Source organism: Sander vitreus, chromosome 5, assembly GCF_031162955.1.
Source record: "Sander vitreus isolate 19-12246 chromosome 5, sanVit1, whole genome shotgun sequence".
NCBI classification, from domain to species: Eukaryota; Metazoa; Chordata; class Actinopteri; order Perciformes; family Percidae; genus Sander; species Sander vitreus.
This window is the reverse complement of record NC_135859.1, coordinates 14692679-14764767: the sequence shown is the minus strand read 5'-3', so window position 1 is coordinate 14764767 and position 72089 is coordinate 14692679. Positions and strand designations below refer to the sequence as shown.

Genomic DNA, 72089 nt, shown 5'->3' with positions numbered 1-72089 from the left:
AAGTGAGGGGGCAAATGAAGCTCAGCGTAAATTCTTTCAGGAAGACTTCTATGCTTCCCATTTTTCTCTCTCCCAACCTAATCAGCTGCATTGTCATCAGCTGAATGCGGGCGTTAACTCTTTCAGTTAAAGCAACCAGATTTGCCACAATCTCCATGAGCCATCGCGTTGTTGCATTCAAACTTTAAATCGGTTCTGCTCTCTGCTGCTGTCAGTTGTCATTTCAGGCTAAATCGATGCAACACTCCTCCCTCCTCTCATTCACCTCCAGTTCTCATCATTCCCAGCACCAAGGGTTCCTCCATCAGACGTCCCGCTTCACATCACATCCATCCAGATCTTCAGGCCACCATGTTCATTAAACTTTCACTCTTAAATGAAGTCTCTCCTGATTGAATTGAAATAGCGAGAGGGAGTGCTATTGTGTGTCTGCAGTTTTTGTGTGCGGTGTTTGCCAGAGGTTACGCCTTCATTATAGCCAATACCTGGTAAATTCATTATTGTAATTGTCATTCCAAATGCTTTACAGACATTCCCTTGCGCACAGGCACTAATTAAAACCAATTGAAGTCATTAAACATCAATTCCATACCAGCTTATCAACACTCAGTGATCGTTTAACACCATGCATGCTAACAAAATGAATATCTTACCTATAATTACTGCGGTGAAGGCCTTTACTTTATATATAGTAATGCCTCAGTTGCAGCATCACAGCTTTTTATTTATTTTCACACAGCCTTATTTATTCATATACATTATGTTCATGCAGATATGTAAATCACCTTGTTTGCAGTATTTGTGGCCATTCATTGCAGCCTTTGTAGACCGTTCAATAATAGACTTTTCTGCATCTCACATGTGGAATCTAATTATAGACTAATTTGCACTTCAGAGGAGAAGATAGTGGGCTTAGCTTGGTGTAAAGCATGAACAGCTATCTAATAGAAAGACTCAAGCTTTTATTGAATGTTCTCAGTTACACATTTCATATCCAGCCGCAGTATTATAGTCTAACAATTTCATTTGTAACCGTTAGTCGGTGTGAGCGGACTCATTAGTAATTGACGGTTCTATAAACATTTACATACTCTGAATGAGAGTGGGTGCCTGACAAATACTCTACAGACTAAATTACCCCTGTGGGTGAGTTGGATGAGCTCTAATCACCACTTTGTTGTAAACATCTTGCATGGTAGCATTTCATTGTACCAATCAATCAATGCATTACATCCAAACACAGAGACGCTCTAGATATGGCCCACCCATCATATCGAAATGACGAAAATAAGAGGTGAAAGCAGCTGTCTCCAGTCGCTGAACAACGCCCTGACACTGCACAGTCAGTCAATAAAGTTTTCAAGGACTCGCTGAACTCCCAAGTTTTCTGCTAAGCCCTACCTTCCCTACCTTCTCTGTTTACCATGCTCCACCTCAAAGATGCTGACTTGTGGAGAAGTGCAGAACTGTCAGTGCAGGAAGATGAAGTGTACATGCACTTCCCACTTCCTCAGAGTGCCTCAGCCAGGAACTCTACACAATTAGTCCAGAACCTCCAGGGGACGGCTGTTCATAGGAGACATATGCTTGCAGGGTACCGAGTCGACTCATATGTGTGTATGTGCACTTCTTTGTATGTCACGGAGAAAAAAAGTGCATGAGAGGTTTTAACGTATGATGGCATTTTAAAAACGAGTCTGCAATAAGGGTAAGAGAGAAAAACAGTCTCACCACGTCTAACAAAACTGAGTACATCAAAAAGCCACAGAGTCAAAAGCACACATTCTTATCCAATAGAGACAATTGAGGCTTACAGCACAGATTGCACTCTGCAGCCTTTATCATTCATTAATGTTGCAATACATTTACTTAGAGAAAATACATGCACTCAACCACCTCAAGGAGACCTGCCCTCTTTATAACAGTGGTAGATCACAAAGACATTGTGCAGCCAAAGGGGAAAAGTATGTCATATGTCACTTTAAGTTAGTTGTTTTTACTTTTAGTTTGATGTGAAAATAACGGGTGCACAGACCTGGCAGGGGCCCCAGGCAAGATCCAAAACTGGCATAATCTCTTCATCCCCGCGAGCTCACTTTAGAACCCTGAGCGGTCTTCAGTTCAATAATGTAACACTACACACTGCCAGAGTTAATACTAGCAAGATTCTGGGTGAAAAAGTTTTCATTTGAAATAATCATGCCCACTTCAGTCCACGCTCTTCCACATCAAGCCTTATGTTAATGCATCTGAAGGGTCGCGTGTGTGGATGGGTGTGCATTTTACTCTCTTACTTCATACAATATACAGTGCATTTTGAATTTAGCTCCCTTCCCTCTCAATGAAAAGCACATATTTATATCTTCCATTTCACCACCTGTCTGTTATAAAATACTTTTTGGCATATAAAATGCCCAGCTAAATCAAGAGGTTTTGAGATCTTTTGTTTGGAGCTTGCTGCTGTCTCCTTTCCAGAACACAAGTGATTTAAATTAGATTTGAATAAAAGTCCTTCAGTATTTTGTATTTCATTCATTGTAACAACTGACTATTCTAAGGCCAGCAATTTCAATTAGCCAGCAGCATATTTTATTTTTTCCCACTGCTACTTTACAAAAACATAATAATTTGGTGTTTAGCTTGTTATACCCATCACGTTTTTCTATGGCTGTATAGCAGTACAGATCAACCACATAGATGCTACATACATGCCAGCAGGCTTATTCACTGTAACAATCCCCCTCAGTCTAAACAAGACTGGGTTGGTTGGGTTCAATGTGATCTACATAGAAGAAAAAAAACTAACAGTGGAAGATATCTTTTTCTTTAATGAAGCTTCTCCAGAGATGCTTTCTGCTGCGACGGAACAGTGCAAACGTGTGGGAATAAGGTCTGACAATGTGAGACTACTACAGAAGGGAAAGTGAGAGGGATGGCAGAAAAAAAGGAGGGCGCAGTTGATCATTTGTTGTTGTTTTCTCTGCCATGGGTTTCTTTCCTCCCACGGATAGAGAGAAAATATTTGAACCTTTTCAGGGCCAGAAGCTGTGTCTGTTGCTCTCCAGTGGTCTCCCTCCCTTGTTACTTTGACTGGAGATATTCAACCCACGGCATTTCACACACTAAAAGGCATCCGCCACAAAGCTACATTTGCACACACATAAGCCCCGAAACAGATGCACAAACATTGTTCAAGTACATCCACAGAAACACTACTGGAATATGCATACAGTATTTGCACAAACATAGCACACGACTCCAAACACACAACATCTGTCATATTTCTCTGAAAGCTACAGCCAAACTCAATTTTAGAGAGTACATCTATCATACATTTAGTTGCATAGATTAAAGACTAAGAAGACTAAATGCAGCTGTTTTGCAATCAGCAGTTCTCCCTACAATCTGTGCCAAATATACAGGCCATCAATGTCTGCAAAGTTTTCATTTCATAAATATATATATGGAGAATAGTTCATATTTTTATTTACTGTACAGACAGCTGGATTGAAGACAGACAACAGAGATATCGATGGATATGTAGTACAGAAATGGGCGAAGAAGCTGCACGTACAGGAACCGTATCTCTGCAATTGTTCCCCATTGGGCACAAACACTGTCCTGAAGTTTGAGAGTCAGCATTTTTTATAGTTTTTGCAACTCTGTTTACCATATTTGCACGATTTCAGATGTAGTTCTGCAGTAGTCTCTTACAACAGAGATGCAGAGGTACAGACGTAGAGAGGCTATACAGTGGTGCACTATTGTACTGTTGCAATGCAGCATGATAGCTCCCCCATCTGGACAAAAACAAACTATCAGGGTTTAACATGTAATGAGTTCCTGGGAGACTTGAAATACTTGCAGTGCAAAAGTTACAACTGCCGCATGATCAGAAAATTACTCTGCTGGAACCAACGCTCTTTATAGTTTAAACACTTTTCAGTTGTTTTTATTTTTCATAGTTATGTCCTTTGATTGTCCCACATTTACATGAATGATAAGTAACTCAGGGCAGGTCAAACTCATTATATGAAGCTCAGAATGGCACAGTAAGAGTCCATACAAACACATTTTGATCCTACATAGTTTTTGTCAGAGTGTTTGTTCAATGGGCAGGCTGCAACAATAATTGGTTCCTTTGAACGTGGGAACAGAGCCCCAACAGAGATACAATACAAGCCACAAAGGCAGAACTGACTGTGCAGAGGAAATATGAATGAAAGGCTTGTGCCTTGCAGAGATATCGAGGGGAGAACTGGGGCAGAGAAAGGCACGGGGCGCTCCGAATGGTGCATTTCTCTGCAGACCAGTCTCTTCCAGGATGTTCTTTGGATGCCACAGATGTTTTGATGAAATGAGCAGGCACTATTTGGTTTGGCCTGAGTTCAGTTGGGTTTGTGAATGGTGCTTTTCAAAGCCCCGCTGAACCACATGGTGCCCAGGACCTCAGACACAAAGCCTCACTAGACTAACTCAATATTACAAACACAAAAGGATCAAACAACCATTTGAGTCTTTTTTGGGGGGATCCTAAAGAGGCACAAATATTTGTTGTACAAATTAGATGCTATTTTGAATGCACCACTGCATGACATGTAATCTCTATGGTACTTTCAGCATGAAACAACCCAGCAGATGTCCCTCAGATCTGCTGTCAATGATGAGCTGTTTAAAGTTCTGTTTGGTGAAGAGCAAAACTTTTTACAGCAATTACTCAAAGTTATACAAACTTAATTATGTTTCACTTTTTCCAAAGGATATAGACCACTCCAGAGTTTCTTAAGATTTTCATCTTGTTAGATCCTTTACCTTGCAGGCTAACCAAGTGAGAAGTACTGTTATGCAATTCCTCTATGCAATTACAAAGACATACTGTAAGATACAGAATAAAAATCCTCTTCACTGATTAAATAGTTACCTGCAGATTTTAGTGTATGTGCGTGCGTGCGTGCGTGCGTGCGTGCGTGCGTGCGTGCGTGTGTGTGTGTGTGTGTGTGTGTGTGTGTGTGTGTGTGGATGTCTGCACCAACAAAACTATTCCACTGCTCCATAGCCTCTTCATTCTGATAGGAGAAGCCAATACATCCAATTAATAAGAGAGGTTAAAGTTGACTTTCCACTGGCTGGTCCAATCACAGTAGGTGCCCCAGTTAATTTGGTGAGCAAAGTCATGGCAGGGGTGGGTGGCCACTTAGGGGAAAGCGAGGCGAAGGAACAGGGATGGATGAGAGGAAGCGCGATAAGGACTGAGGGAAAGATTGCGGCCCCCTGACAGCTCAGCTTGCATGGCAAATGAGGAAGCTGACTGAACAAAAACATTTGCTGAATCTGTAATGGGAACGATCAGACCACTTCAGGAGAAAGCTGTGTGCTACAACAGAGACCAAAACAAAACTTTCACAACAACCAAAGCTAGATAAGTTCACTGCAGGTTTTACTGCCTCGCTGGAATGAGTATTTGTGCGTAGTCTTCACATAAATGTCATTCCACATTTCCAGTTTTGTCAAGAATCATAGTTCAGTGTTTGTTACACAACAAAATATGTCAGCAGCATTTTATTTCTGCTCAGTCCAGAGCAGTAGGACATGAAGGGAATGGCTTTCTGATGTGACATGTGGCTCTTTCTATTTCAGAGCACCTACATGGATACACAATAAAAACACATCACTCACTTGACTCTACCCAGGAAGCCAGTGACTCTCGAGTCTGCAAAGTACATTTTCTAAACTTGCAAAAAAAGATTGATAGATGTCGCCAAAATATATTACATATACACACCTCATTGGGACTGAAAAAACTCTGACAAGCAGCCATGGACGATGCTCAAGCATATCCACTGTTGCTAAATTCATATACAGACGCTGATGGCAGTTTTGCCTCAGCGAGCTGAGAAATATTCCCGTCTGCTGGCTTTTTTTCTCTCTCTCTCTCTCACCCTGCATCCCACTATCTGCGTCACATCTTTCACACTTTGGTTTATGAATCCAAACTGACGAAAAAAAAGTATCTCTGAATAGAACATGTAGCCCTTTGGCTCCTGGGGGCTCTGAGACTCCAGAGCTTTCTCGAATGGTGCATTTCAAAAGTAGAGAAAAGAAAGATATTCAAAACAAAGAAGTAAAAATATATACAGTATATTTCCGTAAGTAAGTAAGTAATGATAATCTTAGAAAGTACAGGTAATAAGGGGATTCATAAATGTTGGCGATAGTATTTGCTTAATAATAATAAAAAATCCCTCGCAGAACTTTAGCCTCACATTACCAGAATTTCACTGTTGTTTCATCATTTCCACTGGATATCTAACTTATCATCATAAACTCATACAGAAGGCATTCTCAGCAGTATTATCTTGATGCAATGCCATCATATCATAGAGTGCCCTTATTCTGAATAAATGTTTTCATCTATCCTTGAAAAGCCTCCCCCATGGCTATATTATAATATTTCATTACTTCGGTGTAATCTTCACAGGAATAAAATTGGACAAAGTATGTAAGCTTAATTTGATGCAGCTATGGTCTTTCAGAGTTTGAAATTGAATTTCACCTACCTTCAAAGTCTGGTAACACAATGAAGCTTAGTTCTTTGACTTTAAATGTGTTTTTTGTTCTCAAGTGTCTTTGTTCTGAATGTCTTTTCTAAGAAGTTAATTGCATTTTCAGCATGTGTTGTTCAGCAATGTGAAATGGGCACCTAGTTAATATCTCTACTTACATGCCGTGTTGTGGAATACCTCACTGCATTGTAAAATTAAAACGTTTGTATTTTTAGCTTAATGGAATCCTGGTTATAGCAGTGCAGAAGTATATACTGGCAAAGGAAATGTGGGGGATTCTTTTCTTTTTAATGCTTAAACGTTTCTATGGTTCATTCATTCGTTTTCCTTAGTAAGATCCCAAATAGGTCTGCTAAAGTTAAGGTGAATGGCCTGCTTTACAGAGCAAGAAAATATGGTCTAATTAAACTTTACCCTCCATCACTCTATTTAACCTCTGACTGCTTTTTTAATGAGTTACTCACGTGGAACAGGTTTGATTTATTCCATTCATTCATAGACACTAAAATGTAAAAAAAAAAAAAAAAATGAGTTGGCCCTCCCCAGTCCAAACCTGGGGTTATTTAAGGCAATTACAGTCTGTAAAAGTGAAAGTTAAATATTTGTTAAATGTGTTAAACACTACTTATAAGAACTACAGTAAAACACTTTATCCTTTACAGTCATGCTTACAACAAAAACATGGATAAAACATCTTCTGAGAGGGAGGATGAGGACACAGACACAAGACCTAGAACAAGCTAAACAATGGGGAGTCTGTTGGGTTGTGTAAATATTATAGCTGAGTATCCAGCCAATCAGTCCGTGCAAGCCTAGTGTCCCTGGAGCCTGCTCAGCAGCCATCTGTGAATCATGCAGAGAGAATAAGCAACAGGGAGTTTGGGAAGTCTGGAAATGCAGAATCAAATCTGCACAACCAGCTGCAAGGGGAGAAAATCAAGACGTGGGGACCTGGGAACCCAATACATTAAATAATGAGTAGAAAAAAGACCTGCTTTTGATATGGTGAGAACATAATGCATACATGTTAGTATGCCAATGTTTCTCAATGGAGGAGAGACACTTATTAGATTAGCAACTGAAACGTTATTCAGGGATGCCACAGAATGCTTGTCGATTAATTGATTGACTGATTGATTGATTGATTGATTGACTGATTGATTGAGTGACCGAGTGAGGGAATGACCGATTGAGGAAGAAATGGAGGGAGTGTGTGTGTGGGGGGGAGGGGGGAAGAAACAGACAACTCTATCATCTCCTCCCAGACACCACTGGGATTTAGAGTGAAAGACAGTATAGAGCGGTGGGGAGACAAATCGCTTCTCTTGACCTTTGAGAGAATAGCCAAATACAGTAATAATCCACCAGGGGTGGGGGGTGGGGGGGGGCTTTATATAACAGTTTTCACTTTTGGTACAGAGAAGGAGTAATCCAACATACTGCTGAGAAAAGATAAGGCTGTAAGGATGGAAGCCTGAGCTGTCCTGGAGCTCTGTACTTACTTGTTTGTTGGTGTTGGATCTCTCAGTCTTAGAGCTCTGCTGATTAGTCATTTATCACACAATTTAAAACTAACCAGAGTGAACGGCAAATACTCAGATCCGTTGAAAGATTTTTTCCAGCTGGATACAAAAATCTTCCTACCACTGCTTTTAGCTGCAACGTTCTCCCAGCTAGCAGTTTGTTGAGATATTGCATACTGAGATTTCCACTTTATGTGCTTTCATTAAATTCTAACCAGTGCTGTAATTCTCCTCCCTTTGATTCAAAAGCTCTTCTCCGCACATTTTTAGTTGTTGTTGCCAAACGGTACATGTGGGATATAGCCTGCAGTGATGTGAAAGCAGTGTTGCAGCATTATGGGCCTTTAACTTTTCCATCTGTTACAGTAAAGAGGTTAGCATGATGGACTCGTTACTGGTGGTGCCTGTCACTGTGGTGTGCACTGTACTCTGATCTACATCGTTCTGGGCTTTAAGTACTACTTCATGCCCTGAGCAATTATGGGCTGCTTCACTATAGTCTGCCGGATAGAAAGCTGCAGATGTAGCCTATTGGTGGAAACAGTACCGTTTCTGATAGTGAATAATTCATCTGTTACTTTCTCTGGATTTCATTCACTTTCACCTGCAATTTCTAACAGCCAACTCTGTCATGTGTGCTCATAACAGAGCTTTTTTGCTCTGGGTTGAGCACAATATAACAACAATGTTGCTGCATATCCCTGGTAACCAACAGTATTTTCAGGTGGCTCGTTCCCATCTGTCCTTTCTCATTTTTATCTGTAGCACTGGCAGCATGCCAACCATGTTATTTTGATTTTCATTACTCCCCCCCCCCCACACACACTTTTTTTCACCATCCTTCCCACTCATGGATGCTTGATGAATAGATGCAGTCTTGATGAATCAGTTCATCCATTTCTACCAGACACTGCACCCCCCTTACCTGTCTGCTCCTAATGCATCATCTCTAATCATCATCCCTGCCATGCACACCCATTCAATATGTGGGAAATCCCTATCAGTTACGCACTGAATCTGGGTCTAATGGTCCACAGTAGACTGGGAAGGAGGCCGCGTGCCATTCAGGCACATACAGTGGGATCATGTCTTACTGCATGTTCCACTGAATCCAACAGGATCAGGCCCAGTTGATTCAGTGGCAGCTCATCACACAGAGCTATTAATAACTGCCACAAAGACTGCAATGACTTATGAGCTTGTAAAAAAGCATCATCCTCCACGAACGGTGTGCTGTACAACATAATCAATTTCAGGAGAGCACAAACACATGCCACTTTATTATTACAAATAATAAATGAACATTAGGGAGCTGGTAATGCAGCCAATTTGTCTTTCTGAGGGTCGCTAATGGCGCAAAACACTCTGCGTGAACTCACCAGCAAAGAACTTTGGATATTCTGGGCACTTTCCATTAAAAATTGAAATGCAATCAGTGTTGTAATCTTCAGCTGCAACTCTTGCTGAAGTCAATGGTGCTGAAACAACAGCCAGCCATTTTAATCTAATATCAATCAATCATAGCAGATTGTGCTCGCTGGATGAAACTGCTGAGACAGAGATATGGAGGCAGGTTCTGTTGGTGGCGTACAAAGCCACTACATATTCTACGTTAAGACAAATGTTGAGGGACAAAATGTCCCCCATAGACAATGTCCCCCTGACTTTGCATTATGAGTTTTATACCAACAGTTTGAACTCTATTTGACTTTCTATGAATATATTTGCCTGTTCTTTAAAATGGGGATGTCCTTGTCTGTCTGCTCCCTTCGCTTCCTATGCTCATTAAATATCCTCTCATCAGGGCTCAGGGTCATGGACACTGGGCCGAGCTGTCTGCGTTATCTGTGGTGTGGAATACCAGAGTGCCAGTCAGACAACCACACCTTTGCCCCCCCCCCACCACACTCAGCTCTAATGAAAGAGATGAATTATTGCTCAGGGTGTCCAGAGTTTCACAGAAAGTGACATCAGCAAGAGCCACAATAAAGCTGTACCTAACGTCTACACAGAGAGGGTAAGTTTGTGTTTTGCATACATTGTGTAGTATAGTGTGTGTGTGTGTGTGTGTGTGTGTGTGTGTGTGTGTGTGTGTGTGTGTGTGTGTGTGTGTGTGTGTGTGTGTGTGTGTGGAAAAGGGAAAGCACGTAGCGGGAGTGGGAGTGTCACTGTGTCGGGGTAGGAAGAGAGAGAAAGTGTACACACACACACACACACACACACACACACACACACACACACACACACACACACACACAAACACCGCAGCCCTCCTTCCCCCTACGATTCAGTGGCTCAGTAAAGCCCAGACATCGTAAACAGGATTTATGTCATTTAATTAAGCTTTTGCACAATTACCTTTATTTACAGCTGCACGAAGCAGGCAATGGGGAACTCATGGCAGTGTGAGCCAAACAGAGAGGTCGTAATTTCTGTCCTTTACTTCTCATTGTTCCCAAGCTATAAGAACAACACTCCTGAGTACGTACCGTAGGCTACATGTTTAACTTGGTGGAGCTGCATATTTGCTTTTATTGCAAATCAGTTGTTCCCGTGTAATAGTAATTATATTCAATTCATAATTCAGTTTCTGGATATTCCACATAGTTTGTTCAAGGACATGGATGGCCTTTGTGGGTTTTTTTTAAGATTATGTTTGGGGAATTCCAGGCCTTTATTTGTACAGGACAGCTTAGACTTGAAAGGGGAGAGAGAGGGGGAACAACATGCAGCAAAGGGCCGCAGGGTGGAGTAAATCTAAATCTATACTCCTCAGGATGAATTTATCCTGACATTCTGCATTTTCTTATGTTATCATCTCCTATTAACATACAGCTTTCATTCCCACCAATCTGTTCCCCAATTTGTGATGATACGTGTGGTTGACATTTCTCATAATGGTGATGTATTTTCCTGCTTTTTTCATATAGCAGTATAAGGACACTTGCTTCAGCTTTGATGTTACAGTGCCATCTACTGGCCTGTCTAAAAATGGTCCGATGATGTTGCTGGCTGTGGATACAGAAGACATATCAAAACATGTGATTCTGTGTACCATCCCCGTTTGCTTTGACAACAACAGGGGCCCTCTCTGACAACTGTTCCCATCTCTGTGTCAAACCACCAGAACACATGGCAGTGTCTGTGTGTGCTGGATCTCCGCCATGTGGAAGCCTCACACAGACGCACTGTGACTGACTGTTGGCATTGTTGTCACTCCAGGAGGAGTCTTATCAAAATGGGCATTGTGAAGCAAAAGTCACACAACATCCTCACTGTAGATGTTTCATTTAAAAGATGCATCACATTGCATCTAACGTAAGCGATATATCAACACAAGGTGTTCTGTGCATTATCTATCATTATCTATAATTACTTTTTTAATAAGTTCATTTGGTTTTTGTAGATAAATGGTAAAGTGTGTATTCCCCCCCAGTTAAATCAGACAAACCATCTCTTGTTTAAGGGTTGCAGGATCTGGCCAGGAGAGGGGGCTTTACCCACACTTTTCCTCTGACTGACTGGAGTTAGACCCAGCATGAAGAACATCAAGTCACAACCAGGGGCGGTTCTACATTGAATTACACCCAGGGCGAGACCCCCTTCGCCCCTGGTCACAACAATATCTTTCTGCCAGCTTTCTTGAAATTGATACTTCAAATTAACTTAAATTCATTTAAATAATTAAGCAGCGCTGTTTTTAAAAAGTGCTTCTGGGCTAGTAAATGCATTGTGTAAATATGATTAAAGTTCAACTTACTGTATATATCTACTCATCTACTTATAAATAATATATAATAGCCTATATACTATTATAATAATGTACTAGTGTTGGTGAATAGCAGAACCAGTATGTCTCTCTCTTTACATCAGGCCGTGCCCTGTCCTCCTAAGAATAGCCTGCTGTTTGCTTTTTTCGTCAACCCCTCTGAATGGGATGGGACATGAAACTAAGCTCAGAAATGCAACAGGCCCCAGAGGCACCGCGACTGAATGCCGGGCTTTACTTCTCATTAGGTCCTCATAAAGAGGCTTTTGGATGCTACTGGCCTCGGGGAGGTCTGTGAAGGAAAGTAAAAAAGAAAAAAAACAAAGACAGAAAAATTAAGAGGCAGATGGAAAAAAAGAACAGAACAAAAATATGGAGAGTCTGGATTGGCGACAAACACAATGAATTCAGAAATCTATCTATCTATCTATCTATCTATCTATCTTTCTATCTATCTATCTATCTTTCTATCTATCTATCTATCTATCGATCTATCTATCTATCTATCTTTCTATCTATCTATCTATCTATCGATCTATCTATCTATCTATCTATCTATCTATCTATCTATCTATCTATCTATCTATCTATCTATCTATCTATCTATCTATCTGTCTGTCTGTCTATCTATCTATCTATCTATCTATCTATCTATCTATCTATCTATCTATCTATCTATCTATCTATTTATCTATCTAGCAATCTATCTATCTATCTATCTATCTATCTATTTATCTATCTAGCAATCTATCTATCTATCTATCTATCTATCTATCTATCTATCTATCTATCTATCTCTATCTCACACAGAGTTTGCATGTGCAGAGCAGAAGGCCACAGCAGTCATCTCCTCCCAGGGCTTCTCCAGTGACCTTTTATCACAGATGGGCATCCGTCACTTACATTCAGTCTCATTAGCAGTTAACACACATGCTCACAGACACATTTTAACTTTTAACGTCAATTCTAAAAGCCCATGCCATAATTGCAGTACAATGTTGAGAGAAAACTGTATCACGCAGCCCTGGATTATGACTTCATTCAACTGCCATTGTCATAGAAAGTGAACAGCAAAAAAACAATTTCACTCACTGTACTGCTGCAGCCATTGTCTCCGGGGCATTTTTACAGTGTTTTGGATGGTGAAGGGAAGAAGGGTAAAAATAGTTCCAGTCTAGCCAGCAATGATAAAACCATACCTGCTGATCCGGCGGCTACCCTTCATCCGCTTTTGAAGACAAAAAGCCAAGAGGAACATTAAGAACTCCTATTCAATCATGCACAAAAACACACTGCTAAAGTCTACAGGGAGTGGTTCTTTGCTTTGTCTTGAACCATTATTTTTGAAATCCCAAGGTATGCCAGAAGAACAACTATCCTTTCAATAAATGAAATAATGCAGCACTACAAGACTTAAATCAAAGGTGCTGGGACATATTCTATACTACCATTAAATTTGCTGAGGAAGCACAGCTCTGCAGCTGGAGTTCAGAGACTGTGAGTGTGTGTTTACAGAAAGTTCATGTCTTTGTGAGGGGTGGTAAGAACATTAGCTAGTAAAAGCGGGGAATAAAGTACTCTTTAATTAATTGCAGAGCAAGTGTCGCCCTTGAGCGAAAAACTATGCCTGCTCCTGTTTTAGAAAGTTAGAAAATTGCCACTGGTGAAAATACAAGCTCCTTGCTGCAGGCGTTTTCCAGTCAAAATGAGATCTGTCTAAACAGCAGCATCAGGATCATTAGAATGAGTGCCACAGAGGCTAATAGTTCACCTGCCTCCTTTGATAAAAAAACATTTGTGTTTTGTACATTTGAGACTATAAACCTGTCCAATCTTGAATTAAAGGAAGTGAAGTTCTATTATTTGGATCAGAAAAGCAAATATTGGCAATTGGCAAGAGAAACAGAATAGCACGAAAGATGATATTTCCAGCCTGTTTCTGCTGGAACCCATGGCACGGAAGATGAATATCCTTCCTCACCTAATGGCTTGTCCTAGATTTCCCCACCTGCATTGCCCTTATTTTTCACGATAGTTTCTAATCCACCATCACTCTTCCACTTAACACAAAACAAAGCCTCCTACTGTGTTACTCTAGACGGCCCATGGGAGCTGCTCTTCTGAGACCCAACTTCATCACATTGTAAGTAACACACTTTTTATGACATCCATTCCTGGGAGCGGATTATGCCAAGTAGATAGCAGACCCTCACCTCTTGCCTCCAAGCACTCTGCTGATTTATAATGCAATCTATTCCATAATCTAAATTTGTTTTGCATTATTCATGCTTGAATGTACTTTTTTTCAGTGGGATCATTTGCCTGTTATCGAGCCACTGAATGCTATAAAGAGCTTTGCAAGTAAACCAGAGTGGTATATTGCTATTTTGTTTTTGATATAGCCCACCACAGCTCAGGTGATCAAACAAAATGTTGATGCCAGATTGGAAAGTCAGTGTGTGAGTTTATTACTAACAGCAACTGTCATAATGTCACAACCAACTGTGAAAAACGGCATCTCTTGGCATGCAGAGGTCTATGGTCATACAGTGCCCTCCTTGTATTTCCTATCACTGCAGTGATTTGGTTAATATAAGGCAGCAAATGGGCTATATTTCACGAGGGAAATGTTTATTTTATTTTATTCTACTTACACACATTGTCTTCTAAATCACTGGTAGATGCCATACTTATTTTCTCCTGGCTTTATAACTCAATATGTAGAAAGGTATTAAAGTGTAACCGTTCCCTTTGCCACAAACTTGGCTTTTGGGAATATGGAAATTACATTAATATAATAGAAATATTTCAAGTTCATAGGTCATCAAGGTGAAAGAAAACTGTTGAGCTATTACAATAAAGAAGGCCTGTTGTCTCCATAGACAGTAAAATAAATGGACACAGCGACGCCATAGACTTCAACGGAGACCAGTGAAGTCAATTAGAAGAACTTTTCCGGTGATGGCTGAGCGTTGCTGCACAGCCTCAAACTGAGCTTGACGACATAGATGTGACGTGAGCAACCTGTCTGAAAGTTGTAAGTCTTCTGGTAGCTGTACCAAGAGAAATCTCAATCATTCCCAATCTTGCAGAGACGGAGAGCGTGAGCAGGAGCTGTCGATGAGCGTAGGAGCAGGAGCAACTTTTGGTAAGTATTCTGATAAATTATTTTTGTCATTTTGCATAATTTATTTATTTTAAAATATAACGCCAGTGTGCCATATTAAGTTAATGCATAATAAGTTATGTAAAATGATATTCAACAACTTGTGATATGAATTCATACCCAATAGGTATATGTAAGGAGATAACATAGGCACATGCTAATTATTGCTAACTAAAATGCTAGCTAACATTAATAATTAAACTTAAACAGCTAATGTAAGTCAGATTACTTGCGAGCTTCTCCTGACTATACGGTAATTTCTCTACTGTGCGACAGAAAGTCACGTGGTTATGACACATTCGTTAGCCTTTTTTTTACAAAAACGGCTGCTACGAGGCCATAACGTGAGATACAAGGTAATGGAGCCTTTTATACATTGTCATGTTTCTTTAGAAATAAACAATGGACAAATAGAGTCTTTAAACTCTTCAGATGTAAAGTTATTCAATGTCAAAGTGACGACAAAATGAATGGGAGTCAATGGAATGCTAACGGTAGGTGATGGCTTGTTAGCCTCAGAATCTCCCCATTGGAGGTACGCTTTCCGGATGCTCACACATGGTGTGTTGCCAGGTTGTTACCCCCAAGAGATTTCCTATGTTGATGTGATCAACTGCCGTGACATTTACATCTCTGTCTCACTGTCTCTGTACCTGACACATATTGAAACATCCATTTTGTGCACACACAAACATGACACTTAATTCTGATATCATTTCAGCTCTGTGGGGAGACATAACTGTAAGGATGCAGCCATTGTATTCATGACCTCAGTTCGGGTCATATTATGGTATGGTATGTATGAGCACAGGCTGTTCTCATTCACTGTTATACCTCCATGAAAGTAATGCACTTTATTTAATTACATTTTTATATAACTCATGTATAATGGTGACCCAGATGTGCAGGGCTGCCTCTAATGAGCGAGACAGCTTCACTGGGTCAATATGACCAAAGCCCAGACTGTACACATGCAAATACACATATCTCTCCAAATGTGTCCTTTACGGTAAGTAGAAAACTTTCACCCCCTGCACATATGAAAAATAGTTTGCTGCATCGCAGAGAAAAACAGGCCTTCAGCTTGGATTCAAGGCAAAATCTGTTTATTTTATTCCACAGCCGACTCAGTCTCTATCTGTCCATCACAACACAGAGCCCCATTTACATTACCGGCTTGTTTGCTCAATTGATAGTGCCATAAACATGCCTGATGCCCTGAAAATTGATAATGGAGAAATCCTGCAGTGTAAGTGATTTTGCAAAGAGAAGAAGGCAAATTACAAGGACACTATGTTTTGAGCCTGGAGCTTTACAATCTATCCAGGCTCAGTCCCCTGTCCTGATCCATTCTTTATTGATGTACACAGAACAAATATCCTGAGGGTAGATATTTGAGTAGGACAAAGGGATCTTTGTTGTGTTTGAGGAATTGCTCAGCTATGCTTAACAAGCAGATCATTTTAAAGACTTTGCCCTGTGAGAATTAAGTGAGGGCCTTGCCTCCTTACTACTGCCCTGATTTCTCATTTTGTCTCAACAGTATTGATCTGAGCATCCTGTTATGGGGTTTAAGGAAGGATTCCACAGAAAATGGGATGTTGCTTCGAAACCACCTCTGCTGTGAATAATGCCAATAACACGCCCAGAGGTGATCAATGGTAAAGATTAGCATAACATTCTCGCAGGGAAAATGCTATGCTCATTTGATAAATGAGCCTCAGCTTGTTTTATGGTGGATTAGAGTGTCTGCGATCATGTAGACTGGACTGAAATAAAACAAGTGTAGTTTGAATACACAAAAAGTAATTAAAAAAAAAAGTTATTTATTTGACATTTGAAGTAAAAAGAAATGTATTGTGCAATTGTGAAACCTGCCCATGAGGCATTTTCATTTGTTTGAATATTTATTTATGTACATTCTGCAATGTACAAAATATCTGAGAGGTGAAACGTGGCACATCAACACAGTATGTGCTTACGCATGCCAGCAGCCCTGCTGTAACTACACTTTGTGTTCACCATATGTGTAAAAATAATGTTATGAGCATGACATATGTGTTAGAGAGGCACAGAAACGCAGACTGTTGTCCTGTCTTCTCCATGGGAGCACATGGTGCGCTGCTGTGACAGTCAGCATTGAACATGTCTTTGGGGATGCTCCATTATTTACACTGTGCCTTCCTGTGGCCCCGATGAGACATGACAGGAGCCACAGGAAGCTCATGAATTAAACAGAGGGGCCTAAAAGCACAAGGGGAGGATACAGGGTGATGGGGGGGCCTGGGGAGACAGCAGAGCACTGGGGCTGCAGATTGCAACGCACATGTCGTGGCTTGAGGGGTTGGAGGGAGGTGAGGAAAGGACACAGAGAGAGAGAGAGATAGAGAGAGATGAGAGAGCAGAGGAAAACGATTTTTATTGAAGAAGAAGTAGGCGATAGAGACAAGAGTAGACAACAGCAAACAGGAATAACTGAAATTCTCTTAGGAGGTTGTAATGAGACAGACAAAAAAGGAGAGAAATAGCTAAAAGAGCACAAGAGCAGTCTTAATTTAGCCAGAGAGACGTTAATCCCTTACTTATGCATATAAAACACCGATGATGTCATGCATTCAGTGGACAGTTAGTGTGGTGTCTCAGCTGTTGCTCAAATAGGTTGGGCAGTGAGCTTCTGGTGTCAGCCTGCATGTCCGGATGGATGGGATAACCTCATATAGGCTGTGACTCATCACCTGATGCAGCAAACCCATACACAGTAGCTGTGGGCAATACCCTTCCTGTTTCAGTGAAGTGATATAATTTGACTAATGGGTATTGAGGTCACAAGCATGGATGTTGAATTTTGATTTATGATGAATTTCCTGCATATGTATCAATATGCAGTAGGTTTACAGTAGGTTACACTGTACTATGCATGTTGTTTGTTCATAATCATACATTTGTCTGATGATTAGTACAAACTTGTTTGTGTAATGTCTCATATACAATGAATATTTGCTGAATAAGACCATTTTTGTCCTTCTCTCTCTCTCTCTCTCTCTCTCTCTCTCTCTCTCTCTCTCTCTCTCTCTCTCTCTTTCTCTCTCTCTCTCTCTCTCACACACACACCCTGCCACACACTTATGTGTTTTATGAGTTTGATATTTGTAAGTAACTTTTTACAGGAAGCGCCTCTAATAACCTCTTTCATTGGCCCTCAGGGAGCTGCTGTCCATCTCTCATGGCAACTCTAGACGGGAAAAGGAACCGCCCAGACCATTGGTGCCAGGGTGATATCATCTGATCATCAACCTCAAACATGGGCGCTGAGCCACACAGTGCATTTTAATATCGTGGAAGATCTTCATCCTTCACTTTGCCCCTTTTAAATTCAGGGACCTTTTTTTTTGCAAATATTAATCCTGCTGAATAAGTGCTATTGGCTTGTCATATAAAATAGGAAGTTGTGAGCTTTATATATCTGAATGGGTGCCAAGTAAATTAGGCTTATTAACTTAAATCTGTAACATTTTAAACCCCCAAGCTGAATGCAGCTTCTCTTATTGATGCAGTCCATTAGTTGTAATAGTAGTCTTTCTGTGCAGTATCAGTTGTCATTCTACGCGTGCTTGAGTGCTCTTAATTCCCTCCAGGGCCCATCTGGACAAGCATCTTTACAAACAATATGACAAGGCACTACAATGCAAAATTTAGATACAGGCATCACATTTACAAGACATTTACAAATAATTTCAATTGTTCCTGAATTTACATCTATAATCTCAAACATGTTGCAGCAATAGTCTAATTAGCAAAGCAGTGGAATGCAAGTGCATTTACATGAACAATTACTGTATAATGTAGATACAGCATGTACAATTATGAAATAATCAGGTCTAAATACATAAATGAATCACAGATGACTTGTGATCTTTGCCAAAACAGGCACTGATATGTCCCAGTTATTACTCCTCTGACTCCCAAACAGAAACACAAAATGTGATGAGGGTGGCAGTGGGGCCGATTTAGATTGTATTGTTCTCCAGTCTAGCTGTTAGAATTCACATAACATATCTGGAAAAGAGTAAAGAAATGTGTCTCTGAATGTCTTTTAATATCTGTGTGTGTGTGTGTGTGTGTGTGTGTGTGTGTGTGTGTGTGTAAAAGAGAGGGACAGAGAAATAGACAACGTTCATTTCTTTGTTGCAGCTTTGTTCTGTATGTGTACAAGAGTCTTAACATTTATTTCGGCAAGAAACCAAACTGTGACTACATGTTTCACCAAATATTTAACACCAAATCTTGATGCAACAGAGCTCTCTTGTGACGAGTTGTCTTTTTTTAGAAGAATATTTAGAAGTAATTGCAGACGCTGCTGTAAGTGTCAGTAAATATGACATAATGACAATAGTGCAATAGCACCAGTGTTGATTGTCCAGAAATGATCACGTAGCATTTAAAATGCTTCTCATACTCTATCTCCTCTGTCAAAGTTAGATCAAAAATTTAAAATGTTGCGCATGCAGAGAGCTGCCCATTTTCTACCGCCATCCCTCTCTAAAAGTGTGACTGAGGGGGCCATGTGCTCTCTGTCCCCTGCCCCCATCTCACCACCGCTCTGCCCATATGTGCGTTCGAGTGGCAGCTGCAAACTCCCCCGCTTGCCCTCTGAAAAAAGAAAGTGAAAAACAGCCCCCTACACCACAGTGAAAGTAGGATAGCTTTTCTGGTCAGAGCGTGTCTGGCTGCCACTGTGAGTGTCAGGAAGAAACGAAAAGCAAAGAGTCAAAGCTTCTGGTGTCTATTGTTGTAGAAAACAGTAAACCATTCATTTGTAAGGACTCTGTCATCTGCAGTATTCATCTATAAAGAAGGAAAGTCTCTCTTTTATGTAATTTCACACTGTTTTGTGATTAAGTCGATGCATTAATTGTGTGTGCACACACACCACACATACAGAACCTGCAGTTATCCACTTATAAAGGACCACAGTGGCCTCCCCATCTGCCTTCTCCAATTCCCTTTGGGGACTGCAGGAGGTGTAGATCAGCAGACTGTTCCATAGCCTGCTCAACACATTAGTAACTCACTGACACACGGAGGCCGGGTGGGCACATATTGAGGCAATGCCAGCGGAAGTCTCATCCGGCACCAATTAGAATATTACAAGACAAGTATGCAGGCAGGGAAACAAATGCAGGAGTGTGCTGCACACGCAAACACAAATGTGGAGCAGGCCTCATACTTCTCTCTCTTTCACTCTTTTTTTAACATTTGTTTTACATTCACCACAACACTCAATGAAATGTCACCTCATACATACACACACACCAGATCTATTCAGCAACAGACGGACCTGCTGCCTCCTGCAGCATAATACCCATCTTGTGCGAAGGAGGAACTGAAGTCATGTGGCTTGTTAGCATACTAAGGAGACTAGATGAAATGTCACAGAAAAAAAATAATACAAAACTGGAACTAGCAACAGAAAGTTAAAGCCAAAAATATCTTTGTGCACTGATAACATGAAACTTAAATGCCAAGGATAAATTATACAAAACATATATTCCCAAAGACAATTTACAGATTATTAAAGTAGATTTTAATGTGAGCTGTGCACACTCTAAGACATATTCCCCGAAACAAGCTCATTGGAGCTATTTTTTTCAGAGACTAAGGTTTCATGTTGCATCTTGAAATTCACATTCACATATGACATTAAACTTTAAGTATATGGTTGACATCGGATGTGGCATGGGAAGGTTTCATAAATCCTATGAAAGTAATGTTGGAAAACCAAGTCCTGAGGACCTTTAATCACGAATATCCATCCATGTGTCACTCACTCGCCTTTTTAAACTTTTATGTTAATCTGGTGATTTATTCACACAAGTCCCCGTATAGTCTTCTTGAGTTGAGGAAGAGAAGGCAAACGGGTTTGTGCACTGACCCAGGAACTTGGAACATACAGTATGTGTACACTCACCACTTTAGCACTTAAATGAGACACTAAGGGGTTATTCAGATGAAACACATTATGAAGATTTTGCTAAAGAAAGTGCATGTGTGTGGTCTGTATGTAAGAAGGATGACAGAAAAAGAGACTGAGAAAGGAAGTCTACATGTATGTATAGCCTGTCACTCTCACTGCCAAGCTACAATTTATATCTAATGTATGACTCTAACCAGCACACCTAACCACTATAGGATAAAAAAATGATTGACACATAGTTTAGTCTGCAACACTTCTTTATGTCATAAATGGCAACGAGGACAGAAAATATCTTGTTACGCAAACTAACACAATCAGGAACCAATGACCACTTGGAATAGATAATTCATTCACATTTCACAAGGGAGCTTATTTTTTAATTACATTAAAAGACATGATGCTGCTGCCTCAAATTGAATGCAAAACGTCATTGTCTTCAAAGGCGTAGGAGGGTGGAGATCTTCCCATGTGCTGCCTTTGAGGGCAATGAAGCGTTATGATAATATGAGAATTAATATGGATGAGGCCCCTCACTATACACCCTGTCAGGCTCCCGTGATACTCAAATAGTGCCCATCCTCAAATCTGACAGCGCAGTTATGGTGAAACAGAGGAGAACAGCCAGGCTGGCCTGCCGTTCTCCTTCACACTCTTCCTCCCCTTGGCAGAAGCCCTGGACCCCCTTCCATAACACACATGCAGAGATTCAGAGATGAAGACAAAGACATGACGGTGATACAGACAAAGTCACAGAATACACATGCACAAATGGGTTGAACTCTTGAGGTTAGATTTTGGACTCGGTTATTTAACATCTACAGACACATGAAGTCTTTTTTTTTTGCTACCTGCACATGTCCGAGTCAGGGGTTGAAGTCAAACATGGTAGAGAATGGTTACTCCACCTCTCAGCAGGTATGAAGCTGACCCTCTCCACTCATCTGTCTGACAGGGAAAGGCGATTAGCCACATCCTGTCTGCAATCTCATTACGCTCAGTATAGTAGGATCAACAGAGACAGAGGATGATCCCAGTCCTCCATTACACCACCATATAAAGCCAAATAAGGGCAGGGGACTACTGGACCTAGCAGCAATGAAGCCTATAAGGCATTGCCATACAGTAAATGCAGGGGCTTGAGACCAGGCCTCTTCAAGAGCCCACTCACACTTTAGTGCCTACGTGCTTAATGAGTATGCTTAGTGTATGACTACAGCTAGTGGTACATGTTTGTTTGTGTGTGTGTTTACAACAGAGTATTTGTGCGTTTTAAGTGGAGTAGCTTTTGTGGTTATATGTCAAGTCAACGTCAGCCTTTAGATTTCACAGTTCACTGACTTCTGTGTCACAGGACTTAAAGGAAGCCTGTGCTGTAGCGGAGAACATAGGCATCAGCTCCCTGAGTGACGCACGGGAATGCAAGGTGTCCTCTGTCATAGCACATGCAGGAGCCATTCGTCATGAGAGCTTTAAAAACCTATCTATCCGTCTTGAAAGGAGTGTCCAATCACAGTACAACAAAAGAGAGAGAACAGAAGGATGAGGGTTCATAATTTGAGAAAAAGAACTTAGACAGAGAGTAGACAGATTGGTGTGGAGGATGGAATGGTGATGGCAGCTGCACTGAGGTCATGACTGGAGATGGGGAGTGGAGACCAACAGTTGGAGCTGCTCAACACTATACAATCTCTATCAGGTTTAGCCCATGGCTGACTTACTGGAGCTTTCAAATCAACTACCCCAGCCTGCAAACGACATTTAAACGTTTAAGGTATTTAAAGCTTACCCAGATCAGAATTTGCAGAAAAGAGTAACCTCACCGTGCACTGTCTTGATGCCATTGGGTCGGTTTATGTCCACTGACTTTTAGATGTATCCCTAGGTTAACCTTCTTTTTTTACTAATTTAAAAAAAGAGCAAGTGTGCGAATATAGATGTTTCTAGATGTCGTTATTAAACTGTGCTCTAAAGGAAATATGTTGTGTGGCAATTGTATTTATAATATAAATTTATAAATAAAATATGAAAACCTTTAAACGTGCCAAAGAGACACTTCACCAGCTTCCAAAAAGCCCTGATTGTATGTTTATGTGCACCAGCTCATACACAGGTCCAGTAAAAATCACACGATTGCGTGTCCACTTTCGGTGAAATATGTAACAGTGGTCGCTAAAACCAAGACTACTATCAACAGACATCAGCAGACATTTGTCATCTTTCCTGCCAGGCCTGCACTGCAGCCACTCCTTGCTCGTCTCATGGGGTATTTTGTGTCTGATCTTCAGTTGTATTGTGGACATTATCTGACTTGGTCAGTCAAGCATTTGGCTAAAAAAAAAAAAAAAACCTTGGTTGCCTTGCCTACATATTAAGGATCATTATCTTGCTACACTGTCTTAAAACTGGACAACTATGTATACAAATAGATACAGTCACACAGTGTTCTCCCAATACAAAGGTAGCACTCCAAACAATTGAAAAGCTATCACTGACCTTATACTTTCTGAATGCATTGTATGAAGCCACTCTGTATACCAGTCTAACAGAATGCAGAGGCCAAATTTGTTAAATTAAAATGGAATACTCAATCTAGCTAAAATGAACAAAGCTTTATGTACATCATCCAAAAGGAAGAATCCTTGAATTTAAGCAGAGGAAGTGGAACAATCATTAAAAGATTGTAAGATTGCAATCCCGTTGTCACAGTAGTCTAATTATTTTTCCAGTTCCTATTTTCTGTTCATGATATAGGCTACACATTACTTATCAGACAACCAAAAAGAGTGACAGTATGTTTGATTGCCTCAAAACAACTGATCAAATGTGTCCAAATGTACTGTGATTATAGGGTAGCCTAGTTCAACATAATATAATATACAGACAAATGGAAAATATGCAAGTAGTCCAGAAACCAGCCCGGTTTGACAAGCGTCTGCTGCTTGTCTGAAAGCCAATCAGCTCCAGGTCTGTTTTCTACCTACATCTGAATCTCTGGGAAAAAATAGAATGAAGCTGTATATTAAACAATTGGGACACCATCATATTTCATATAGCTTAATCGGGGTCACATTTAATAGATCTTAATATCAATTAGGATACATTTAGTCCCATTTTTGTAGGGCACTGATTGAGGATGTCATGGATTGAACCAGTGTCGCTCTGTGTTCACTTGGCTGTGTCTGCTCTGTGACTGGAGAGGAGTGGGAGAGGGAGGGGAGAAAGAGCAGCGCAGGCAGCGGCGGGCAAGCCACCAGCCCTGAAACCCAGAAATAAAGCCGAACTTAGCTTGTATACGCAAGAATAATTTACCTTGCTTTACGACATGATAGTTCGCACAGAACAACATACCGTTCCGGGGATTTAGGCGATAAGGCTTGGTCGTTTGTGGACTCTACACGACACGGCTGGAAACTCAGAAGGAAAGAAAACAACAACACTGGAAAAAATACGGGGGTTACACACAACAGTGACAATAAAACAACACTCCCAGACAAGTGGTCTGCCTGGTGCCGAGGGTGAAGTCTGAACAAAATAACAGGAAATACTGGTGAATTGATATTCTATTTTAATCATTTTAAATGTTTGTTTCAAGATATCGCTTCTGTGTGAACTTTAAACTCAGGAAACAATGAAGACATAGCGAGCAAGAACTCATCAAGTGTCTCGACGCTGCTAGCCATCCCGCTAGCGTTAGCTTGGCTTTCTTGCAGCGAGCGAATGCGAGGTAAAGCTAACGCCCGCTAGTGCGGCCAAGTGAGCTAAGTTAGCTTGTCGGCTAACGTTAGCTGGCTAGCTAAACGCGTTTTTGAGAAACTTTTGGTGTTGTTTCCCCAGAGCCCAAACACTGAAGGAGTATTGTAACGTAAGAACAGAGGGGAAGGGCAGGTTCCCTTCTGGACTTTTCCCCCTCTATATATTGTCCTAATATGATGGCTACGGAGGTCAGCAGTGAGGATACGGGCTCGGTCACGACAGGGACAGGGGTGGCAGGCGGAGGAGGCCCGGAGACAGCCCCTTTCCCCTACTATCCCAAGCAGAACAGAGTGCGAGTCACTGATGTGGGACAAGGACCAGCACCAACCCTCCGCCAACTTTCAAACACCTTTCCGGACTCACTTCCCGAAATGAGTATCACCTACCCCATGTCTAGTGGGGATACCACCGGACCAGTGCTTTCCGCAACAGGGAGTGGCGGAGCAGGAGGTGGACATTCAGTTTTCCAAGGAACAAGCTCAGGGACCGTGGGCGGCATTTGCTGCTCTCCCACTTCAGAGGGTCCAGCTAGTCGGATTTCACCCACATCAACAGGCCCGGATGGGCCCACTGACTTCCCCCCACTGCCACCACCTCCTCCTCCCCCTCCAGGCGGCGGGGTGCTCGGTGGCACTATGGATGAAAGCGACATGCAGGATGGACCGGAAATCGAGGAAGAAGAGGTGGTGTTCCCCCTCTCTGCACCGCCCACGAACCAGTAAGTATACTGCCAGTAAAAATTAAGTCTTGTTCATTGACACCTAGAAATCATTTTTTTTCAAGCATCCTGTACTTTTTGCTGGGTTCACTTCCTTCCTGATATCATACACTTGACACAGGTCTGAATTTGATTAGTTTACTCCTGCAGGTTCAATAGTGACTTGTGCTACTCACAGCTATCATCACTTTTGATTTACATTTACAGTACATGCCACAATCATTACTCCGTGCACTGTGGATTTGTATAACCAATAAGCAACACAATTTAACAAGACCTGTTACCTTCTGTGTATGTTTTTCACATTTACAAAGTTGTTATACTTGTTGGAAGAATCAAAACTATTATAGACTACTATACAGTCCCGCCCACAGCTGGTTCCGGAATTAAAAATGCAATGCAATTTCTCCATTGACAATTGGAGTATAAGCCATTAAATCGTAACCGTTGATGGTAAAATTAAAACCAGCTACGACATGACTAAGCGATTGTATATGCTCATGTTGATGCCAAAAGTTAATGGGGCACCAACCTTGCTTTGAGATAAATGTATTTTATTCGCAATGTCTTGGATAAGTACTTCATTACCCACAATCCCACAGTGATGCCTCTGATTGGTGGAACTCATGCTGGTGAGGAGGTCGGTACCCGATCTGTGCTGCCTGCACGATCCGTCATGCGCAAGATGATAATCCTGTTTTACGAGGATTTACGACACTGCACGAATCACGATCTGTTCCACGGGAAGCTAACGTTAATTTAGCTAACAGCTAATTTGGCTAACCGCTAGCTGACAGCTTGATTCAGTCTAAAATAACGTTAACTCAAACTCAACACTGGGAAAAGCAGGCTACAGCTGACGTAACAGCTGTTATATATATATATTTTAACGGTTATTTTCAGGTTTTATTTTGAGGGTCTTTTTAAAGTTATTACATGCTGTCTCAGCTAGCGTTTAGCCAAATTAGATGTTAGCTAAACTAACGTTAGCTTCCTTTATTCAGTGATGCGTGGTGGTTTATGGGATGAGTAGTTCCTTCGCTCGATAATGAAAATATGTACACAGTCTTGTACCTTTTTGACTTTTTTTGGATTTTCTGTTCGTTTTTTTCACTCAAAATGATACGTTGTATGCTTATGAGTCACGTCATAGCTGGTTAGCCCAAGGCATGGTCTAAAACTCTATATACGGATTTTTTTATGGTCAATGGGAGACATTAATGGGAAATTTACTTCCGGAACCCAAGGTCTCTCGGAGGAAGGGTGGGACTAATGGAGATCCCAAAAAAATCAAATCAAAACTACTCAGATCGAATTAGTAGCAGAATGCGCAATTTGAGGATACATTGAGTCGTTGTTAAAACAGTCAAAGTGAAGTCAATTTGTTACACCCCCTTTTGAAATCGAGCGTACAGCACAGTATTGGTGCCTGTGTGCATATTTTTTTGCAATCAAAACCATGAACCTTAAAATGAGAAGTGATGCGTTGAGAGTAAGAATGCCAATTTTAAGCATTTTTCTTTATTGACTACCACATTATTGATTAATAATTGATCAAATTTAAAAAAGTGTATTGAGTGTACAGAAGTGCATCTTGTATCAACAAAAAGCTGTCGCATACAAGTGCCTGTATCAGGTATAAAAGTGAAATGGTTATGCATTCTCCTTAAATCTTCCTGGTTATTGTTAAAGAATATGAGCATATCCACTAGGTACGGATTACTTGTGCAGTCTTTTTACCATAAAGAAATCGTCTGATTTGTTTCATAGGGGGGGGGACAAATCAGCAGATTAGTTTTACCATGAAGGGAAAATGACAGGAAGCAGCTTAAGTGAACTGGTTTGATGAAGAGTTACAGGTGATAAGCGCTTACTTCAGTCTGAGTGAGGTCAGTGCATGACGCAAGCAACATCTTTATGTGCCTTTTCTGTTGAATCAAAAACCAGTTGTGTCATACCTGCATCATAGGCTCTGATCTGCTCACAACTTTATGGAGTTCAGCCTGAGTCAAGGTGCTGGGAACACCTGCATAGAAAGACATAGATGCATATTCAGTGGAGGCACAAATCCTGCCCAGGCAACGTTGTTAATCCTGTATATTCTTAATTAATCAAATGCTTATTTATGATTAATTAACCAGCAATTGCCTCTTTACATTTGTAATATAGAGTAAGTTATCAATTCTTTTTTGGCTGGCTTGTGGTTGGTGCTGCCCCATAAAACACCTGTTATTATGCCACTGTAATAGTAGGCCAATTATTTTCATTGAAGTATTGTGTTCTATCCTGCTACATGGTAAATAGAGATGGGTGTGGAGAAAAAAATTTACAAGCATATTACAGAGTAGCCCATATGTTAACCTTTTTTAATTGCAGCATGGAAAATGCATCCTCTGCGTAGTATTTTAGAGTCGCATTGCTAATTATGTGCATTTTTTCTTGCCCAATGTCAGCTGGGATCGGCTCCAGGATCCCGCGACCCTGTAAAGGATAAGCATTTACAGATAATGGATGGATGGGATACATTTATAGGCATTTTTATGAATTTATTAGGTGTGTGTGTGTGTGTGTGTGTGTGTTGTAATAACCTAAATACGGCCCTCCCATTTGTTACAGTCTCATTAGAGAACTGCTGAGCTTGGTCATTTCTGGCCCTCATACTGTAAGATACGGAAGTGTCTGGGCCTGGAGTGTGGATTCAGCTCTTATTTTAGAAGCCATCCTATATATCCCTGTCAAAATACAGAGGAAGGGGAAGGCCAGCATTTCACCAGTCTTGCCTGTACTGGTAATTAACAACCCTACATGGAATTGACAGCAGTTGTTTCCAAGTTCTTACATATAGTACTACTGTGGAATAAGTAGTTTTGCCAAGGGAATACAGACTTCTTCATGTTTTTGCACTTGGATTCCAGTTTATCAACTTGCAGGGTTGCCAGCAAGGCAGTGGAACAGTTGTCACTTGTGCATGAATGGCATTGATTTTCTTTGGTCTTGCTTGTTTCACAATGAGAGTCTTGTAGTCAAATATTTATCTGCCACATTCACTAACACACATAACTTTACCCACTGGTGAGAGTCAAAATGAATCTACTCACTCTTGCCTACTCTGAGATGCTTTACTCAACCCGAGTTTTGCAAGGCACATGCGCAACACAAGCCGTTCCTCTATATTGGGTTTGTGGTTTTGATAAATTGCTTGTGGTGGTGAATGCCCTGGAAAGCTGGACCGCATTTCTTTAAAGTTTCTGGTTATTATTTGCCTGCAGTTTCCCTATTGGTGTTGTGAAGTGTAGTGTTGTGAAGGGTTTTGTCAAAATGAGGCCTACAATGATAAGTAGATCTGCAGAAGGATAGTGACAAAAAAATCAGTTCTTATGATGTACTACTATATTCTTCTCCATATTCTTTATTTCTTTTAAGGCTTCATTGTTGGAATTTCCTAGTTTACTGTTATCAGTGACTTGGACCTAGCAAACATCTGGTAAAAAAACATTAAGGTCAATAGCAGAATGTATGTGTGCTCATCATGAGAACCTGCCATTGGCAATATAAGCAAGGCCAGAGCCAGGCTGTCCTAAGAGCTAGGCATACGTACATTCGTTCATCCCCTTGTCTGGCAGTGGGTGCTTCTCTTGAAAAGAGGAGTTGTAAGGTCATCACCTTGTAAAGATGACCCAGTTAGGGCGAGTGTCTGTATCTACTTCAGGATGTGCCACTGATCAACTGTGATGGACAGTAGGGATGATATGTGGACCCTCTGCAGGGTTAATGTCTCATTAAGTGGTTCTGTGCCATAGAATCTAACATGGGATTCAGGCAAATGTGTCACAGTCATGGACATAGCTCAGGTATTGGCCTGTAGGCAATGAACCGACACTAATGGCCAAATGTTATGGCATAACATCAACTTATCTTGTGTGACATTATGTATGTGAACGTCAAATCTATGTTTAGTGATGGACTTTTCTTTCATTGTGCCCCTAAAAGCATATGCCAGTGGCAAATCTACCATTGGCAGCAATGGGTGTTACATTCACAGCTCACTACCCTGAATGATTCTGAATTTCACCCTGTCCCTTCAGCTGTGTAGCTATCTGTGAACGCCTTCTGTAATTGGGCTCTTATGACCGATCTTGTATTCCTTTGAGTTATGTTAGCAGCCTGCAAAGTGCATGTTGGAAGAGTGATGGTGGAAAACTTCCACACCGTTGGAAGTGGTCTCACTGTGTGTTGCACAGTGAGTGTGAAAGCTAAACTTGGCACATTTGCAGAGTGCAGTAGGGTGAAAATGTTAGTGAGCGTGAGAGGTAGACAAACAGCAGCCACATTCATTCACACCTCTATACAACAGTGTGTCATTCATAAACAATGACTGCAGCAGTGTAATACGAATTTCACACTGATGATAGCTTAACAAAGAGGCAAGAGTGAAGACGTCAGGTGGCTCTAACAGTGCGCGTTCTTGTTGGCATTAGAAACCTCCGGGCCAGTGCATGAGCTTAAACAAACAGCACGTTGAGAAATGAGTGGTGGATTTTGAGTTTCCACGAAGATTAGCGAGGATTTTGAATCCTAAAGGGTTTCCCCGAGGAGGTGGTGGTGGTAGGAGGAAGGAGAAAAATGGGAAAGAGAGGTTGGATTTGAAGATCTGTGGCTTTGTGAAAGAGTTTAGCAGTTGGCTGTAGAAACATATCTGTAACTGATGTTTAATTGAGTACCCACACTACCTAATTGCCCTTTGTGTAGGGAGGCAGAGACGGTGGAATTCTCAAATGGCAGAAGGATCATGTCACATAGCTTAACAAGGTTATTCCCTAATGGAGATTGTTCTCACTAGCCAAAATGTTACAGCACTTTTATAACAAAGCATGGTCTTATTAATGGGATTGGATCAGTCATTACAGTTTTGATGAATGGTAAGCCCAGCAATTAGTATTAAGCCTGCAATTTCCTGCCGTAGATTTTTGAAATGACTGTAATACTCCTCGTTGGAAAGTTACAGAGACTACTGCAGCTTATATGGAACTGTGTAAGCATCTTGTCGTACAACTGCCCCTCAGTCTTCCAGCCCTTATAGCGAAGGATGCACATGATTAGGGGTGGTTTACTAGACCCATTGATTGAAATACCACTCTCACTTTTATTTTAGAATTTTTTTGGGGGCTTTTCCGCCTTTTAATTTTTGACAGGACAGCTAGGTGAGAAAGGGGAGAGAGAGGGGGAAGACATGCAGGAAATTGTCACAGGTCGGATTCGAACCCTGGACCTCTGCGTCGAGGCATAAACCTCTCAGTATACATGCGCCTGCTCTAACCCGGCCACACCAGTGCCACTTTTTTTAGTGTAAGCTCTTTGCTGTGCATTGATAAGGCAAATCCTATGGTTTCCATGCATTTTCAATGTGTTATGCAACGTCCTGTCATGCCCTTCTAATACCCACACTGCCCTGCCTTTTCTCTCCTACATCCTGTTTTCAAGACTTTTGAGCCACTCATTGTGGCCTTAACAGGATCCTGAGAAGCATTTCAGTTGTGTTTGATAATACCCAGATTTGAATGACTTTTCACATTAGTTAGTTGCTGAATAATAAGTTGGGTCATTTGCATAGAATATTTTACAGTGCCAGGTTAATTTTAAGTACCAGATTACATGCTTTCCTACCCAAGTTTCTTTTAACAGTGTTGTCATTGCATTGCTACTTGTACAAAAGAGCAGCCACATGACTGGAAAGCTAGGGATTGTGTCTTGCCCGTGTTTGTCTTGTGGATGTTTGTATAAGTTACTCCACATTAAGTTTAAGACAACTGCGTCGGTCTTAAACTAGCAAAGACACTTGCGTTGGGCTTTGCACTGTTCTGCGCAGGGTGCAAGATAGTGCCCCTTAAGTGGAAGCTACTCCCCCCCCCCCCTTACGTGCAACCTATTTGTGAAAAAGACCATCACTTTGAGCAGACTGTATTGGCTGTTAGTGATACAGTCTCTCTCTCTCCCTGTAAGCATTAGTTCACTCTACCTGGACTAGTAACGTATCATCATGCGGTAGTTGAGAGAGAGAAAAGGCGTTAACGTGGAACGCTATCACTCTTTCCTTTCTCCCCTCATTGGACTAAGTTTATGGACATTGCTGTGCATCAATAAGTAAGTCTGATGTCCTGTGGGTACGGACGATGTTATGTAGGATTTATGAATGTACATTAGCAACAGTAGGCTAATTCACGAGGCCGCTATTTTATGTGTGAGCTAATATTGCGCATCTGTTCATGTGCGCTGCAAGAGTTATGTTTCTGATTATTGAATGTGTTATTCCGTGCAAATATAACAGAGAATGTAGTTTAATCTCAGTAATGATGGTAGATTAGGTTATTACTGTCGCTCTGTTGAAGGCAAACGTTCCACTGTACTTTCGAGAACTGATTGAGTCTAGACTTTACGGCACCATAGTTAAGTGAAAGTGGGTCAAGTAGGTCATTTACTGCCCCTACCAGCAGGCGGCTCTATTTACAGAGGGCATTTAAATGTATGTCTGATTGTTTTCTGTGTTAACTGTTACCTGACGACGATATCATCGTCCATCGCGACGTTTTACTGTAAACATCGTCAACTGCAAATTTAGGGGACATCGCCCAACCCTAGAATATTGTATGGGTAGATGACAGTGAAGCCTATTATCACTGATGTAATGGTGTTATTTCAGGGAGGCTGATTCACAGCAGGAAAGCCGAGATATCGGCCTTGGTCCCTGTGTGTCTGGCTGGGCATTAAAACGATGACGGTTTGTTATCATTCAGGCTGAGCAAGGCTGAAGATGGATGGATGGGCCTTTCCCATCTCTCCATCTGTACATTTTAAGTCTGCCTCTGTGTGCTGTCATTCTCATGCCATCACCATAGCAAAGCAAAAGAAAACCAATTCACAGCTACTGTCAGGCCTCCACACCTCCACCTTTTTCCATTGTGGAAATTTGAGCACACAAATGGGAGTAAATGTTTAAGGGATAACAATTTATGTAATAGTTGTTTGGCTGGTTGGTTAGTGCATAAACCCATACAGTGTTTACATTAAAAGGGTTTGAAACCAGTTTGAAATTTTGAGGGAGGTTTATGTCATTGTTTGGTTAATCTTTAAGCATGGTTAACCAAGTTCAGGTGTGTATATAAAGTACTCTCTAAGGCTAGAAAAGGTCTGTGCGTCTGTGTATTTGAGTGTTCATGGGCAGCACATCAATGCGTATTAATACAGTTAGATGCCACTCCCTACCCTTGCTCTCCCACTGCTTCAAAAACCAATAGGCAGCATGCTCATGATGCGTGACTTTATGAGAGAGAAAGAGGGGAGGGTAAGCGTAAGAGAAAGTCAGAGCAGGATAAAGTGGGAGCAAAGACGACAGGACTAATTTGCCTCAGTTTCTGAAAGATCAACTTCATCAGAACAGTGTCTAGAGGATAATGGAACCAGACAGGGTACTCCAATTTTCCTCGGATTAGTTAGCACAACTAAATGCATGTGGGGTGTCAGTCTGCATCTCTGACTGTTCATCTTACCTCCATGGATGTTGCTCATTGACTCTAGTGACTGGAGATGACTGTATCAGGCCAGCAGCAGGGTCACATCATCATGCCTTGTATGGATTTAGAGCTACCTTTGCTCTGCTTTCCACCTCGGAGCTCACAGTTTTTGCCTGGCCAGCAGCAGTATCAGTGGAGTCGGTGCACCTTTTGAAACCACGGGACACAGGAGGGAGATGCAGCAGAGGGCGAACTCGGCGTAAGTGGGGCATCAAATAACCCTGCAACTCTAACCTTGCCTCCCCAACAATGGGCTGGTAGAGACAGCTGACAACTCCTGTTTGTCAACTGTTTTTTTGTTTTTTTTATTTTAGGATTCATTGTAGTTGTTAAAAATATTGTTTGTTAAAACAGAATATCAGTGATTGTGTGTGTGTGCGGTTTATTCGTTTAATATTATGCAGGGGACTTTCTTTTATGTGAGATCTTTCAGCCAACTGTGATCATCTGACCTTTCAGTTTTAATATCACAGGGGATCTACCATAGATATCTTTGTGTCCTTAATATTTTGCTTGGAAAAGTGTTTTGCTGGATAGACAAACACTTATAATATAATGGTATACTGTGCCAGTTTTGTCTAATCACATATTTCACAGACCTGACACATGGAAGTCAGGAAAGGTCACGTTACGTGTACATATGTGTAACTACATGGTAATGCGTGAGGTCAAGACAACCTAATTGAGTATATTGGCTCTATTGAAAAATGTTAGTGCAGTGTTTACTGGGCATTACATTTGTGCGTAGAAAACATGTACTCAGTACCCCCTATAGAAAGACGGCAGCTTCACTGAGGTGCATTGCTAATCGACAGTAATGTTTCATTCATTTTGATACTTATGAGGGCTGACAGTATGTCTGTGGAGATGTTTGAGTTCAGCTGCATCCATCAAGACAGAAGAAGAAGATGAAGAAGAGAGACATGAGCTGGAGCGATAGAGTTCACAAAAGAGCTTAATGAGAGACAGACTGACGGAGAAACAAGGTCTAACTCACTCAAGTCACAGCAATCTGTGTCTGTCCTGTTAGTTTTACTGCCCCTGGAGACAAGGCTCCAGCAAACAGAAAGAAAACAGTGTGTCAGACTTTTCTAGAATCTGGTAATAATAAAGCTGTACATAAAGTGAAGGGGCACAAATAGTAGAATCTTTGTTTACCTGAAATCACCATTAAAACTTTGTATATTTACAGTAGTTTCAAAAATGCATAATGCACAGCTGCTTCAGTAATCCATCAACTAGGGATTGAACAATGCAGGCTTTTCAAGGCCGACACCGATAACCGATATTTGGAACCGATATGCATTTACAGTGAAAATGAAAATCTTTAAGTCAAAATTAAGATTTTAGAATGTTACAAACTCCAACACAAAAGTAATTCTTTTATAAATTAGAATCTATTAACTTAATCCACAGTAAAAGATAGTCAGATAGTGTTGTGGGTGGGACATTAAGTCAGACTCAGTGGTGAGTGAAACCGAAGCAGAGGGACAGACAGAGCTGTAGCGGAGCCAAAGTAGTGCACTTTTTAGTTTATTAATTAATAAATAAATAAATTATTAATTAACTTTATCGGTTATCAGGCAAATAAAACGCAGATACAGATAATCATCTGCAAACTGCCGAAAACGGTTAAGAAAATGGTTAAGTCCTACCCAATATACCCTGGTTATTATTACTTTTTTTTAAATGGTTCCGCTTGAAGGATTTTGGTCAGTAGAGTATGCAGTGTCCTCATTTTGAGCACAAACATTTCTGAAGACTTGGTGTCCTATTCAAACCATAGCTTGTCATTGCTTAAGCGTCTGTACTATTTTTAGCAATGATTCCACCTTGGGATGACACACTTTGCCCCAGAGAATTTAAATGTTGAATGATGTTATCCATTTTCTTAATCCATTTATCCATTTAAGTCATTGCGTAATTCCTCCTATGGGGAGTACAACAGACAACATGCTTATGCGGGTATTGCTGTCTTTAAGTGCTGTCTAAAACACCCTAATCATGAGTTGGGTGCACAATAATGACCCAAGCAATGCGGGCAGCGTATGCTATTTAGCCGAGAGTTTATTTATATTGCTGTATTAAACATTTCTGTGTGCAGCAGCTGTTGCCTATTTAATTAAAACATCAATTACATACATGCATTTTATGCCTTCACATATTAGTCACTGCAGTTACAGCACAAATTAGGCTAGTTGTGTTCCATATAATTTATCTTTAAATAAAACAACCTCATTACAATTTTAGAAAAAAATATATTTATCCAACTAAAGTATTTTACTTTATTCATTTGTGGGAAGAGTGCTTCTTTCTTTCTCAGGAAAAGTATTATATTCTATTCTGCTAAGTATTCACTTTGGTCATCTTTGTGCAGTTTCTCAGACAATTGTAGATTGATTGTGTAACTTAAATCTCTCATCCCAGTTGGAAGAACAAATCTACAGTGTTCACTCTGTGTACGCCACAGGTTGTTCAATCCAAATCAAAAGCTATAAACTGTGAGAAGACCACAGTGAAGGTTTATTTGGCTCAACACTACAGGCTCTACAAACCATAGCCTATGTCACTCCTGTCTTGTCAGAGCTTTTGCGATGCAATATTTTTAAGGCAATCAGCCTTAAAATATAGCCAGAAGGATTGTATACACAATAAATCATACTGCAATGCTTGCTGGAGCCTAAGCCCTATATTTTGGCATCTTGCCCAAGCTCTCTAGGCTTGGGCATGTTCAATTTCAGCAGTGTGCACGTGCAGTAATATTGTCCATGACAGCATGACACAAGTAGCTGAACTATGCATATAACTTAACCTAGTAACTTGTATGCTCACAGGAACAGCTGAAAGGATGGTCTTTGGCCCTTGTCTCATAATGTACTGACTAAATGGGTGTGTTGTGTGAAGTGAGGTTCAGGATGTGGGCATTGGGGGATGAAGGCATTGTTGTTGACTTCCTTTTTCTCACTCACCTCAGCAATTAGAATTTTGGCGTGATGGTGTCATTAACAGGTAGTTGGGTAGGGCTAAAAGTAATTACAACATAACATTATGGTACAAATCCTTTTTTTCAGCTCCTTTATACCTGTGTGACAAGCACTGCAGTTAAACGCGCACACACACACACACGCACACACGTGAACCCTGTCTCTGTGCGTAACATAGTTTTTCCTGAATGCCTCTATGACGGGAAGGCAGCCAATCATCAGCATTATTGAATCTTGGTAGAGAGAGATACTCCTTAGGTATTGAAATTTGGTATTGAACGACGAGGCATTTTTCGATACTCTGGTACTATTAATACAGCAATTGGATATGGAGGCTAGGGCTGCACAATATGAGTAAAATATCTAATTACGATTATTTTTGACTGATACTGCAATTGCGATATGATTCACGATATTGGAGGGAATAATACTTTTTGTATCATTATTCTCATTTTTATTGAAAAATATTAAGAATTAAAAAATGAAAATGATTATAGTGTGATTTTTGCGAAGATCTGTACCAAACAACTAACATTGTTTTTTTTAGTCTGTAGGATACGATTTGTAGGCAGTGACGGCTCTGCAGCAACACAATACTTAATTCAGAATAGTTTGACAAATATTTGGCCTTTAACAAATATGGCACCCTCCTGAGATTCGGAACCTTCCCCCCTGCGAACCCTCCCAAACTGGAAAAAATACATAGAGGAGAGAACCAGGACGTCAATGTACTACTCGCTGTTCATGTACTGACATGACAGGACATTCCTCAAGCTGATGGTAGCACTGTATCCAATCACCGCTGTCATGGCTTATGCTCAGATCCTGTTTATCATAACACCCTTTCTGCCTGGTTTTCTCACTCACATCACATGTCATCATGGACAGTGTAATTTAAGAATGTAGTATTATTGCTCATATATAATTTAATATTATTCCTCAGATATGTAAAACTGCTGTAAAAGTTGATCTAAATTTCTGTTTCCAAATCTATAAATAGGTGTGTGTTTTACAGTGCAAAGCATCTAAAGTTTCACAAAATGTAAAATACCAGATTTTGTTCTGACTCTCCCAAAGGTGCAGACAAAGGTGTGTACAGTAAATGAAATCAACCAGGCTGGGTAAATAATGCAGATGACCTCAAGGCACTGTACAACACCCAATCCACATGGTTGTGCCGCAACGCAGAAAACATATTGTACAGCGGTAAAGTAAAAGAGGAACACCATAGCTATAAAATGTATTTTTCTGGTGCGATTAACAGCACGCCAAAACAAAAGTACAGCAAAGCAAACCAGTAGAAAGTTTGTTTGTGCTGAATACTGATAATCAATACTGGCTTGAAATATACTCGATAAACAAGACTGGGTTATGCAGTTTGTGCGCCACCTGCTTGATTCAACAACCCATATAAAAAGGTCTGTATTTCACTTTGTGTATATTTCATGCATAGAGTACGAGCGGGATTCAATAATTTAAGGATTATATTGTCACATGTCTGCCAAAAGCCATAGCTATAACAGGAAAAAATATGGTAGGTGACAAATATATTGTCTTTTCCATTTAACATGTATTTTGAAAACTCACCTGTTGCTGAGCTCCACAAAACACCAACAGTGAAGCTCCCCTACATCATGCACTGAAACGTTTTGTATTGGGTCCTGGCTTAAATGCACAATGCAAACAAATATCCTTTTTCATCCACACTTGGAATAAGTGGCTTCGAATTTATATGGTGGAAAAATAATCCAAATAGAGAGAGAGTCTTCTGCTGTAATAGTCCCTGTATTGTTGACTTGTGTACAAAGGTCAACGAGTCCCCATTCTATCAAGTTAAAAACTTCTCCATCATATATCAAAGGCAACAATCAGGGAAGAACCTTATTCTATATTTCATAAAAGATGCTATTTCTAGGAGCTGATTGTAAGGCCACCAATACTATTAACACCTATTTAGATGTATTAGTGCAGTGCCCGTTCAAAACATGCCTGTTTGGAATGGGCTGATTGCTTGGCCTCCTGTATTGCTGCTTGCAGCTTTCTCCAGAACCATTGTACTGTGAAATAACTTACAGAAGGACCCCAACACAACTGTAGGCCTACTGACTTACTGTGTACTTGTACTTCAGAGTAAAATCATTGTACTACTACATGTACCTGACAGAACGTTGCAGATTCAGAATCTATTTACAAAATATTACAGTTAAATATAATCATTAAGCTATCTAGTATTATATTAGAGTTAAAAATCTAGTACGTAATCTAGTATGTAAAAGTACATTGTGCTGATAATGCCGCTCTTTTTACTTTAAGTGAACATTTGAAAGCAGAACATGTGCAGTCACAGGTGATTTTACCATACGGCATAGGTGAAGCGCCTAGTAGTGAATGTGTTTTTTTTGTAATTATAAAAAAAAAAAAAAATTTAAACTCAACCTGCAACACATGTTGCAGCACAGTTCAATCAGGTGCGGTGCAGCTGCGGCTCATGTGGAGATTTGGTGTGTCCCCTTTTTTTTTGTGTAGCTGTCACACACCGTGGTAGTTTTTAGGCGATGTCAACTGGGCGGGAGAAGCAGGGAACCTGGCTCAGCAGAGCGCAGTTCGGCTGGAGTAATGTTCGCAACCGCTGGCAACAAAACAACGCGCTGAACATATCACATAATGCAGCGCTGCTCAATCAGTTGCGGCTCGGCTGCTCATCTAGAGAGCCAGCGTGTTCCCTATTTCATCATTTGCCTGTAGGGTAGACGGCATCAGTTTTTGGCTGATGATCAGTTTTTGGCATGACACCAATAGCCGGTGAACGGCAATCAATGAGCCTTGTAGGGATGTAGCAAATCCCCGCCCCAGCGGCTGTACTGCGCACAAGTGGGGACACGCACAGAGATTCCTCGATTTATAGATAGATTTTCAATTTGGAGTTTCCTTTACCTTCAACATTAAGTCAGTGGTTTAAGTGTGGCGTTGCCAATCAGGTTCAGGCACCACGTTTGACCTTAGTTTGATTATTTCTTGTTTAAATCAATTTAAAAATCAACTAAATCAACTTCTTGGTTGACAAAATTGATCTTTTGGTAGTGACCCATGGGTTTAGGCTTGCTAAATAACTTGATACTGGTTACCGGTGCTCTGCTTGGTTTTATATGATGATGTCAGTAGTGATCTTTTAATTTCTTTACCCTTTTTACTAGCCTACTTTTTATGATTAACATTTAGCTATTAATTAGACCAGGGATGCTAATTTTGAATTTATTTCTGACCGATGGTGACCCTTGTTAAACAATCGTTAACTGACAAGCAGGCAACGGAGTCCCAGCTAACCCGTCCAGGACGCTCGGACATACTTTCCACCATCCATGGACAGCTGGGGATTTGTGCCGGTCACGCAGCCGCAACGTTCCGTGCATTGTTGTGGAGACATGCAGCCACTTTCCTAAAACTGCTTGCGTTTGTGCCGTTGACGCAAGTCCGCAGCTGTCCACAGAGCATATCTGAGCCCTTCTCCACTGCATCCACCTGCAAGGTTATCAGCTGTGTGTCTGTCTGGCATAATATGTGTGTAGGATGGCCGATTTACCCCGCCAGTCCTCATTGATAGTGGCATATGTTTGGCATACTCTGTGTGTAGGACGGCTGATTTAACCCGCCAGTCCTCATTGATAAAGTGGCATTTGCATGTCGTTATTAGCTGGGAGCGCCGTCCATCAGAGAGCCACGAACTTAGCAGACAAAAAGAGCTTAAAATGGTTAACTTGGTTAACTAGCAGTTTATAAATATTAAATTAAATGATTAAATAAATAACCCTATTTTTCTTTTACAATGCAAAAAATGTTTGTTTTAATAATATTGTTTTTAATAGATTAACATGTCAAAATTCTTATTGTCGGTTAACAGGTAAATCGTTAACATCCCTTTTTTAGACATTTGTGCGTTTGGTGGGTGGGAAGACGAGTAATAACAGCTTGCAGAATCAGAATCCAAAAATAGAAACACACAAAGTATTAAAGTGACAGGATTGATACAATATCAGTTGTGTAGGAAATGTCACACCTTACAGTCTTGTACTTTAAACCTTCCTGTACTGAAGTTAACGTGCATATATTACACTTGGTGTGACTTGGTTGGACTGTGTGGTGGATGGCTCTTTTTGTCTTATAGGAAGCATACATTATTTTCGTCAGCCCAAAATAGGCTAGCTGATGCAGTTCTTGGACGTGCGTACCACAGCCTAACCAACAGCAACAGCAACAGCAACAGCAGCAGCAGCAGCAGGCTGTCGGGCAGCACGATGCACAGCCTCGGGGAGTTTATCAGTTTGCACATTTTGCTGCATTAGCATAGCCCCCTTCTATACAAGTGCATGACGTTAGCGGAAGAACTGTCAAGTGGCCTCTATTATAGTCAAAAACCGTAGACTGAGCCACAGTTTATTAGATTTCAGGTTGTGGTGATTAATAAATACTTAGCCATTACTCTGAAACAGCTTTGCCAATGACAGTGACGCATGAGGACAACAGCTCAGCAAATGTAGAATCAGCTTCTCCGCGAAATTATGTTGTTGTCTGGATGGTGCAGAGCGACGCAGATTTTTCCACTTTACAGTTAATTAGCAGAATGATGATAAAAAATGTTTGGTTCAGCAGTTCATATGATCGTATCAATCCAATGCTATTTCAGTCATAATTCTTATGTATTTCACGTTGCAAATTTTCATATCATATCTAAAAATGTGACTCATTCGAGTTTGCTTCTTAATGCATTTCAAGAATAAAGGGTTAATGGTCTCTAGTTGTTTTCATGAGGTTTTTTTTTGTTGGGATTTTTACTGGTGATCTAAGGACTGGATCTAAGGAGGGTGTGCCTGTCAAATATACCACACACTCTAAAAATGTCTTGAATTAGTTCTAGTAAGTCAGAAGTGGGTTTTGCCGTTACAAACCAGCATCTTCCTGTCCATCATGGTCCATACAGTCTTGTGCCTTGCCAGACTCCCAGTTGCAGGCCCGACACTAGCTGCTCCCTCTGTTTGATTGTTTAGAATGGCTTAAAGCAATGGAAACAGTAAGTGGTCCTCACGCTGTTTTTCATGTTGTATTGTGGCTATTTGAATGTTGAATTAGAATGTTTTTGTAGACATTGTGGTTTGGGTAATTTTGGTTTTGAGACCTCAGTTCTTTCTTGGCCTGGTTTAGGATTAGTGGCAGTAGGAGTTTGTATCACATGTTTTTTATTTGGCTTTTAATGTCATTATATACAGGGTATAATGGGTCATGTGTGCATGTTGGTAGGGGCATATACTACTTAAATCAAATTATGCCGTAATAATTGGAACCTAGCAAGTTTAGCTTGTAGTATGGTATGCCCAGCTCTGCTTTCTGCCATTCTTATTTTGTCTCATAGACCTTTCCCTCTTCAATGTTCCATTCTCCTTCAGTGTTATTTCCCCCCAGCTTCCCCAGCCTTTTACGGACTGCTTGGCCCTACTCTCCAACGGCTCTCAATCACCCTCTTCAATTCTCTTATCACCCAAAGCCCCCTCACAGACACTTAACTCTCCCCTCCTCTTCTACAAGCCTTCTCCAGCTTACTCCATGGTAGCAGACTTCACCATGTTTTCTGTATAAGTAGAGACTTCTACTCACCTAAACCAGATGGGAGCCCTTTAAGTCTCCTATAAAAAAAGCTACCGCAGCACCTTGTTCATCTTTTCACCGCTGGGTGTTTTTTTTTTTTGCAGTCACTGCCTTCCGCTTCAATAGGCGCCAGTGGCCTAAATTTGGAAAAGCGTGTTAATTTTTTACCCCAGCTGGCAAGGCCCAGTAAAGTTCAGCCTCACCTGCTGAAATTTTAACCAGTGTTGTTCCTGAGGCTACTGTTTAATTCAGAGAGCTGCAAGCCTTTAATGGTGTGCTGAAAACTAAAAAATAAAAGCTTTTGGACTTCCATTTGTTTAAGAATACATGACCTGCTGATTCTGTCAGTCGGTGGTACTCTCCTGAAAGAAGTTAGTAAAATTCCTTAAAGCTTCATATCTAATATTGATTTCATTTTCAATTAGTCTATCACTATTTTTTTTGATTGTTTGAGTGTTTACCTCACCAAGTTTACAGAACTTTTTTGAAATGAAAAGAAGCACTATGCTCTCAAGGGTAAAGTGGAAATGTAGAACACATGACATCAGACAACCTGTGCTTGAGATCTCTGTTATGATTCAGATTTTGAGATTATGATTTGTGATTGCAGTCTTAAACAACTTCTTATTTATGATTATTTCATAAAACTGGACTGTGAAGAACTCAAAAGAATGTTCTAGGCTATATCATTATAAATATGTATTGATAAGAGAAGCACTCTGTCCTCAAAGTTTTATGTCATTCTCTTGAAGGTATTATGTATTATTAGACTACGTTTTTCTGATTAAATAACAAGCCTTATTTGTTATTTAATCAATTATTGTTTCTGGAGTCTGTTGGTCTCTCAAAACAATAAATTATGTCCTTCTCTCATCATGTTTACCTCAGGAGCTTAGTGGTTGTATTGCCACAATTCTTGTATTAGTTGTGTTTATTTTTATTTTGATAAATGTAACGTTTAACAGAAAATACTACTGTAATAAATATTGTTATAGCATGATATGGAATGTTTTGTGTAAACATTTTCAGCCATTTTGCCCAGCACTACCTGCCACTAAATTCAACCAATCAAGCAGTTGAATTTATGGTGCATTTACTGCCTAACAGAAATGTGTAATCAGTTGCATCTCAATAGTAATCAAATTATTTCTATTTGTCTGTCTCAGGTGGTACCATGGCAAGCTAGACCGAACCATTGCTGAGGAGCGGCTGCGTCAGGCCCGGAACCCTGGCAGCTACCTCATCAGGGAGAGTGACCGCCGGCCCGGTTCCTTTGTCCTGTCTTTCCTCAGTGTGACCAACGTGGTCAACCATTTCAGGTAAGACAGAGTACATGCGACAGGCAGAAATAACTTAATCTCAGTGATAGGCCCAGTCTGAATCTACAGCAAGAGCCTGTCTGCCTTAGGGAGAAGTAGGTTTTTGTATTGACACATTCAGGTGGTGCCGTTGCAAATTATTTAGCATGTTTGAAGTAGCTATTTTAAGAGATGTAAACTTACCTAACCTGACTTGACTTGCTGGTATACACAAATGTTTGTCCAATGAACTATTTTTATCCATCGTTATCCATTGCTAAAATTTACTGGGAAGCCAAAACGGTCCCAAACATGGAATTTACATGAAATGGGACAGTAATTTGACGTGCCATTTGTGTTTACCATACCAATTATAGAAGCCACGTAGAGTTAGCTAACCTGTCTAGCATGGTATTGCTAACATTGTACAACTAAGAGAGCTATGTGGGTGGAATAGTTGGAATAGTTTGGTCCGACATGAAGTGTTGCACCTCTATTGTCTATAGAGCCCTTTCAGTAGGTGAAATAGAACAAAAACATGGCATCTCACAATAAGCAGGCAGCATGCCACCCTAAAGTACAGTAGCAGATAAGGATGGGGGAACTACAGAAGTTATTCATTACCCGCTAACCAAAAGAACAGAGAGCCACAGACACTGCAGTGAAAGATCAACCTCAGATATGAGCCAATACTGAAAGGAGAATATTTAGGTTGGACAAGTGGTTTCCGGTGCTATGCCATGCCATTGTAGACCACATCAGCCTATTTGTGTTACAGTCATTCAAACAAACAGCATGCAGACATAATGCGTATCAACTTGCACACTTAGATGTCTGGTGAAACCAATGACTTTGAGTGTATGCGTGTGTTTGTGTGACGCAGAAAACCTTTGTGTGTGGGTGGACCTAAAGTAAAAGAACAAAGATACCACGCCGTCTAGCAACAATACCTTGGGGTATTTACCAACCTTATAGTCAATAAAACAAAACAGGTTAGGCCTTACAATATGTCCTTCCCTTCAATGGATATGTTATCAGTATGAGGGTACATTTATCCTGCAGCTCACACATAACGGGTAAAGATGTGCTCTTTCTGATCAAGGGCAGACAATGTGACATCTTCTTAGTTTTTTGGCTAATTTAGAGTGGCTCACTTGAAGATGGGATGTGATAAAGTGGAAGTATTTATTAATGATCAATCACATAAGCAGGCTACTGAGAATAACATTTTGCATTTCCAGGTGGCACCCAGGTTTAGGGCTGAAACGATTACTCGAATAACTCGATTACAAAAAATCCTCGATGCAAAATGATTTGCTTCGTCAAATCAATGTTACCAACGTTGTATTGCTGACGGACGGTGTTTCCCCACGGATCGTTATTATTGTCGCACACCAGACGCTACTCAGTCTGCGGGCGGCACATGCCAGAGCGTAAATAGTGTGGGGCTAAGAGAAGAGACAGGCTGGAGAAAACGACAGTAAGTGTCCAAAGTTTGGAATCCGTTCAAACGTAATTAAAACGAAAACTCTGGACAGTGTGTCTACTGAAAAACCGAACTAGCTTACCACAATAATAGCACGACGTCAACGCTTCAGCATCTCAACAGAAAACATTTCTCATCCATTCCACGAAGCGGACCCGACAAAAGTAAATCACGGAGTTGTATGGACGATGAAACTACACCAAACACAACAACTAGAAAAAACAAAGACAAGAAAAAAATACGTAGCAGTGACCACAATCTGATCTAAAGAGCCGACTTGTTGACTATCCCTTCGGAAAAACAGCTGATTGTTGCGCACCACTCTCTCTCACTCTCTCTCTTCACGGAGAAACAGCTGATCAACAATCTATTAGCATAAGTGTAACAGAGCTGTGTAGCATTGTAATCAAATATATAAATTAAAATAGATTGAGTATAATTAATATTTACATATACATATATTTACATATAGGCCTATATACAGCTCAGTCTTAGGATGAAACTTGTAGTTCTGAAAGTTAAGTTGCACAACTTAAGGTCATGTTTATGTATGTTTAATGTAGGCCTTAGGGTGAGGTTGATGTTATTTCAGAAAATGTTTTCTTTAAAAATGTTACAATGTAATATGGCACTTAAATGCACTTCATATGTTTAGTTTTTTGAGAGATGATATTGTAAGCAATGTAGGCAACAAAAATGTAGCTTTTCCCGAAAATGTAACCAAACTATTGTTTATTATTGCTCTTCAATAAAACAAAAGTATTTCTTATCCGATTACTCGATTAATCGATGGAATAATCGGTAGAATACTCGATTACTAATATAATCGATAGCTGCAGCCCTACCCAGGTTTCTGCATTCCCTGTTGTGTATTTAATACTAACTGTAAATACTTGAATACATAATGTGGGCGTGTGGTGAAAGTCCATCTATCAGTGCATATCTGTCCAGGCCATCGCGGCGATTGTGTTCATTGAAACACCTGTTTTCATCATACTGCCTCTCAATGCATAAGCACATATTTCTCTCAAATGTTTACTCTCTTCTCTTTCTAAAGCTTTTTTTTTTTTTATGCACCTATAAGTAAACTGTAATTTAATTAGTATTTTAATAGTATTTACCGCTACTACGGTACTCTAATGCTCATGTTTGACCTGTTAGTCCTAATTTTAGTCTTTAGAAAGCAAAAAGGTTTGTGCTCTGAGAAATCGTGGACGTTTTTTTTTCACTCCAGAAAATGCACTTCTCTAATTAAGTAACAATGACATCATCTCCTTCACTCACATTGGTTTAGACCCATGATGTCATTGATGCTGGAAGGAAGGAGCCCTTTTGTAAGGGAATCATGAACATAAGGTTAATTGCGTGACACCTACACTTCAATTGATTCAGTTGATGTCCTTAGATTGTGCACAGATCAAATAAGTAATCGCACAAGTGCATTTATTATAAACCGTCATCAGAGATCCACTCAACTGATGAGCAGAGAATTAGGATTAATGGCTCTACAATGGGATATGGTTTGGAGCAGTACTTTTATCATACCATTGTATTCATTCCCTGTAGTGATTTTCAGTCCCAAAATGCAAATAGCTCTTTCTCTCACTGTCTGAAATCCTCTTTAGATATGTATTTACTATTTTCTGGCATTTAAGCATTGTTGCACAGCTGCTTAGTCTTATTTTATATCTTAGTTTATATGTGCTGTGTGTCATCTGCAGTGTAGAAGCACTGATGAAAAACAATGTTGACGCAGTCCAGATAGATCATTTGAAGTGTCAAATTAATCAAAGTTGAACGTTGTCTATTTCCTTCACTGCCCAGCAATTAGACTGTATTTAAAAAAAAACTGTGCTGTCTTTTATCATTGTTGTGTTTTCCCTCAACAGGATAATCGCCATGTGTGGGGACTATTACATTGGTGGGCGGCGGTTCTCTTCTCTATCAGACCTGATTGGTTACTACAGCTATGTGTCTTGCCTGCTAAAAGGAGAGAAACTGCTATCGCCAGTGGCACCCCCAGAGGTGAGACTGACTTTATGGCTGGGAGTAAAAAGTAGATACTACATTTTAAATTCTAGCATATTTCAAATTTTGCAGCACTCCCCTACAATTTTACACAATTCTAAACTCATTCAATTGCTTGTGGGACATGACATTACTTGATTTGCTTTTTTCCCCTTGTAGTTTTTTTTAAAATAAATATTGCAAAATGCACCTTGTCTAAATAAGATAAGGTACTCACAGTAGGTTAAGGGTGTCATATTTGAGCTGAAATTGTGCAATATAAAAAATTCTCTTTTGGTTTCATTTTAAAGACTATACATAATGTAAGGGCGGGGCATCTTGTTTTTTTTCTTCTGTTGGATGAACCATTACTGTGGTTTACATCTTTGAAAATTGACATTTTTATAGCTTTATAGTAGCATTTTGATCTAAATTGTAATTGGCAGCTTCTTGTTTTCAGAAATGGATCACCCTGACTTAGTGAATTTGTCTCTTATGCTGTTTGTAATAGAAAAGGAAATCATTTTCTAGCATCTAGCAAAACTAAATTCAGAACTTTTTAATCATGTCAAATGCATGCAAAAACAGTGAGAATCAACAGTAAGGTATGCAAAATGAAACCTAATGTCCTGAAATGTTGACCAGTAAAATTACCTGATTTAAAGTTTGAGGGTTAAAGATGAGTGGGAAAAATCTACCTTGTCAAGTTAACTTGAAGTCAACCTCGATTCCTTTATTCAGCCACTTGCTCAATGTACAAGGGCGTATTTTATTATGTCTTCCTTTTCCCCTTTCTTTTTTGCCTTCAGGCAGTATTCAGAACTGTTTTAGGCTAAGTTTAAACTAATGCTAATTAGCTTTTGTAGCGGAGTGTGATATATCTCCCAGGGAGTTGTAGGAGAATACTTGATTTTGTGCAATAATTAGGAGATTTAACATAGATGTGGTTTCGGAAGGTCGAGGCTAAAAAATAACGGTTTTATATTTGTGTGCATGTTTCCACAGCCTGTAGAAGACAGGAGGAGAGTCAGGGCCATACTTCCATACACCAAAGTGCCAGATACTGATGAGATCAGGTACGCATCTGTGTGTAACTGTACAAAAGAGACTTTCCTTGTGTTATACCATTTTCCTATCCAACCAGCCGCTTTCTACTGTCATAAGTATGATCCGTAATCTTTGAGACACAGATAAGCCCTGATGATTTCCTGGGCTTAAAAATATAGTATTTGATTATATTGCTCCCTTTGATTTTTGGGCATTTCACAGGCCTGCTCTTCCCCTCACAGCAGCCTGAAAAGCACATCATCTCACTTGTTAATGAAAAACAGTCTTGATGATCCCAGCTATCCCTGATTTCCTAAATCTGATAAACATCTGTCTGAAGTCGACCTCAACCCTGAGTCTGCCAGGGAGCCACTGGCTTAATGGAGTGGATAGACATGCAATATTTACCTCAAATGTTATGAGTCAGAGGAGACACCTGCTGGTAATGCTCTGGTATTACAATAGTCACTAAAGAAATAGACAGTTTATGTTTTACATCATCCAGATGAGAATGCTTTGACGTAGCAAAAGTGCTATAGAGAAATATGGTGTCATATGTATAGCAGTTTACAGTGGGTTACACACGTCTTCTTTTAACCTTTTTCATCCAATATGCACTGTTATGGCTTTCTCCTTATGCCCTTTTTGACTAACTTGTATCTTCAGCTTCCTGAAAGGGGACATGTTTATTGTTCACAATGAACTGGATGATGGCTGGATGTGGGTGACCAATGTACGCACAGAGGAGCAGGGCCTCATTGTGGAGGATCTGGTGGAGGAGGTGGTAAGTATAGCACAAGATGTGAAGGCTATATATGTTTTTTAGAAGTTGTGTTTCAAAACTTCAGACAATTAAAGACGAAATTAATAGTGGCATCAAAAGAAACCAATGTGATGTGACTACAATATATCATACCAAAGTGGCATTAGCATAGCACCCAGGGTAGTGATTTGACATATGAATATACAGCATAGCAGTCCATAGACGTCACAAAGACTTCAGTCATTGGTCCATTAGCGTTGGTCTCTTAACAGATTTCTGTTTCTGATATTTTTCAGGGGCGGGAGGAGGATCCACATGAGGGAAAAGCGTAAGTTGTGTTGCACTGAACTCACTTGTCTTATTGTCCAATATCTGATCATTTTGATGATTGAGCTAATTTGATTGCCCGTGTCTCTTTCTCCTGTTCTCTTGTTCGATCTCCTGAACAGCTGGTATCACGGAAAGATCACCAAGCAAGAGGCCTACAACCTGCTGATGACAGGTACCATTCCTCTTTGCCTTGCATTAGGCGAACATTATTAATCACTTGTGACGTTATTGTGCATTGTATTTGTCAGAAATGAGTTGTGAACTCCATTTATCAAAATACAATGCTGAGCATGCACTAAAACCGCTGTCTTTCTCCCTCGCTCTGATTGTTTTGCCGCCTCTCATTTCATAGTTGGCCAGGTGTGCGGTTTTCTAGTCCGACCATCAGACAACACACCTGGGGACTACTCCCTCTTTTTTCGCACCAATGAAAACATCCAAAGGTTCAAGATCTCCCCCACCCCCACAAATCAGTACATGATGGGGGGGAGGTACTACAACAGGTATGTCTGGCAATGTGCCTGCCATCGGCGGTCGTTGTAACAGAATAATATCAAGATAAATTATATGCTAATTGTAGCATTTTTGAAGTCGTAGCCAGCGTGTACTGTGTATTTGGACTGGCAGTTAACGTGCTGCATTTTGTTTGCTCTCACTCTCTCACTGGCAGTGTTGATGACATTATCGACCATTACAAGAAAGAGCAGATTGTCGAGGGCTACAACCTGAAAGAGCCCGTTTCAGTGCAGGTACGTACAAATGTATATTAGCGTTATTGAGCCTTAATGGGATGGCATTTAACCATATAAGGGGTTGGATAATATTTAAATACTCACATTGAATATACCCTTTCTGCCATGCAAAATATCCAAATATTGATGTCAGCACATGTTGAATTCAAATGCTGAATTCTGAAGAGACATATATATATATTTTGCTGAACATCTCTCTGGGGCAATAGATATAGCACTTAATTTAAAAAAATAAATAATTGAATGTAAGCTGGCCCTTTGAATGGAGTTGGTTTGATGGTTGTGTCAATGATTGATTTTGTTTTTATATTCACTACAGCACCAGGAACAAGTTCTTACTGACACAGTGGATGGGAGAGAAATTTATAACACTATCAGACGGAAAACAAAAGACGCTTTCTACAAAAACATTGTCAAGAAAGGTTACCTCCAGTTCAACAAAGGTATATATGTAACCTCTGCTTTGTATATCATTTTTTATAAGGACATGCAGTAGCCCCCATGTAATACCATGAATAATATTATCTCGGTCTTGTCTTGTTGTCATGTCAGTCAGGATCTACCATTACAATAAACATTGCTGTGGTTCCTCTCACCTTTAGGCAAAGGCAAACGATGGAAGAACCTTTACTTCATCCTGGAGGGTAACGATGCCCAGCTCATCTACTTTGAGAGCGAAAAGAGGGCCACCAAACCCAAAGGGCTGATCGACCTAAGCGTGTGCTCCGTGTATGGTGTGCATGACAGTCTGTTTGGCAGGTGAGATGTCGAAATATTGCTCTTGGTCTAATTCAGTAAAGTTGGCAGGAAGTACTGTCACTCAGCTCTGAATGATCAGTCACCCAGACTCCACATGAAGGCAATTTCTTTAAAATGATGTATCACACAGTACAAAGTAATTTGACATCTTCTTTTCTATTTTACTTTTTCAGGCCACACTGTTTCCAGATTGTGGTCCAACACTTTAGTGAGGAACAGTACATATTCTACTTTGCGGGGGAGGCTCCAGAGCAGGCACAGGTAATAAGAGGTTCAGCACTGCCCTGTCACTGATTACTGTCTCATCAAACGGTAGAAGCACATGCACATCTATTTTGTCAAGATGCTCCAAAAAACTAACTACTGTATGTGTTCTGTCTTGAAGATGACTCTCAACACTGTGAACTGCTCCTGTTGTTTAAAAAAAAGAAATACATTTCCAGCCCAAACTGGTTCTTATCAGACACAGAGGACTACTGGATAATTAGTTACAGTGGTTATCAGGACCTTTGTATGTGTACAAACGGTTTGTATAAGTACAAACGGTGTGAACAGTTTACAGTGTTGTGAGTTCTTAAGGAGACAGAGCCCATGACAACCATGTTTTACAAGTGTTTTGACAGTGTCTGTATTTGCAGGATTGGATGAAATGCCTTCAAACTTTCTGCAGTAACTTAAGGAAAACCACTCAGCCGACCTCCAACAAAAGGCTTAGACAGGTACGTATTCCATCAGCGTGTGTTCATGTACACAAAGTAAAGCAGTAGATGGATCATATCATAACATTTGAAGTTCAGAATGAATCAAAGTTGAGCATTACTGTGATAGGGAGGCCACATGATTAGAAAGCCTTTTAAATAGTTTGAAAGGTCTGAAGTGGCTAAATGTATTTATTAAAAATACCTGGCTTATCATGGCTGTCTTGTCACACATTGAGCAAGTTAATTGTACTGCCGTTGTACGACAAGTCAATCATTTTACTGCATAATTACACCTTTCCCACACGACTTGGCTCAACTCAATTTTTTGAAGGCTTCATGCCTAGCGATCCCTTAAATATATGTTTTTTACTTCTTTTTTTTGTCATTAAAGTTTTTATTTACTTACGTATACATACAGTAAACCGACAGCATCCTTACATTTGGTTACCAGATGTACAAAGGTCTATGATACATGAACATATTTAGAAATTCCAAAATAAACATCTACCAGTTAGAACTGTATAACCAAGGCATTACCTTGTCTCAGAGGGGCTATAAGCAAAAACACTGTCCCATGCCCTCTAAAGTTCCCATCATCATCATTGACCCTAGCTAACATGTGTTCATATGATACTGTTTCAAACATAAATTCCATCTACTTTTCCATAATCTGAGAATAATTCGGCCAGCCGTGACCACCCCAACCTTTATGACTGTGAAGTCATACTTTGAAATATTGGGCATTTCTGTTTGGTCCCCAAATAGACATCATCTTGGTGATAAAGGTACCGTCGAACCGAACCACTTGCCTTTGTATTCTAGTACTTTTTCCCAAAATGGGTGAACAAGTTCACACTCCCAAATGGCATGTCAAAATGTTTGTTTTAATTTTAAAGACAATAAGGTTCATTTCATATATAGCTGGCTTATTTAACAAATGAGTAACTATTAGCAATTCTTAGGCAAAAAAAAAAAAAATCTGTAAGGACTATGCATGTTTTATTTTCTCTGTGAGACAAGACAGACAGATTATGAACGGGAAAGATCAGATTCTCTAGAGGTGGGGTGGGTCATCAGGAGTGGGTGGTAATGGCTGGAAATGCTGTAAAAGAAAGCAAGTGCAGATTGAAAACAGTCTCTTGCTGTCCTCTTAAGATTTCATATTCTCACAATCTTGTATTCATTAACTGTTTTCAATTTATTATATACATTTTTAGTTTAGAATATTATTGAATATGCTCAGCAATGCTTACAACCCGTCCATATGTATGTATGTTATCTGCTGCGTACGTTTTGCATGCTTAATCCTTTTTTTCTCTCAGGTGAGCAGCCTGGTGCTGTATGTGGAGGAGGCCCACAAGCTGCCAGTGAAGTATTTCACCAACCCCTACTGTAACATCTACCTGAACAGTGTCCAGGTGGCTAAAACACACCCTAGGGAGGGGCAGAACCCTGTCTTCACAGAGGAGTTTATCTTTGAGTGAGTCTGTCACATATTTGAATGTGAATATTTTCCTCCCTTGGATTCTTCCACTGCTCTTTCTCTCTATGTTATCCAACTCACATTTCCAGCAACCCATTTTCTTTGAATTGCTAACATTTTTCTCTACTGGTTTACAGAATTATAGAATATATTTATCTGTTGTTTCAGTGACTTGTCGAGTGAAATCAACAGATTTGAAATCAGCCTGAGCAACAAAACAAAAAAGAGCAAAGAAAGTGACATCTGTAAGTACATTTGCACATTTTAAAACAAATGTAATCCTGTAGGTCTCTGCATTCACCTTATCTCCTTTTGTTTCATTTCACAACTGACATCTCTCCCACCTTTTCACGCCTCAATCTCTCTCCTCCTCAGTGTTCATGCGTTGCCAGCTGAATCGTCTGCAGAAGGGCCAGATGATTGATGAGTGGTTCCCTCTCAGCTCCCACGTGCCTCTGAAGGGCATCGAGCCGGGCTCTTTACGTGTACGTGCCCGCTACTCCATGGAGAAGATCATGCCCGAAGAGGAGTACAGCGAGTTTAAAGAGGTCTGATCGGCCGAAAAGGTTTTTTTGATTGCAATGTCCATTAACTGTCTGCTGTTATTCACTTAAAATGACAATGATATCATTGTCGTGTGTCCTCTGCAGATGATCTTGCAGAAAGAGTTCCACGTCATCTACGGTCTGGCCCATGTGTGTGGTCAGGACCGCACCTTATTGGCAAGCCTTCTTCTGCGGATCTTCAGGCACGAGAAGGCTGAAGCCCCTCTACTCAGGACACTCAATGACAGAGAGATTAACATGGAGGGTGAGGAAGCGAGCAATAATAACAAAAACCGGGATGTTAAAACAAGCATTATGGATAATAAATAATGCATCTGCATACATTTTACCCAAAGAACCCACAGTATATTAATGCTGAATGAAATGTAATGTAAATTGGTGCTAAAACCTTCAATCCTTTTTCATCGCAACACCTCAGTCTGCAGTGTTTTACAGGGTTCAGCTTTAATGTTTTGGTTGTTCGTGGAGACGCGTTCAGCCAGAAACATGTACAACCATGTGTGCGTACGCTTGCATAACCTTCTCTGCTTGTGCACTGCTACCAGACGAAGCCACGACATTGTTCAGAGCGACCACACTGGCCAGCACGCTGATGGAGCAGTACATGAAGGCCACAGCCACACCATTTGTCCACCATGCTCTCAAAGACACCATCCTCAGGATCATGGAGAGCAAACAGTCCTGCGAGGTAAAGACCTACACAGGGGTTTTTCTCTCTTACACACAGCAATACAAGTCTCTAAACTATTTTCCCCTGCATGTATCTGTGGTACACTGTTAAAAAGCACATGGCATTTATATATCATATCAGTGCAGTCGCTCTGCAAGCCTGGCCGAAGAACATAGAGCGACACCACATCAACCAGGCTGAGGTCGAGGCTGCTCTGTGAGCCTTAGTCAAAATCTATATTTTTTTAAAGCGCCCATATTATGCTCATTTTCATGTTCATAATTGTATTTTAAGGTTGTACCAGAATAGGTTTACATGGTTTAATTTTCGAAAAAACACCATATTTTTGTTGAACTGCACCGCTCCCTCTCACTACTGCAGATCTTCTTTTCACCTGGTCTCTGTTTTAGCTACAGAGTGAGACCTCTTTTCTTCTTCTTCTTCTGTACTATCTTTGATTGCACTCGCACATGCGCAGTAGCTCAGATGTAGATCATGTCAGCTAGCTAGCTCCATAGACAGTAAAAGAAAGGCTGTTTCTCCAACTTCAGTCAGTTACAAGGCAGGATTAGCTGGGAGACTTCTAAATTAGGGCGCACATGTAAGTAGTTCTTTTGTAGATTATGGTGAACTTGTGTGTGTTGTAGCAGTGCTTTGCTATTGAGAACGAGGTAGCATGCTAGCGTTAGCATGCAAACGCTAATGCTAACGCTAGGAGCTAACGGTTGCGGTTAGCCAGCTAGTTTCGGCTCACCCGGAGACTGAAGGCAGGACACAGAAACCGTATCTCACTCAAAACCGCATGGATGGATTTTTTTCAAAGTTTGTATGCGTGTGGAAGCACCAGAGACGCAAAAGAACACCTCAAATCCCAGAAAAAGTGTTGTTTTTTTTCATAATATGGGCACTTTAAAAAAAAGTTCATGAGGCTCTGACACACCAACCCGACGGCCGACCGTCGGCAGAAAAGGCAGTCGGACTGATCAGTCGGCTCCCCGAGGTCAAAAACGTGCCTCGGAACACACCGGAGCGACGCCGACTGAGGGGAAGTTCTGCGCGTGTGCGAGACGTAATACATAACAGCAGGCGGCGCTAATCTGTATTGTTGCCCAAAAAATGAAAACCGGAAATGACGGAACATCTCTCTAGACCTAGTAAACGCAGAGCACGCTGTCGTCAGTCATTGTTTTCATCAGAGAGTGGTGATAGTTGTCAAGAAGGATCGTTGTTGTCATTACTCGCTGAACAGAAGAAAATACGATGGCTAGTAATAAGAAGATACTGGGGTTGTAAGCTCCGTTTTTCTCGTGCACTGATTCGTTAGTCAAGGGCTAGCACTCCACCAATCAGATTGGTCATTGAGTCCGACTGCCCACTGGCCGATTCAACATGTCAAATCGGCCAAAATGAACGCAGAGTGACGACGGCACGAAAACGCACCGAACAGACTCGAGTCACCGACCTCGCCAGACTGACCGACGGCCGATAATCGGGTTGGTGTGTCAGCGCCTTTTAGAGAGCTCATACACCCATTGATATGCGTTTTTAGTCAGTGCATAAGCTTTTGTGTTTTTCTTTACTTCTCTTGTGTTACAAATAAGAAGTATTATGTTGCTTTTACTGTAGAGTGGGATGAATTTATTTTTTTAGTTCATGGTTCACAGTCATGTATTGTGAATTTGAATGAAATGCTTCTGTCTCTCTCTGTCTTCGCTTTTAAGCTGAACCCTTCCAAACTGGAAAAGAATGAGGATGTGAACCTGAACCTTGCTCATCTCCTCAACATCCTGTCTGAGCTGGTGGAGAAGATCTTCATGGCTGCTGAGATCCTACCGCCGTAAGAGCAAACCCACATACACTCACACACGGTGGTGTTCTGTGTTCTGGGTAGATCACTCAAAACTGGCTGTTCATGCAGAAATACAAAGCCAAAGGTCTAATAAACCCAAATAATATGTCATTGTCTCTCTGTGATGATGACCCATCCAGGACATTGAGGTTCATCTATGGCTGTCTGCAGAAGTCTGTGCAGCAGAAATGGCCCACCAACACCACCATGCGAACCAGAGTTGTAAGGTAAAGAAATACAAATACTCAATGTCGGGACACACTTCTTTTGAGAGTTGAAAAGCTGTCAACATACCTTTTTGTCTGTGTTAACTGCCCATTAGAATTACAACTTTAATTGTAGCATGTTGTGTAGCGTTAGTTCTTATTCAGTCCAACTTACTTCATCTATTCTTCTTCCAGTGGCTTCGTCTTTCTAAGACTCATCTGCCCTGCCATCCTCAACCCCAGATTGTTTAACATCATTGCTGGTAAGCATCTGTTGAAAAACACACAAAATCCCCCTATTTGCCATGTGACAACGTTATGTGTGTTTTATACTACCCTCTCTTCTTGCAGACCCTCCATCTTCAGCAGCAGGCAGGACCCTCACACTGGTGGCTAAGTCTGTCCAGAACCTGGCCAACCTGGTTGAATTCGGTGCTAAGGTGAGGATTATGTACTTGAAACAATAGCATGCAGTTGAGTAGATATATTGGTTTTGACAGTGGCTATACATCAGTGGAGTCATTTGCAATGGTATTTGTTACATCTGCTGTAAGTTATGATAGACTCATTCTACAAAGGGTTGTTCTATCCTCAAACAGGAGCCCTATATGGAGGGTGTGAACCCTTTCATCAAAAACAACAAACACAGGATGATCATGTTTCTGGATGAGTTGGGGGTGAGTACTAGTGAGTACTATTCTTTCTTGCCGACCCTGACTGCCGACTAAACTTCACAAGCTTAGAAAAATGTCCACTGTGTTCGTAGAATGTCCCTGACCTCCCTGAAGCCACAGAGCACTTTAGGACGGACCTGTCCCGGGACCTGGCTGCGCTGCATGAGGTCTGTGCCACACACTCAGACGAGCTCCGGACGCTGAGCAACGAGAGGGGAGCACAGCAGGTCAGAGACTGATGAGATGCACTGCTGTGCACGCACAGGACAATATATGCCGTCCTGTTTCAGAGGATTTATCTAATTCCTGTTTCCTCTCTGCAGCATGTGTTGAAAAAGCTGCTGGCCATCACAGAGCTGCTCCAGCAGAAGCAGGCTCAGTATGCCATGTCCAACAGCAACAGGTAGTACTGCACTCCTCCTCTCCTCCCATCTTCCCATCCTCCACCGGAGTGCAGCGCAGAGGAGACCTAGCATGCTCTACCCTCATCACCATGGCAACCCCTTCATCACGTCTTCCTCCAACAGTCCCGCCCATCCCCACCCACCCACCCACCATCTTATCCCGTTCACCACCAGAGAGCTATGCAACAACCGCTGCTGAGTACAACCAACAACACAGTACTTAAAAACACAAATACAAAAACAACTTGCACCAGTGACTGACAGCTGTATGCACAGGAAACATATTTTCCCCTTATAAACTGTGTTCACAAATTCTGACTTGGGTACATTTCATTCCCTTCATCATGAGGGCCAAATATTAAGATTTCAAGAGTTTCTTTGTACTCACTATGTGTTTTGATAGCACATGTTGCCAAAGTGTATTCCCCCTTTCCCCCTCCTATTCAATGAGGAAACTGACCGGAAAAAGCTAGTTCTCTCAGTGACCTTTTCTTGTAACTGGATTATGAGCGATAATGCTTTTTATACTGTAATTGACTGATTTATTTTAAGGTTGTGACAATATCCACAAAGTGCTAAAACTAGCATTTCTGTCTTTTTTTTTTTTTTTTTTAAAGTGGTTATTTTATTTTAAGAATAAATTCTCTTGCTGGAATCATGAGTATATAAGTGAGATGAGCTGCATTTTTTTTTTTTTTTCCTCCTCCGATTGTATCAGCTATTTTGATTATTTGGTTAAGTCTTTTTTGAAACTTCTCAATGCCAGACAAGACACATAATCAGAGAAACCAAGTAAAATGCAATTGTTTACAGCAGTAAAAAAATTAATAGTACGGACTGTATCGGACATGCATGCACTTATTAAACAGTTTTGTAAAGTAGATTGAGTCATTCATTGTCCCCTGACAAAGGTGGAGAAATGTATGCACACAGCATCATGTGGCTTTGTTGGATTTATTAACTGCAGAAACAGTAAGACAAAATGTAGAAAAATATATTTATTTTTACTGCAGGACAAAAGCAAACTCAAGTTTCTACAATATCTTGTAGAAAGTAAATATAACATGTACACATATGCAACTATATAACTGTCTGACACTCCACTGTGCTTTACACAATGGCTTGGTCATCCAACCTTGACAGTTTAATATTGAAATTAACTAGTATATTAACTTTAAATCCAAAACCATTTTAGGGTAAATGCTCATGCCAAGTCTTCATCAGTCCATTCCTGCAATGACAAAGAAAAGTTAATTTCAGAAAGACTTTTACAAGAATGATGTAGCTTAACGAAGTCTGTCAGAATGTCAGCCTGTAATGCAAAATACTGTCTCACCTCTTCTGTTAAACGTGGTTCTTTTGCTACATGACCGTCTTCTTCATATCCTCGCTTTCGTTTGCTGCAATACAAAAGTAATTTTACTAAGAGCAGTTAAGTCGGCGCGTAACAAAACGGCAAGTTTAGAATAACTCGGAATCAGAACTTATCTTTGCAAGCCGTAACTGTTGGTGAACATTGTTCATTCTGTTCAACCCCTTCAAGTCCATTTAACACTCATTAAGGTAGTATATAGATAATGTGGCATCTAGTTTTATACTACACCTTCATGATCACCAATAGTAGTTGTAGTTTTCCCCATGTCTTTTAACTTTCAATCGTTATGCAACTTCATTTAGACTCGTTCACGCCATGTGTGAATATATACAGTATGTACTGACATAGCATTTTAAGTTAAGTGATTCTCCAAGCATGTGCCTTTTACAAACATGTCCACTTTATCTTACAGGACAGAGTGCACCATCATGTCACTGGCTGCTGCCATCCAGGTAATGTGAGTTATACAGAGCCCCTTCCAAAGCCCCAAAATATTTCAGACACAGACAGTGTGTTGAACTGATAAAAATTTGATAAGAAACCTTGTCGCATAAGACCTTGAAGAGATGATTTCTATGAAGATGGACCTGAGATACAGTCTACCGCAGACACGTCTGATCTTCTTTGATCCTGGTATGCCTGCCACTCCCTCAGTTTGACTGGTTACGATTGGTGATTGACATGACAACCAGACAAATGTGGCACCCTGATCAGCCACTCCTTTCCTTGGACAAACACTTGCGAGGATTACAGGGGAGGCAATCCAAAGTCATGAAGTAGCGTTTTTCTGCCGTCATCAGGGAATTTTAAACACAGCACCTCTCTCCAAGATGACACAAGCCTTAACTCCCCTTTCTACACACCATCCGCGCGGCCACTTCACCTGGTTTTATTACAAGCTCTTCCTTTACACCACTAATGACTTCCCCTGTCTTTGTGTATAAACTACCACGCAGCACTGGAACCACTTGTTAAATTTTTTATATAATGCTTTGTTTGTTGATATTATATACTTAGGCTTGTATAGAAGTAAAAGGTGTTTGTGTTTGATCTAGCTGAACAGAGCTGGAAGATAGTTTGTAGGAGATCTCTGTAACCTGTCCTGTGCATGTGTTAACCCTGAATGGATCCTGCTATACAGTAGTGTGTGGGCCTACATATATGCTGCTCTAACCAACATCACCACCCCCCGATCCCCCACACCCACCCACCCACCCATGAGCCTTGGGGGTGTGAACAAAAGCTTTCATGCATTTGCAGTCTCTCTTGCTGTCCTGCCATCACAGGTGGCGTTTCAGTACACCTCTGCACCGACTGTTTTCATATAGATCTACATCCTGAGAAGTCATGCCACGCACAGATTTATCAACTTCAAAGTCATAAGGGGTCGGCCTCGTGTGCCTCCTGATGATTCAAGCAGCTGCAGAGTCTGAATCTGTGCCTGTCATAGCTCAAGAGTTTACCAAACTGTTTACTGTAGTTGCACTTGAAGATACCACGGACCTCACCGACCTCACCAAGTGTTAACAGGCCGCTGGCGACAGACAAATGATGTCGAATGAGCCTAAACGTCTCCTCATCAGCGATACCAATATCAGCTGTGCTACATGGTATGGGTGATGTAGGGAGGAATGTGGCGTGCTGTTGTACTTGCTTTCTGTATTTCATACAACTGATGATGTGTTCCTTTTTATTTTTCTACCTTAGACTGAACCTTGAACCTTTTGCATCTTAGATACGACAACCTGGCTAAAAAATAAAACTGTTACTATGTATGACAATGGAAAACTTGAGTCGCTTGCTTGGGGGCGTGGGCGATAGAAATTACACTGGCAATTACAAAAGCATACACACACCAGCACCAATGCACAACTCTTCAGAACGTTTGGTATTGTAACATTATTAAGTGCTGAAACTAAAAATGTGCCCAAAATTACACTAAACTAGTTCTGTCTCAATATAAGGACTAGATAAGACATTTCATTTTCGTCACAGTAAAGTCACAAATTCTGACTTTTATAATGGTAGTGTGTAGTGTGACAACATATTGTGGTATCGGACTTAATCTCCTTACTTGTTTGAACTGGCAAATTCAGCATGAATCCTCTCCAACTTCTTTTTGCAAGCATTCACCTCCTCTGGTTTGGGAAGTTCATACTTCTTTAAGAGGGTTTTCATCCCTGGATGAACAGAGAACACGTGTACTTAAAATGTCAGATAAGACTCGCCCTTTGCATCTTTATAACAGTGGCTCAATATCACCATCTCGTGGTGTCACACTGGGGGTGCAGTTTACTTACGTCTCATTGAGTCATACATCTTTGACAGAGTCTCTTTGTCCTCTTTCAGTCCCAAACATTCGGTCAGGTAGCTAGGCATGTGAAACAACCCAACAAAAGCACCAGTGTTCATTTGCACACTTAACAATTCTTCTTGAGTGACATTTCAGTTGAAGGTTTTTATTCTGGTTGCACGTTTCCCTTTACTGGCAATACAAGCAAATGAGTTAATGATGGTCAGCTGATTATTTAAGGAGATGTCATGAAGTTCATCATCACTAAATCAAAATCCACTTATCAAAAGTCACACTTCGCAATGTTCCTTGTTTTAACCTGAGCACGTCTATAGAGACCCACCTCTCCATGCTGAGACCGGCTCTCGAGGCGCTGTTCAGTATAGCTGTTAGAGCGATCTGAGAGGGGGGGAACAGCAGTCCTGCGTCTGTCATGGTTGCCTGTGTCAGAAAGTCATCAGCACTCTTCCTCAGTGACTCAGGGTTCTCCAGTGTGGGGTATCTTGTCTGAGAGATGAAATGTATATTATAAAAAAAAAAGAAAAAAAAAAGACATAGTTCATTGAGACGGGACACAAAATGTCAACTATTTAGTAGGGATGGGATGATATGCTTATGTCCCGATTCTATTTGTATTGCGATTTTCATTCATCGTGATTCTAGAAGTAGTGCAATTTGATAGTAATGGGATTACCTTTTCCTTCTTTAACAAAAACAGAAGTTGAATAACCCACTTCTAGAGACAATATATCATGAGAATGCACGTGACATGTCAGTCAGTCTGACATTTATTTCATTTGTAAAGAAGTACACAACATGGATTTTCTGCATTCGCTCCGTTTTGCTGGAAACGGATGTGATGTAGTCGCCGTCGGAGGTACCGTATAAACAGAAAATACTAAGGAAAATCCTTGTTATATATATATATATATATATACACAGATTCAAGGGAAAAGAATCAATTTTTTAAAAAATGGTCGCAAAAAAAAGAAATCTCGATACATACGATTTTCGATTGTTTTTCCCCCACCCCTACTTGTTTGGTTAGCTAGTTGTGATATTTTAAGAGTACTATTTGAAGCTCTCCAGAAATCCCCCTACCTTGAGGTCGATGAGCAGGCCCTCCATCGGTCTGTAGGGGTTGTGCACCACCAGGTGAAAATTGAGTTGTTGGATCAGCAGCAGCTCATACTCCAGGATCTGCTCCAGAACCCTTTCCTGCCCTGCCGGGGTCTCCTGCACGAGGTTGCCCACAAACTGGGTGCTGGACACGTTGAACTCATCCACTTTACAGGACAGGTATGCACATGTCAGCCTGAAACAGGAAGGGGAGTTTGAAATAGGTTGCATAGACCACATACAGTAGATCAGTACTTCTTTTCCCTCAGTTCCCTAGTTGCCAGTTAATTAGTTGTGTTTCGAATCAAATTGCAGATGTGGGCGGCCCATTTCGATGTCCAGAAACCAGGCTACAGCTGAGAGGATCTGATAACATATTGGGAACTGGCACGCCACGTGTACACACCATTTTAAAACTACGGCTAATAACACAAAGCAGAGATATGTTGGTAATATTATGTATCTGCTCCGAATAATATTGCTTCCAGCATTTTGGAACACACAACTGAAGTTAATTTATTAATTCATGTGTTGATTCAATAATTGGATCCTACCACTATTATCTAGAGCTATTGTTCTTTTAACCCTTGTGTTGTCTTCCCGTCGACCGTGCACCTTTGCTTTTCTGTTAGGGTTGAACGATATTGACAAAATGTGATACTGCGATATCGATATTAATTTCGATATTTGTAAACAAACGTAAAATTACAAAAGTTACGGGAAAACGCATCAAAATAGATTCTTAACAAATTAAACAAGTTTTCTTACAACGCAAGGTTTATTTCAACCGACAGTCATGTTGGACTGGTACAACATGAATAAATAAATAAATAAATAAATAACGACCACATCTACAGAACAGGACATGTTTTACTGGTTGGACAGTATAAAATAAATAAAGAGAACAGGACACAACTTTTCTTTTGCTTCTCTGATTCTTTCCATTTTGTTGTCTCTATTTCTTCACTTACACTGTCACTCTGTTGAAATATGCACACACGTCACGTGGTACGCTCCATAGGGTTTGTGACGTAGTGGACCCGTGTGCTGACGTGCACAAACATGTGCAAGTGGCACGGTAACTGGCCAATGAAACATGATCATTATAGCGTTTCAAGCGGGCTCTAAATCAAACAACTAAGCCACACAGCCAACGGACGGGACGCAGCGCTCCACAAAATAAACTAAATATTGCATACTTATTGCGACACTTTCGATATAATATTGCGATAACGATATTGAGTCGATATATCTTGCACCCCTATTTTCTGTGTAAAAATGTAAACTTTTTTTCATTGTTTTGGTTATCTTTTTTGACACTTTTCCCGATGTTTTGATGATTTAGTCACGTTTTTCTAAGTTTTGTCACTTTTTCTGATGTTTTTGTCGATTTTTTCCGGTGCTTTTTCTGACGTTCTTTTATCTTTGTTTTCCTCAAATGCTACAAAATTGACTAAAACACCCAAATTTAATGACAGCAGTGAGCTGATCATTTTTAATTTATAATATATATGAAATACTTGTGAAGAGCGTTGTACGGAACCATCCACGTTATTTCTTTTGACAGTTTGGTTGAAAGAAACCCACATTTCTGATATAGAAACGTTTTGAAAACGGGTCAAATTTGGAAATGCTTGCTTATTTTATTCCCCCTCAAAACATATGTGTACTCACATGATAATCCTAGGGTGGTACTCCATAATGGAGTTGTTCAGGTAGAATCTTCTGAAGTACATGATAGCTGTTCCCTGCACAGGTGAGACACACACAGGTCAGATATCTTCCGGCAGTAATATATTATTATTATATAAATATATTGTTCTCATACAGATGTAAAGAAAGCACACACATACCACAACAGACTTGGGCATTGCAGGCTTGAAAGCATTGCAGAAGTCCAGCATCCTCTTCTCATAGTGTCGGAATAACACGTCTTCCTCATGACGCTCCAAGAACTTGGACTCACTCAGCCCAGGCTGATTCAGACAGAGAGGCGGGAGGAGGTGAAGGAAACGGTCACACATTGGACTTTTGTTCTTGTGTAACGTAACGTTACTAACTTTACTTACCTTCCCACTTTCTAGTATCTTGTTACGGAATTTCTGGTTGGCCTTGTATCGCTTCTGCTCAACTTCGTTGTCACTTTTAAAGATCCAGTATTTCCCCTGTGAACTGTTGTGGAACATGGCTGCAGGGCGAGGAAACAACAACAGTGACAGTAACGCTTAGAGTTGTTGCTCACAGTTTAACAACGTTGCACTAGCATTCATTCACTTTATGTGTGTCTAAATATACGCTAGTCCAACAAACCCGGATACCGTTGACGACGACAATGGTGTAATGAAGGAGTAGGCAGCTGTGTACAAAACCGCCTCTGTAATTCCTCGTGAAACTTAAAATCAACAAAATACGAAAACGTACACCAGCAATAATAAAACTGATGCGCGTCGCCACTCTCTTGCGTCAACGTTGTCCCGTTTTGATGACGCGCTAGTACCGTAAATTAGGACACAGTACGCACAAGAAATGTTTCTCAGTAGGCCTCTCTCTCTCTCTCTCTCTCTCTCTCTCTCTCTCTCTCTCTCTCACTCACACACACACACACACACACACACACACACACACACACACTAATTTAAGTAGGCTTGGTATTAGATTCATTTAAAAAAAAAAATGCAAAGGTTTCTGGCTCTAACACTATTGTAATCTAAATGTTACAAATTCCTACTTAATACTAAATTTAGCTTAGGCTAGGCTATCTATTTTTTTTTACCAAAGCATTTTGATTACAAACAATGTAACTTTGCATTTTGACAAAAAATACACCACTTATACAAAGGACCCCCTACTGGACGTTTTGAGAAACGTTAGACAACCAACCTGCTCTTGAAAAATAAAATGAAATAGATAGATAAATGAGGTTGATCCACAAGGCCCTATCCTTACATGGTGTGTAAGACTATTTGTCCATACAATAGCCAACCAGTTATCAGGAAGCCTGCTTTGATTTGAACAGTTCCCTCCACTTCCTCACTCACTACCTGGTTGAAACTTCAGAATAGTTGCTTCATGACCATGTTGGTCAAATTCCTGGATTTGGATCATTTTAGATGAAGAGCATAGCCTAACAGAAATTGAATCACAGTATGTTTAGGTGGAGCCACTCAACCCCCACCTGTGTTTCCTTATACCGTAATTTGCATAAACATGAGTAATTTATGAATAATAAATGCCCTTGCATTCAGCGGGAGCCGTTAATTTGCATATCACCACAGCTACAGTTTTATTTCCTTAGTGCGGTGTTATCATGAAGCTCTTCAAGCCTGCATAAACCAGAATCAAAGAAATAATGCTTTAACAGGTATGTGCTGAGGACTGTTTTATTATCTTAATCTCTTTCTCTACAGGCGGAAAAGATTTGAACTTTAATGTCTGAGCTCTGTCTGTGATAGGATGTAAAACGCTACAGCCTACGTTCAATGTGCGCCAGGTTTACATCTACAGTATCCATCGCTCGGTCTTGCCCTGTCAATTGCATAAACATGAAGTGCCGATGCATTATTGATGAGACCATTGCAACGTGTGCTGTATGTGCGCCCGTGTGTATATGCTTGCGTCTGTGCGTGAGTGACTTTGTGCATATACGTCTGTTTTGTCAGTATAACCAAACAATTTTCCTTCTGCTATTTCGCATAATTCTGCAGTGTGGTGGTGTAGATGACACATTTTTGTATTTTTTATCTTGTGTTAGAATATCTTAAAACATATGTATTTTGTTACATTGATGTTACATTTTCTACTCACAGTTTTGGCAGTAATCAATGCAGCTTGCAGTCTCTTTATTTACAGAAGAAATGCTTGGATGCTATTGAAACTGAGGCAGCGAGTAAAACTCTCTGTGTGTATCGCTATGAGTGTGTGTGAGAGATGGTTTGGAAGAGAGAGACAACATGTTAGGTCAGGCGTGAGTGTGTATGTCTGTGACAAAAGGTTGTGCCTATATAATCTGACAGGCAGTGTTTAATGGAAAATCTGACTTGGGTGATTTGGTGGCATCGCCAGATCAGCTGAATGATCTTTGAGCCTCCCTGATCAAGTTAGTCTCATCCACCCAGAGTCAAGTCTGCACTCCTGTCTGTTATTTCTCAGCTGCATATGAAAACCTTTCCAGGCATGCTGAAATTATTGCAATTCATGGACACAAAGTCAGCCGTTGACTGACGGATTTATGCTGTGCAAAGCATCACCTTGGCTTTGTAAACTATTCATGATGATGATAATGTTGTGGAGGAAGAGGAGGAAGATAATCCCCACCCAGTAGCCCACCTCCCCACCGTCTCATCTCTGAAGTTACTTTCTTGTATGAAAAGAAATAATTTGAAAATAACCTTGACAACGATGCAAATGATTTATCTGACCAGTGAGCTTGCTTAATCTCTTTTTCCCCTTCTCTGATGCTCCCCGTTTTTGCTATAGCGTTCAATCCATTTCAGCTTCACACACCAACAAATACAATTAAATCCTGATTCAAACTCCCTATATGTGCATATTAATTATTCTGCCCTCTATCCAGCAACAACGCCCTACCCCCCCCATTGCGCTGCAGTTGCCGTGGCAACCAGGAGTGGCAGTGCTGATGTCAGAGACTCTTCCAAGGACAGTAATGCAGGCGCTGGGTCAGGTGATATGTACTGCTACTGGGCATCGGCTAACACCCAAGAACAAAATGGCCACCATCCCCTTTATACCTACTTTTTGCCGCATGGGCTTTAAACAAAAGAGGAGGTGCACCTGTGCTTGCCTAATACCTTTTTGTTTTGATGACGTGTGGTATGGACAATGTGGGATATTCTCAGTGTGATTGGTGTGACCGAAACACATGACAGAGCTGAGCTGTCTGAGCCCATCAGAGATCCGCTGCCTGTCTGAAGAATGTACAAATCTGCCTGGCTATTTAAGTGCATTCACATCCGTGTGTGTGCCTTTGTGTTTGAATGTGTCCGTACATTGGTTTCCTCAGGTTGGCATTAGGCAGCCAATGTTTTTTTCCCCCTCTCCCTCCCCCCCCCCCTCCCCTCCAGACACTCAAAGCTCCCCCACCATCTCTCTCTCCCTCTCTGTCTCTAATTGAGCTTTGTGTCTACCTCCATCTCCATTCAAATCCAGAGTCATTTGCATACTGCCGCCGCACGCCGGACAGCTCCCCAGCTGTACAGTACAGAACTAAATGAGGAACACAGACCCACTTTACGTGACGTGAATACTAAGCAGCGACGAGAGTCATTTTCCTGTTTCCTGAAAACACAGCTACCTGAGCGATGAGGGGTAGAGAGGAAGGAGGATGGTTGTATCAAATCAGTGTATTCAGAGCAAGACAGGCATTACCAGCCTGAAAGCAGATCCTGATGTAGAGGAAGAGTTTATTATTTCTAATAAAACAAGACATTGCAGATGGTATCATATATAATTTGACATAAAAGTAGCCAGATGTACTGTGGTATTATATAAAGGAAGATTGTGATAAAAAGACAGTTTTACATGTTAGTGTTCAGACATCAGTGCTTCTGCACTCCAGTTTGAACGTGATTTCATTTGTTTTTTCTTCATATCACAAACATTCTGCAGGGAAATACAGGATTTGGCCAGCTTTATTTTTTTTTGGTGCCAGTTTGACATCATAATTGCTCCTGTTTTGCTCAAATATTGCCAGGTTTAATTCGGACCCAGCTGCCCCTTGGCTTTTCTCTGGCTTCAGTCCTGTGGAGGCCTGATCCTGAGCTCTATTGCACTTCCTCAGAGAGACTTCCTCAGCATCGAGGAATTTTAGGGACATTTTGCTTGAGTGCGCAGAGACACGTAATGATGTTGTATTTTTGATGCAATCCAACCACACTTAACAGACTGTGTTAAGCATGCCCTTAATGGGAACCTTAAAACCCCAAGGCCAATTTTCATTTCTAACATATTGGTAGGGATTTGTGACATTTCAACTCATTTCAGGATTCAATCAAAGCCATGGCTCCAGGGAGAGCAAAAATGGCATGCTCTTTATGGCAAATCCAACTGTCCTTGGTTTGCTATATGCATACAACTTCTTCCTCCACAGTCGGACCAGTGAGAATTGAGTGTAATTTAATGATGCATTTAACTTTACCTTGAAGACAAGCAGTGCAAAAGTGTTTCAGGTTTGTTCCCTCAGTGAGTTTAGATGGAAATGTTTTATTTAGAAAACAAAGTAACTTCGGTGTTCATTTGTGAATGGCTGTCAGGATTTAAATTACCGGGGAGTGAAAAACACATATCATTCTGAGCACCGTAGCTTTGAGTGAAATGCAGAGAAGGGCAGATAGAGTGATGTTAAAGTGCAGCCATTCGGTTGAAAGTCCAATCCTTCACGAAGCTTCAGCAAGTCCTCCAAATGACCCTTTATATATATATATATATATATATATATTTAATTTCTGAGATAAGATAAACGTTCACAATTGTAATCTCTAATGTCTCAATAAATTTAACATTTTGGTTTAAATGCTACATTTAAAATAGATGCATTCTTCTTTACAAACATACATCAATTACATTAAACATTAGATACCTCCCCAAAAATGTCCACTTTCCCTGATAGCTACATTTTTAAATGTGTGTGTACATCACTAAAGCGGGTGTATGAGATACATACATCAGTGTGAATTTGCTCACAGGAGTTTTTGCATCTTAATCTAATTAAGAACTAGATGCCTGAATACAGATGGAGAATTATGAGCCTGAAAATGGGGGAGGGGGACCGTGTTTGATCAAGTCAGGTTGCCCAGCAACACAAGCCATTTATTTCAGACAAAAAAAAAAAAGCCCTCTAAGATTTAGTAATCAGGTTGTCTGCATTAAAATGCAAAGGAGGCTGTCAGGCTGCACCTGAAGGACGGCAAAAATTAGGCAGGGTATTTCTCGACTTACAGGTGAATTGCTGACCTTCTGCAGTGAGTGCCTGTGAACATCAGCACTCAAACATTGCAAATCAGCCAAAATAAGCTTTTAAATGTAGCTTCTAAAAGCTGAAGGGAAGAAAATTAAACCGGCATGTGCATACAGCGTATTCTTCTCATTTAGAATTGTGTTAATTAAGCAAGCTCAAGTGAGTCTAAACGCAGTCATTATGAATTAAACACGAGGGCATTTTCAATTTTCTACTCAGACAGATTCACAGTTTGCATGCCTCGTTTATTCCCGGAAATAAAACCAAATAAAATGACAGACAGATATAATAACAGCCAAAGGAGAAATAAATGCCAATATATGTCTTTCTCATGTTTCTTTTATAGCACTATACAAATAACATACATTTTTGCACAATGATGATACAAATCCATTTTTTAAATGAATAATATTTCTATTCGTATTTTCTGTAACTAAACACAGAGATTTCATATAAACATATTTCAAAAATATGAATCACCAGAAGGTATATTTTCTGACGCTCTTCATTGCTTCTCTAAATGACAGTGTGAAAGCTGGGTTTTGGCTGTTGAAGTGCTCCTACTATAATCACTGGCACCCTCCTCTCTTTTGTTTCCCTAATTGCTGTCATCCCTTTTGTTAAAGAGCATTCTTATAAGTGCATCAATCCCTTTTTCAGAGCACTGAAGGCCTCCTGTAGACTTCCTGTGGACTTCAACAAAAAGCCTTGTCAGGTGGATCAGCCATTAGTCACCAGTCTACATTGTCTCTGACAAATCTGACGTTTAAAGTACATGCATAATTCCAAAGCACCCTCTGTGCACCACAAATTGCGTGCGTTTTATCCTGGTATTGCCATAAATGTCAGGTTGAACTTTTAACAGAAAACATGTTGATACAAAATGTTGATTTGAGCCTTTGCTCATCTCAATCTCATCTCATCAAATGTAGGCCTATAGCAATAGAAAATATTGGAATACACCGATTGAAAATATTGAAATTGATTGATTTAATTGTTTAAAATGATTGCCATTATTTTCACAGGCTGACTGGCATGGCATCATTTTTGGCATCAAAGGAGACTTTGCAATTATAATTCTGAATTCATATTCACAAATGCTTGTGTGAAAAAGCATTTCAAGTTACTCTGAAATGTGTTACAATTTGTTATGGTAATTTAAACATAATACAAATACAAATACAAATAATAATAATAATAATAATAATAATAATGGGGCAAATTATGTCATGTCATTAGAAACACTGAAACACAGGGTATGTCTGTTGTCTTTATCTGAATTTAAGTTTTATGTATTTTTTCAACTTCAGTGTAATCTGCAATAAATTCAGACAATTCCCTGATTAAATAATGCCCTCTTGTGGTCTTTGTGTGAGGAAAATTAAGCAAAGGAAATATATAATTAATATGATGATAACAGTACAAATACATTTTGTTCCCCTTTTACTTTATCTCCAATTATTTTATTTTAATTATGTTAACACTTTCGTTTCCTCTTTTAATTCTTCCTCTTGGGAGTCTTGAGATGTTCATTTAAGAGAAACACCGAACACACACACACACACACACACGCACACACACACACACACACACACACACACACACACACACGCACACACACACACACGCACAGCACACACACATAAACACTTGTGGGGATGATGGGAATTACCCTCTCTTTTCACTAGATGGGGAAAGAGCCTCATTTAAAAGGCTTTGAAACTGAGTAAATATTGCCCCACTGCACCTCTGCAAATAGCAATTTCTTGATAAAATTGTAATTTAATTCCTTTTAGTTTTTTCTGTAAATCCAGGGTCTTGGTAAGGTCTGAACTTAAATCACCTTAGCAAGTTGTGCATGGTTTAAATCTCTGAAGGAGGTCTTTGTGCGTGGCTAAGGTGTGAGCAATAATTACCAAAATACCAAAATGCAAAGAAAAATATCCAAATAACAAAACAAGTGTATATTGTGTGTGTGTGTGTGTGTGTGTTTTGCATTAGTGTTTTCATAATGGAGCCTCCACTGCAGTTTGAGTAGGCCTGCTGTGGGTGTTTGTATGTAACTAGTGTTTGTATTAAACAAAATAACTTTTAAAAGAAACACATTTTCCCACAGTACAATATTTTTGAATCTATTTTAGGTTTCATGTAATTCTTTTTTCCACGTATATTCAGACTCTTAAAATTGCATTTCTCTGTGATTCATAAAGTTTTTCCTCTCTGTCCTTCTCCTTTCCCAGCACCCCCCACCCCCTCCTCCTTCATACATTGATTGCAGAGTAGCATATCATTAGCTCATGGTTGTGTTATGGCCCGCTGTTGTTCGTCTTGTCCCAGCTCCTCAGTGTGTCTGAATTGGCATGGGAAAGAGAAGGGGAGAGCTTAACGGCCAGAACTGTGAGGCTCTGTGGAGATGACAAGTAGCTCCTTGATTAACCCATAGGCTGGTTGAGCGGACACACTGTGTTCTTTATTCATTTCCCTTGTCCTTTTCTTTCAGAAAGAGACCCAATAGGGCCCAGCAGGTGAATGTAAAGAAACGCGAGAGGACTCCCCTCCGATCAACCTTTTCAGACCCAGACAATGGGCCGGCCCACCTCTTGTACAGCTGCATTAAAACCCTGATTAAAGTTCTTCCTGTTAGCGATTGATTGAGGATGCAGAGCTAAAACCAACAAAAACCTGCACTGCTGAGGCCTGATAATGACTGGGCCCCACCTACAAAGCACAGGCTTCAGATGATTAGTGGGGTTTTGTTTTCTTAGTAGGTGTGTGAGTGTTTTGTGACTGAATGTGTGTGTGTGTGTGTGTGTGTGTGTGTGTGTGTGTGTGTGTGTGTGTTAGAGAAAAAGAGAGGTGAGGGAGGAGAGGTCTTCAGACAGATAGCTCTAATTAATCAACGGGCTCTCTGAAAAAGGAAAAAAAGCTTTCTTTCTTTCTTTCTTTCTTTCTTTCTTCTATTTCAATTAGCAATGACAGCGTGTAGGTCTGTTTATTTGTGCAAGTAAATGCTTGTGTGTAATGTGTCAATAGCCTCGACCTAAAATTGAACAAATATACTTATTAGATTATATCTAAAAAAACAATAATAACAGAATAAAAATAATAGCATATATCAAATCGTTAGTTAAATAAAATTATTGGTTAAATTAAATTTTTTACTATATATGTATATGTATCTATATATATATATATATATATATATATATATATATATATATATTCTGATAATAAAAAGAAGACAACAATTAAGGAAAAAAAGATTTGTATGTATATGAATTGAAATACACATTATTTGAAGTGTTTGTACTGTACTCGTCTTCATCAATAACATTACCGGTAGTAAAAGAATAAAAATGGTCTCCCACATATGCTTGAGGCTCTGTTCAAACTTTTACATGCTTATCATAATCATGTTTTGAAGTGTGGATTTTTAAACACTCTTGTCATTGTTATGTAAACAGCCTTTTTTGCATGTTAATCCTTTTATGGGAGAATGTTAGAGAGACGCATGACGACATGAGAAATGATTCGTAGAGAAGACGCTGAGAAGACTTTAACAATTTGCATGTGTGTGTGTGTGAGAGAGAGAGAGAGAGAGGTTCTTCAAGAATTCATAAATATTGCATTTCTTTGTTTGACGGATGTGTGACACATTTTCATGTTTCCTCAACAAATT

At 40.4% G+C, this 72089-nt stretch overlaps 2 protein-coding genes across 3 annotated transcripts; one reads left to right on the top strand and one right to left on the bottom strand.

Annotated features, from left to right (window-relative positions):
- Nucleotides 1–24191: 24191 nt before the first annotated feature.
- Nucleotides 24192–57531, top strand: rasa1a (RAS p21 protein activator (GTPase activating protein) 1a). The gene is made up of 26 exons (XM_078250518.1): nt 24192–24542; nt 24830–25466; nt 42822–42974; nt 46329–46464; nt 47452–47522; nt 48160–48277; nt 48553–48584; nt 48706–48758; nt 48939–49089; nt 49257–49335; nt 49658–49781; nt 49941–50097; nt 50271–50358; nt 50736–50816; nt 52121–52278; nt 52450–52526; nt 52657–52829; nt 52932–53091; nt 53393–53535; nt 55239–55354; nt 55507–55593; nt 55768–55835; nt 55924–56012; nt 56172–56249; nt 56339–56473; nt 56570–57531. The coding sequence occupies exons 2-26, from the start codon at nt 24922–24924 to the stop codon at nt 56651–56653; spliced, it is 3156 nt and encodes a 1051-aa protein (XP_078106644.1). The 5' UTR covers nt 24192–24542; nt 24830–24921; the 3' UTR covers nt 56654–57531.
- Nucleotides 57532–57633: 102 nt separating this feature from the next.
- Nucleotides 57634–63918, bottom strand: ccnh (cyclin H). 2 transcript variants are annotated; one of them, XM_078250520.1, is made up of 10 exons: nt 63748–63918; nt 63507–63625; nt 63291–63413; nt 63112–63185; nt 61420–61633; nt 60662–60825; nt 60326–60396; nt 60100–60205; nt 57987–58050; nt 57634–57881 (listed from the first exon to the last, which is right to left on the bottom strand). In XM_078250520.1, the coding sequence occupies exons 2-10, from the start codon at nt 63621–63623 to the stop codon at nt 57855–57857; spliced, it is 960 nt and encodes a 319-aa protein (XP_078106646.1). In that variant the 5' UTR covers nt 63624–63625; nt 63748–63918; the 3' UTR covers nt 57634–57854. The 2 variants fall into 2 exon arrangements, with proteins under 2 accessions (XP_078106646.1, XP_078106645.1); XM_078250519.1 differs by having other exon boundaries at nt 63756–63918.
- Nucleotides 63919–72089: the final 8171 nt, after the last annotated feature.

Bases quoted from the DNA above. Each gene is read 5' to 3' on its own strand.
- ccnh (XM_078250520.1), bottom strand. From the start codon at position 63,623: ATGTTCCACAACAGTTCACAGGGGAAATACTGGATCTTTAAAAGTGAC. The intron at 61,634-63,111 runs GTGAGTACACAT...TTCCTGTTTCAG, and splicing joins TACCACCCTAGGATTATCAT to GCTGACATGTGCATACCTGT. The intron at 58,051-60,099 runs GTAAGGAGATTA...TTTGTATTGCAG, and splicing joins GAATTTGCCAGTTCAAACAA to CAAACGAAAGCGAGGATATG.
- rasa1a (XM_078250518.1), top strand. From the start codon at position 24,922: ATGATGGCTACGGAGGTCAGCAGTGAGGATACGGGCTCGGTCACGACA. The intron at 48,278-48,552 runs GTAAGTATAGCA...GATATTTTTCAG, and splicing joins AGGATCTGGTGGAGGAGGTG to GGGCGGGAGGAGGATCCACA. The intron at 52,279-52,449 runs GTGAGTCTGTCA...CTGTTGTTTCAG, and splicing joins ACAGAGGAGTTTATCTTTGA to TGACTTGTCGAGTGAAATCA.